The sequence below is a fragment of the Anopheles stephensi genome, chromosome 2 (assembly GCF_013141755.1).
Source record: "Anopheles stephensi strain Indian chromosome 2, UCI_ANSTEP_V1.0, whole genome shotgun sequence".
NCBI lineage: Eukaryota > Metazoa > Arthropoda > Insecta > Diptera > Culicidae > Anopheles > Anopheles stephensi.
Genome location: NC_050202.1, coordinates 1,130,091 through 1,192,694, shown reverse-complemented (window position 1 = coordinate 1,192,694; position 62,604 = coordinate 1,130,091). Strand labels below are relative to the sequence as shown.

Below are 62,604 nucleotides of genomic sequence, written 5' to 3'. Positions count from 1 at the left end.
TGTTATTAATTAAGCCGTCAGGAGCGTGTCGCGAGTCGCGGAAGGTATTATTATAATACTTTTTCAACACTCGCTGCAGGGAGTGAATATTGTAGCACCAAAGTCTCTAAAGCCTGTCATCGGTCTTCGAACTTTGCGTCACCGGATGTTTCAAACGTTTAAGCATCGTGTAGTTCTTCTCGGGCGAGACTGAGAGCGATACAAAACCATGTAGCTGCTGAACTTTGGGTGGCGAATAAAAATGCGCTTCCCTAAGCGGATTTCGGAAGTCACTGCAACTGCAAACAGGAACGTTCTCCCGATGGTGGTGAGAACCTGCCACTGTGCACAACAAAGCTACCTTCAGCGGACAGGGGTAGATGTCGGCGAGGAATAAACCCATCACGAATAAAGTTTCCCAATGTTGGTAGCACCAAACTAGCCACCGCCACCAATAATTCCCCGACCAAAAAAGTTGTTGGATCGAACAGTACCATCACGTCGATTCCGGTGGCCAGATGTCATCCACATGCTGCGCTGGTGGCGCACGGTTGAGCGAGGTTGGTCGTAAATTTTCCACCAGCTTTTCTCGAGAGTTTCATCAGCAACACCTAGCCGACGCGAAGGTGTCTTTTTTAAGCATCTTTTCGCACGCACCTGGCTTGCCAAAACTTGCTCGCACATAAACCATATCGCATACTCTGGGTCACTTGTCCTATTGTGCGGTTTTTTTTTCTCGTTCGTTCGAAGTTAGCAACGTGCCGAATGTGTTTCTTTGCCGCGAGTTTATGACCCGTAAGAATTGGACCCATAAATTCTAAGACCCGATGGCGCTTTACCACGCGCGCTCGCGTTCGAACTGTCCCGTTGAAATTGGAGCATCATCGCTCGCTGAACATAATTGAATCAAGTTCGCACGTTTCGACACTGGGAGTGGGTGGATGAGTGCGGCAGAACTGACAAAATCGGGCTAATTCTTCATTCGCCGGAATCGATACGCCGGGACGAAGTTTGCAGCAATGAAGCGAGAAATTTATGGTACTTCATAAAAAAAAGCTTAGAATCATGGAAGGAAGCAGTTTGACTGCATGCAGCGTTACATAAATCTCCACGAAAATTTACTTCAACCCCCTAGAAAAAGAATATTCCTTTCGAAAAAGACAGATTGCATACTTTTGGGCGTAGTTCAATTGTGGTCCCTGTTTGATCGCATAGAAAGTAGTTTTCGGGAAGCAATGCGGCTAGGCTGGTAGTTTTCGGTATTGTGTATCTTTTCTTTTTGTTTCTTAAACACTTTTCTAAACTTAATATAAATAAATTAACCAAAGTTGACTGAAAAAACACACCTTTCTTCTTTCGCAACAAAAGCTCACACTACAACAAGCATCCTTGGCAACAGAGCACCAAAAACAAAAACAAAGGCACAAGCTCCTCCGATCTGTGTAATTTGATGGGAAAAGTTTTAACGGCCTCACGCGAAACCATTACGGCGAGAGATGAATTTCTCTACCCCTCCTAGTAAAGCCCACCGGAAATGATGAACTACCAACTCCGACCCAACACCCTTGGCAAAGGCAATATAACAGTCTCGGCTTAGATGATGTGCAATATTTTTTAAACGCCTACAGGGAAATCCTGCCACCAGTAGCCCAGAAATGAACGATTTTGTTTACAAACAGACATTTTGATGCGTTTAAATTGCGCAAATTTGTAAGGTCTGTGACTGTGTGAAAGAAAATCCCTCTCAGACAAATCCTGCAAAGTCTTCAATGTTTGCTCAGGCATGTCCGGTGCATTCTGGCATTTATTTGACAAAATATGCTCCCGTGAACATATTCTCTTAACGATAAACCATTAACCTCGTTTTTTTTTGTCTGCGCCACCATTAAAATGCTTCACTCAGACTGACGACGTCCACGGCGATGGATTTGACCAGTGTAATAGATCCGCACGAAAATCCGTTTCTTATCAACGCATCTACCCCCGGGACCATCGAGAGCAAAGACAGCCAGCCGTGGCAAACAACTCGTTAGCTCCTGCTCGAGGAAGAGGGCCATTACCGGCCTCGGTCGTAACGGAGCGCCTGTTCGTGTTGACTACATGCTGCTACATGCTGCTACAAAGCAGCAAAAATCAGCTAAAATTTTTATTATGTCCAACAGTCAAATTCGCTTTCGGTCATCGTCCTTGCCGTCGTTTCTTTCGACCGTGAAAAGGAAAGGGTTTCCATGGCAGAACGACAGCACCGACAGGACACTCAGCTCTCGGAGCAATAGTAGTTGGCACACTTCCACGACTTCTCCACGCTTCGTCAGAGGAGACGACATCGTCTTTTTTATGGGCCCAAAACACTTCGACATTCGCGACCGTTACGCGAATTGAACGACCGGGGATGATGATGACTCTACTGCTACTGCTGGAACAGCGATAATAATAATAACAGCTAATGGCCACCACCATTCATAACTAGCATGTTATTTTATTTTCCACACTCCACAAGGCCCGGGGTACAGCATTGATGATGGTTTTACGATGGTGTCATTTCGAGCGAAGAAGAAAATACTTATACGCGCGTCAACGAAGATGGCCGATCTTTGCTGCCATCTTCAATCAGGCTGCGACCGGTAGCAGCTTTTTGACAGCCCAACCAAACTCCCTCCCGACAGGAATATTTTGCAATTATCATCTTCAGCCGCGAGCTCTGGGGAATGATAGCGAATACGGGGCCGGGTTTGCGTCCAGCTTTGTGTCCAGTGTCCGTGCACGACACGAGCATAAAATCATAATCCGTTTATTTGTATTAAGTTAATCATGAGCCGTCCCATGACGATGGTGCTGCGCGTTGTTTTACGACGATTTTTACCAGTCTCTCGTCGAGCGCTAATAAACGGTTTTGATGTCAATGTTTTGCTCTGTAACGAGCTTCATCGTGGTCATGATGGAAAAGACACACATACACACAGAGAGAAGCAATTAACCCGTGCGGACGAGACCCGTGCAGAGCAGACAGCAAGAAGCTGTCTCATTCTGAATTATTATTAGAGTTACACGGCACGTTAACAAGACAGATTTAGATTTTAGTTTTCGCACGGGAGCGTGTTATAAGTACAAATAGCCAAACAGGGTCTAGTTCTTCAAATTCTTGCATTAGCAACTGAATCTGAACCAGCAATAAAATTCAAATGACGTACCGAAGCACTGTTTAAACGATTGCCTATATTTAGGCGCAATCCAATATTAGACTCGATTTTGTATCGGATTTTTCGTCATAAAAATAGGGTAGCAATTTGAGATCTTCTTAATTTTTTTCACTAAATCTGTCTAGACTATATTCGTCCATCGACTTATGTATCATTTCGTGACGAAACCGATGTGGTGTTTAAAGGCATACCCAGTGGAAAAAAAACTTTTGATGAGATGAGTTCGGAAGAAAGCATAAACATCCCCGTTAGACAAAAAACAGCGATGCCCTTGAGACAATCATTAGCATGCTTGAATAGGGTAGCGAAATTCCATCACCAGAACCAATCGAACCGTTTTCGGCAGCTTACGTGTCGATAATTGTTTTCTACCCATTTCCTGTTTGCGTGTTTTTCTCTCTTCCCTCTTTTCATCATTCTGCCTTCTCCACTATGTCTGGAACTAAAGAATGATAATCTTCCTCTCACACAAAAAAAAAACACCTAAAACGATCGAGATGAAAATGAAATCAAAACAATCACACACTCACTCGCATATGTATATCATTTAATAAAGACCGCAGCATTCCTGATGTTGACTGGTTGGTGAGATCATTTTTGAGACGATTGTGGGACGATTCATTCTTCTGCTTCCTTGTGATTTGAACGTTCAAAATTAAATGGCCATCTTGAAATTATAGGTAATTACACAATCACAATCCGTAGATTATGGTGGGCGAAAGAGACGGGCGATGAGCATAAGGGAAAAAAAGCCACAATCTTCCCTTAATCGCGCTAGTCCATTCTGGGTGTATTTTTACCATTTGTGTTCTTGCTTTGTCGTTTGTTAAGCACCTTCAAATCTCACTTAATCTTGCCTGGGTGAGATCGCTTTATGCAAAGCTTTTACCGGCCATTATTCAATTATGACTTTAATTCGACGCTGTGTGTGTGATTATTTTATCCCGCTAAAACTCTAACACGCCACGCAGTCCTCAAGTCGTCTCATAACGCTCAGTATGTGTGAACATTATCTTTCTACCATACGCAGCGCAAATGCACCACACCACATTCACGTGTGCAAAAATGCGTTCCCTTTGTTGCTCCACATGACGCAAAAGCTTAACAACGCCCGGTTCGGTACGCATTATCGGCTGTTATTCCATCTGGCCAATCAAACGCATAAAACGCGCACCCGATTCGCTCATCAACACCACTAGCCACTAATCCGTCTCCCTCTTAGTCGAGTAATTTTGTACGTTTTCGCTCAAAGAATGGTTTTCCAACCAGCGTTTTATGGTACGGTCCGTAAATGCGTTGGTTGGCGAAGGGTTCGCGAATCGCACGATCGTCACTACTGGTTGCATCGATGCGACCAACAAAACTGGTGCCGCACGTGTACGTGACGTGTCGGTGCAGATAAATCAACGCTGCTGCACACCATGTACCTGCGGGAGTCCTACCATTTGTAGGAAGCAGGCTTTTCCGGATGAAATTTGTAACCACCATCGAGAAGCGATTTGCAGGTGTCGTGCTGGAGAGACTCTTCTTACGTAAAATCCACGTAATAGAATCACTAAGGGCTTGATCTTTACTGTGGATAAAACTAGTATTGAAATGTACGAATTTTTCCTTCAAAGTACACTAATAATTATTTGAAACGCAATTGTGATGAGAGTATTTTAAAATTATTCTTCTTCCAAGATAATTTTGTGTCACGTTCCGCGCCTTGCCCACTGTGCATCGCCGAAGGATTAAGATACGTCACGAACCGCGGAACTGAAACCGTTCCCGTTGGCTTCTACCACGTGTTATGATCTTGTGTTTGTTACAATCGAAGTTGAGTGTAATCATACGCATCGGCGATAATGAGCAGTGAGATTCCTACCATCGGGGCTTATACAATCCGTTTCACAATGTTAAAACACACGACTGAAAAAGTGTACGTAAGCTGCACGGAAAAGGGACCAATTGTTTCTACCCGGTAATCCAATTTCTTCAGCTACGTTGTAATGCATATTGCATATTTTTAGGAGTTTACTCAATTTCGCCGGATAGGTATGCAAATCACATGTCAAATATTCCTTCGCCACACATGCTAAAAGCTTTTCATTTTCCCTCTTCTGCATCAAAGGCCTTCCATTGAAGAACGAGTCGGAAAACTTCACGCAGACCAACAACTTCATCACATCCTGACCTATTCTTGGTCAGCCGGTTAACCGCGTTTGATGATTTCTTGCAAATATTTGCCGACCAACCTGGAATGCCAACAATTTGCTCACAAAAGTGGATATGTTTCGCTGTTCTTTGGGAAACTCTTCAGCTCTTGTTTTAGTTGTGCGAGTTGTGTGCTATTTTTAAAAACTTATTTCAATTTCTACTACCGGCAAACCCTCCTGGAAGTATTCCAACAAAACTTTTAACTTTTTATCCTACCTACAGAACGATCTCTCGCCCAAAACCCCGCCCAAAACCACGACGAATTCAATGCAAATTTTAGGGTTCTTGAGCTTTTCCTCTCAGCCTCTTTCTTCTTTGATCTCCCAAAATAGACACGAGTAGCACGAGGCATAGCACAACAACCTACTTCCTACGTCGAGTTCTGGGACAAAAGTGAACCCAAAACTATTTATACCCTTTTTCGAAATGAATAGGAGCAAAAGGACAAAAAAAAAGCCACACACCAATAGTTAAAGTGTCCAAGCTACTGTGAATGACCTACCAAAAATGGGGTGCACCAAGTCCTATCCTTTCCCACGTTGGCGGCACGATTCGGGCGCAGAGCTAGATCCTTCCGAAAGGTGCACAAGGTCACAAATTTAGCCACACCAAACGTAACGCACAGGAAAGCTCCAAAATATACTTATCGCCTACACAACATCTTATGCCTGTGTCTCCAAGCATCGGGCGGGGGAAGAGTCCGGTCAATTTCGGCGAAAAATACTCTCTTGGATACGCACTGAACGCGTTAAGGTAGGAAACTGGGAAGCTGGTTTCAATGACGCAAAGCCACAACATTTTGGTGAAAGAAAATGGTTGGAATATCTACGGTCAAAGTCAGGGACACCTAATGCATGAATGAAGCTTTCTTGGCTCGTACCGGAATCGCATCTTTGATGGACGTGTTGTGGCGGTGCGAAAACTAATGTCTTAATTCACTTAAAAGAATCAACATTTGATTTGAAACGATGTGATGAAATTTTCATTTGAATGCATTACACTTCGCAAATAAAATAAATTCGCCATAATACATGTGATATCAAATTTAAACATTTATCGCATTTTGGTCGGCATTTGAATCTGCATTAGAATTTCTTTTTGCTCATTTTAACGCCATCTATCGGTTCATCCAGAACTCAAACCTAAAGAAGCGTTACCAATGTAACAACGTTACTTCTACTTTCGTATGGAGCTATCTTCGAGAGAAAAAATGCACTATAAAAAAACATGTAAAAACACTATAATTTGCATGAACCAAATTAAACTGTATAAAACAGGTTTCAAATGGTTTCAAATTTGTAGAAATAGTAAATTACTCCATATTTCCCGAGCTGCATTAATCCTCCACAGTTTGACAGTTGCCTGCTGGGTTGTTTACTTGTTTTGACAATTTCCCCGTCGCTTCGTAACAAAACAAACAGCAACAGCACCAAATATTCTTGTGCTGGTGAAAAAGTTTTTCTGTGCCGGACCGGGAGTGTTTCTGTCCTTCCAGTCATGCTTGGACAACTTGCTCGCCGGCAGATTTATGGCCGGTGCTTGTACGCCCTCCATACACGCACCATCAACGTGGACAGCTCGACCAAGCTCGGATTCCCTTGCGCGTATACCGACGAGGAAACGAAGAAAATTCTAAACACACTCAACGAGCAGGAGGTGGAAGAGTTGTACAAGTAAGAAAAAGTTAAGGCATCCCTCTTCTCGGTTCTCGGTTGACGTGAATGTGGTTTCCCTTTACCTTCGTAGATACAACATCTCCAAGTACCGGCTGAAGAAGATTGAAGGATGGCGCAAAAAGTTCGGTTCCTTTCTCTCCCTGGAGCAAGTGCTCGAGCTAGACGGATTCGGTGTGACGGTACTACGCAAATTCTACGACTCCATCGTCCATGGACCAAAGGAGGATGCGGCCGTTGCTCCTAAAGCAATCAAAAGGGACGTTAAATTCACAACCCCGCTGCTTAGCGCTCAGCTGGTACCGAAAATCAACAGCTGTGTGTCGTTGCATGTTGGGTTGGACTACGTGACCTGGGCCCACTTCAAGCTAACGAAAGATCAACCAACAGCGTTGGCCGGATGGAACAGTTACAACATCAGTGATCGGAAGCTGCACATCAACGAGCTGATCCGGAACGTGTCCCAAATCAATCGCCTCATCCCGGAAGCGGATGTGTACGTGGTGGAAAACCCACCCGTTGCGCAAGCCTCTGCCATGGGTTCGGCCGTTCAGACCAACATTAATGTGCAGCGTTCGCAGCTAATCGGCATGCTGATGCTGATGTTGGCAAACAGACCTTCTCCGTTCACCGACAGTGGCTCGAATCAACCCACGGATGGTTCGATCGGAAGTAACGTTTTCTTCCTGAAACAATACCTGTCCGCGAGACTGTTTGGCATCTTTGTCGGCAATGAACGGGTCTCTTCCGAGGAAGTAATCCGATCGATCATGGAACGACAACTAGCTCCGAACGAGGAAACGCTTGAATCGATGCAGTCTCGCCTGATCATACCGTCCGGTTTGAAAATTATCTACGAAGAAAACGACAGTGCCGAGCGAGAGTTCCTTGGTCAGTCCCTGTTGCTCGGGCTTACCTTTTTGCGGCTTTGCATATTCAAATGCGAGGACAGTTTGAAAATATTTCGAAGATAAACACAACAGCTGCGAAATCGATGCCTTGTGATAGAATGCTGTCCGAAAAGGACAAGTAGAATGGAATAAAATGCAACTAAATTTACCTGACGAAAAGTGCACACATCCAAGCTTGGTGAAACTTTACTTTCGCTTTCCTTTTCCCTTGCGGCCGCGCCCTTTACCACGCATCTTGCGTTTCCGCTCGGCTACCGAACGCCACATACGTTGCAGTACCTTGGCTGCCCGGTTCATCATGAATGCTTCAATTCGTTCCTCTTGCTCACGGATCTCGATCTGCCGTTTTTCTTCCATCGCATCGAAGTATCTACGAAAACCAAAACATTTTAAACAAAGTACACGAAAAAAGTTACAATTACTGCATACTTCTTCTCCTGGGGATCAAAAATGTTGTGCTTCCAACGGTTGTACTCCTGCTGGCGAGTGTTTAGCTTAGCCACCAACTCCTTCAGCTCGTGTGTCCTCTCGCCAGCATCCTTATCGTACTTGTGCAGCCATGATTGAAGCTGGTTGGTAAGCTTCAGCTTCTTCAAACGATTCGTTTTCTCTACCGTCAAATCTTCCTGCAGTTGCTGCTGGTAGCTCTTCAACGTACCAGCCGCTTCCTCGAGCAAGTTCTCGTACCGCTGATCACTTCTCTCGAAGTAATGGAACATTTGGCGATCGGAATCATCCCTGAAAGAAGGAAAGCCCAGAAGTAAATAAGGGTGAAAGGCACACCAACCAACCTCTAAGAACGACTTACATGAACTTTATAATATTATCTCGACTTTTCTCGCCCAGTTCATCCAACTCCTTGCGGTACCGCTCAATCACGGCGTACTTTTCCTGCACGGATTCTTCCAACTTTTCCTTCTTCATTACGAGGATGTCCTCGATTTTTCGGATCTCTTTCTTATTGCGTTCGTTGCGCGTCCACAAACGGTGCAGAATCTTCTCCTTGGCTAGATCCTTCTGGGCCGTCAGTTTCATCTTGTTGATCGTAAACTTGCGAAACTCTCGAATGTTGGAAAGAAAGCGCCGATAAACGCCTGGAAGCTGTAATTATATGTATGAGAGAACTGGTGCAAGGGTTTCTTCCGCGGCACATAATCATTCCCCAGGTACCTGCTTTACGTGTCCAATCGTTGCGGCGTGAAGTTCCTTTTTCGCGAGAAGGGACGCCAACTCAATCAGTTGTCCTGAGGGAACTTTTAACTGCTCCACCTGGAACGATACGCGCATGATGCAATTTTAATCGAGCTATTCTATAATTTTATTGACAATTGTCATCCTTACATCAATTTCGTCCTTAGTCATCGAGGACGAGGTGTTCGAAGAGATGTACTGGCTGAGGAACTTTATAACGTTCTTATCGTCCTCATCGAAACAGGCGTCCAGCAATGCTTCGTTTTGGCAGATTACCGGTAAGCAGAACAGCACCTCAAGCGTTTGGGTCATTTCCCCCAGGATCATTCCTACACGATTGATTTGAATGTTGAACTCCACCTTCTGCAAGCTTTCCGGATCGTACGAATCGTACTCCTCTTCGCCGTGGGCCATTATTTCGGACGTTATCTTCTCCACCATAGCCTTCACTGCCGCCACATCTTCTTCAGAATCACCGGCACAGACCGCCTCAAAACTATCTCCCATATTTTTAAGATGTTTCCTCTGCTCCCAACGGACAAGAATGAAGATCCTCTAGTGAGCGAGGGCGAGTTTATCAATAGTTGGAAAAAATAAATTCCATAGCAGCCGTCATAGCAACTGGACAGGCGTCATAGCAACGGTTCATGCGTGTTGAAACGGCGCACATCAATACTTTGAATTTGGCTAGAATTTGACCAGAACACAAGCAATCTATTCCCCGATCCTAGATTCACTTTTTTCCTTTCCCTTTTTTTGATTTTTTACCCTTTTTCTTTGCATGTTTTATTTCAAGTGTGCGCTTCAAAGCACGCTGAAGAACGCGTACCGCATGCAGCTTACGCATTTCCTCAATTTTTTCTTCCAAAGCAACCGCCTCAAATGCACCAATCTGTTCGCGCAATTGAAGCAATTGGTCTTCCTGTGGTCGAAGTACGGTCTCCCGCCACTCTTCGAGCCCTGCCATCCGTTCTTCAAGAGCTAGCAAAGTAGGCATAGGTTCACCAATAAATTTGTCGTACTTTTTAATCCACAACTGCAGCTGCACTTCCATCTTGGCAATTCGCTTCCTTTTAAGCTCGTGCTTGTCGAGCTGGGACAGATATTCCGGTGTGATTTCTACATCTGGTTGGCTGGCAAGTTGGTCCTGTAGTCGCTGGACAACCCCATCACCTTCCAGTTTCATCTCCACCAGAATGTGTTGCGAGGCGTTCAACTGATCTTGCTTTTCCGATTCGCTCCGTTGCTGAAGTCTCCGACGCTGAAGCGTTCGGTCGTTAATTTTACGTTCGAATTCTTCGATCTTGCGGTTCAGTGACTCTATCCTACTTTCCTGCAGAGCTATTACGCGTTTCCAGCGGAAAGTTTCATGCTCGGCACGGTTCTTGATCATAATCGGTGGACTTGGAGGACGTAGTAGTGACTTTTCGCTGATGGCTTGGACATGTTTTTTTGTATCTCGCAAAAGCAGAGTCGTTGGATCGTTTGCCGAACTTCCAGCCGATTGGTTTGGGTTTGCCTTTTTGTCCAGATCTTTCAGCAAATTTTGAAAATATGAATACCCATTTCGTTTCATCGCAGTGTCAACTAATTGCTTCCAAGCTTCTTCTCCATCCTTAGCTTGCTTCCGCAGATAAGCTTCTACTCTTACCAAAACTCCCAAATCAGTCGAAAGTTCCTCAAAAGCTTCCTTGATACGTTCTTTCTGTAGTGTAAAATCTACATCTTCCTTTAACGCAGACTTAGGCTTGAAATTGAGGATGGAATCGAAACTCTCCATTGGTCTAGACACAGGACAACACCAACTGCAGCTCTGTACGACGCGTGCTCGAAATGGTAGCGAAGGTAACCGACACCGTTCGTCGTTGTCATCAAATAAACAATTCGCCTACTTTACTGCCAGTACAGTGCAGAACCGCAACGATACGTGTTGTTTTAATCCAAAGCCGAACAAATCCTCTTTCTATCTGCCAACAAAGTGAATAAAACGATTAAAACATGGGCAAGAAAAAAGGAGGAAATAAAAACAAGCTTGCCAAAATGTCCGACGAAGAACGGGCAAGATATTTGCAGCATCGTGCCGACATGGAGGAAGAGGCACGGCGCCGCAAGCAACAACTTATAGCAACGTTTATGAAAGTACGGCAAGAAGTCTTATAAAACGTTTAAAATGCTTAATGCTTATGCTTAACATATGCTGGTTTCTCTTCAGAACAAGCTCAAAAGAGAGGATGCTTTCGCCCGTCTTAATTTGGCTAAAATCAACCAAGAATGGCGCTCCATTTTGCGCAACATCAAGTGCAAAGAATTGAAGGAGGAAGTTGAGGCAGTGGAGAAAACTTGCACCGAATGTATCGAGAACAAGAATGCGGTCATCAAGCGGCTGTTGTGCGATCTGGACGAGTCTGAGGATTTGTACTCCACCATGCTGCACGCGCATATGGAGCGTGTCGAAAAGATCATACGTCAGTAGAACACGGGTCCCGCTAATAGTAACTCATTAATGTTTCGTTTGCTTGTATTAATGTTTGCTTGTATCGACCTTCCTGTCCAGGTATTCACAACGATCGTGTCAATTTTCTCATGGAACTGTACGAGTTGGATAAGAAGGAAGTCATCGAAAACTACGAGCGCGAGATGGAGCTATACAAATCGAAGAAGTTCGAACTCCAGAAGGACCTGGAATGTGTATTCTACGGTCTGGCGGAGAAGGCACGCACCGATCGGCTCCGTAACGATGAGGAACACATGCTCAAAAAGGACGAGCTGAAGAACTCGGTATGTTTTCTTACTCTGGCTCAACACACTGAAGCTTTGCATAGTTCAAAAGTTTACTAAATCTAACGGAGCGACTACATAAAAGTGTCTAAAGTGCTGCTAAAAACCGTCTACCTTTAAAACATGGCGGATGTTACCGTATCCCAATCGTCACAGTTTGATTCGAACCGGTCACTCAGACACGTCACAAAGCGCATCGAGTAATCACACTTGTCCTTCAGCCGATTGTCCAGCCCCAACATGTGGAAGCACTCCTGTATTGAATCGACGTAAAACTCGCGCAACTCGTGCTCCCGGATGTCCTTCGTGATGACATGCAGTACCTTATGCTTCTCGGGGAAACCTTCCGCGTTGGTGGCTTTCAGCTCCTCGAAGAAACACTGCATCAGGCAGGCCCGGTCGCGTTCGAGCGATGACGAGTTCCCTCCGCGAGTTCCATTGCCAGCTACGGCTTCGCCATACTGTGGAGGAGAACGTCCATAGTTTGAATACTCGCCCCCAGAGCCGGAACCCGTACCTTGACCTCCGTAGTACTGTTGGCGTTTGCGTCGGCGGTAACTTCTTCCGTAGTCACGCATCATCTGTTGCTCCTCGTCATTCCGATCTCCCATTCTCGAACGTCGGTCATCGCCATTCCGTTGGTTTCTTCGGTCCATCTGCTGCCGCCTGCCATTTTCCTCCGGTCGATTCGTTCGTCCATTATTTCCACGCTCATTTCCATCGTATCGCCGGTCGTACTGAGACTGCTTCGAGCCCTGTCTGTTGTTTGCGTTCTGTCTTCCACCGTCATCGTTGTCTTTGTCCTCATTCGATTCGTCCGATGCTGATGAATCGTAGTCCGGATACTCATCGCTGGTTCGATTCTCCGATCCAGAATTCGTTATCTTGTTCAGGCACGTCCGCACGATTCGCTTCACATCCTCCGCGCTCGGACCTTCGCCTGTGCGACAGCGTAAGCCTTCGACTGGCCGGGACGTGCTCAACACAAGGATCACAAGCACTATTGCAACGCCAACGGTGGCCGCCCTACGAACGCACCACAATCGCTGCTCCATCGATCTCACTAAAGCTTTTCCAACATGTCGCGGAGGTACTTGTGCGGTTATGTCCCGAGAATCTGTGTACTTCTTGGTGACTAAATATCTCAAAAACTACTTACTCGCCTCAGGTCAGCATCAGTTTTTATACCCATCTGGTCAACCCGATTTTGACACAATAAACGACCAATTGCGCTGTCATCATGAGCGATAACAATGGAGCACCTTCAGCACGTTTGATTCAGAGCCGACATTCTAATTGACTTCGGCCTCGCATCAAACCGCTGTACCTGTCGTATTACCAATTCTAAACTTTCCACCTTACGTTTCTATCCATCCATCCAGATGATACTGAAGCTGGAAATGATCACGAAAGAGCGTGAGCGTGAAATGGAACGCCTGTGGAAAGAGTTCCAGCGTGTGCTGAATCTCTACCTCCGCAACACGGAAGAGTACCGGAACGAATACAACACTCTGCGCGATCAGGACTCGAGTGACACGAAAAACATCCAGGACCATTACGCCGAAGTCGCCCGGTTAAGTGATCAAATTGCTGATCTTCGGCTCAAGCTGGCCACCCTGAAAGAGGAGCACGAGTTCAACATGAAACAGATGCAAAAGAGCAAGGCCGAACTACAGCACCGGGTACAAAATCTCAAGCAAGAGATGGAACTCGGTACGCGCCTCGACCAAGAACAGCTTAAAACGCTCGCTGTGTACAGCAACGACGCCATCAAACATCTCCAAGGCATGCTCAAGAAGGTGAAATCGATCTATCAGATCGCAAGCTTCTGCAAAAAGTACGAAACCGAATCGGAAGATTTGCTACCATTTGTCCAGAGGCCCAAAGAGACTCCGGGACAGTCGGAGCTTCCTGTCGCGGATCGTACACTCGTCGCCTTGCCCTCCACCGACACAACGATGGATAAGTTCAAGCGCGAGGTGTTCGACACGGCGGAACTGTTCGAAAGTTTCTGGATGCGCTTCAACAAAGCCCGCATCGATGTGGCCTGTCTGCGCGAGGAAAAGCAGCAGCTGATCGACCGAAACGAGCAGCTGAAGGCACACCTCAAGGACTACCTCGTCACGGTGAACATGAACAGTGGCGGACCGGTGGAATCGCACGTCGATCTGCTCACCAAACGTCCGACCTCGATGAAGATCGAGAAGCTGGTACGCATCGATGAGCAGGTACTTGTCCAGGAAGGAACGAGGAAAACGGTCCGTTTCCGAACCGGCGGACAGCAGTGCCGTCCCGTCACCTGCATCGAAGGCAATCTCAGTAATGCAATCCGCAACGAGCGGCTGGGGGGCGTTCGGGCCAAATCGTCCGACATCTACTCCATGGTGCGAAACACCGCATAAGCAGTGCCAGTCTTTTGCCGATCTTTTCATTTAGCTTTTTATTAAATAAATCCTTACAACGTAGTGGTGTGGAATGGTGATTAGTGCTTACAGAAAACTAAGAACCGTAAAATACAAATACTCATACAGTACAAACGAAGCGTGTTATTAAGTTATGTCGCAACCGATCCCGGCCAGATCGCTGTGTTCCGGATCGTGGCGGATGACTGCGGTTCGACTCTAGCTAAACCGATGGGATGCTCTGGTACCGGCTACGAGCACAGGTCGATCGGCGGCCACAAACGATTGCGTACGGCGGATCATAAACTCGCCGGCGCTGGTCCGGTAGGTGGGTGACATGGCCTAAAAGGAACGAACCGGATGTTAGTAATTGCACCTTCACGGTGAGTCACCGCTCCACTAACCTGCAGTTTTGCCTCCACAATGCCTTTATTGTCCTCCGACAGCTGTATTTTCTGACGGGCCAGCTTTAGTTCGCGATCGAGCCGTTTGCGTTCTTCCTCCAGCTGCCTCAGCATACCTTCCGCCTCGAACAGCTTCTGTTCGTTCTCCTGCTGCCGATGCTCGAACTCCATCCGCTTTTGACGCTCCTGCTCCAGCAGACTCTTCTGCTCCGCCTGCAACTGTTCCAGCTCTTCGCGCTTTTCCCACTCCTCAGCTAGCACACGCGCCTGTAACGCACGCACAATCTCCTCGTCTCGTTTGGCCTGTATTTCGTCCTCCAGCATCTTCTCCAGACACAGCTTAACGTCCTCCAGTTCGGCCACCCGTCTCGAATCTTCCCGCGCAACGGCTTCGTACTGGCGGGCCTGCGATTCTGCCGCTAGTCGGGCTTGTTTCTCTCGCTCCAGCTGCACGTGTGTTTCTTCTAACCGGCGCAGATGCTGACTGCGCAGTTGCTCCTCCTCACGCCGACGGCGCTGCTCCGCTTCGCGCTGCTGCTTCCGTCTGTTGACCGTGTCGCGCTGGAAGCCCTCGCGTCCTGTGGAGTACGTAATGGCTAGCTGCAGCGCCGCGATCCACTGCAGTCGCGTTTTGTGATCGGGCGTGCCCAACTCATACGTCCGGTCGCCCGAAACTAGTGTGAAGCGCTGTACCTTCTCCTGTTTGCCCGAGCTTGGATTACCCGCCGGCTTCACCATGAAGCGGGAGTCTAGCACGATCGTGCCACAAACCTCCCTATCTGCTGGATGTTTGTAGTACGACAGCTCGCAAGGCTGCAGCACAAAGAAGTACTCGCGGAACGTCGGCAGCACATACCCGCGCCGGAACAGGTAGCCCTTCTTGATGACGTCCTCGATCAACGTTTGGTACATGTCGCCGATCGCCTCGCAGATCGACTCGCGGTAATCATTCACCTTATCGTAGTTCTTGAAGCGCAACATCTCCAGCAACTCACCAAACTCAAGCGACTGATCGGACGTGCGCAGGTAGTCGTACTTGCCATCGCCGTCGTAATTCAATCCCAGCGCATTCAGCAGATGCTTGATGATGATGAACGCCTCCATCGGGTGAATCTTCACCGCGTACAGGTCCGGCTCGGACGCATCGGTGGATAGATCGGCCACCAGACAGAATATGCGGAACAGCTTGTAAACGGCCTCCTCCGTGTAGTACTGATCGTTCGCCGGAAAGTTCATCCGACACACCAACCAGCAGACCTGTTCGATAGGAAGAAGTGGAAGGATTTAGCTACCTTGCGATCATTGCTCACACCACCAGTTGTTTCTCACCTCATCGATTTTGGTTTCATAATTGCGCAATGCCGCCAGTGGCAGCTCGTTGGACACACCGGCAAACACCTCCTGCGCCAAATAGTATCGATAATGCTCGAAGTTCAGTGTTGCCGTCGAGCGGAAGTGATCCAGTCCACGCTCCACACCGTAAAGATCCAGCAGCGTGGCGATGTTTGCCGTTAGCACCTGTAATGGGGATGGAGCAAAAGCAGGAAGCAATTAACCACAGGCTCATAGCGATTCTAAAAATATTAAAGGTGTTAAACGGTAGGTTTAAAGCAAAGCTCGTAGGAAAATAGGAAGCTCTTTCGGTTATAGAATGGACAATAAAACCGTTAGGCCCACTTCATAGACGATCGTATTTGTGAGTGAACTTTTATTGCTTCCTCGTGGGTCATTTTAAGGTGGCATCCTACGAGGTGGCAAATTGCGTTCGAGCGGGCGTTTGTTTTTTTTCGAATATTTTACTATTTTATATCCAACCGTCTCACACGGCTCGATGATCACACGGATTGGTCCGATGGGAAAAAAGCTTTTTCTTAATACAAACAAACATAGAGGTCGTGCCTACTCTCCAAAACAACTGGTGTAGGGACAAGCTAGTCTTCTGCAGTATGGAACTCACCTTTAGCTTAGACTTGCTCACGAATCCATCACGATTCTGCTGCAAAGCATTGAACGCATGGCATATACTGTTGGTAACGTTCTTCAGCAATGTTGCCATTTTGTTCCTGTTCTCAGCACGTGCTTCTGTCGATTGATTGTAGTAGATGTTTACTGTCGTTCCGATTGCACGCAATTCACTTGCAACGTGTAGTTCAGTTCAAGCTACACACTTTCTCTGTCTCTATGACTATCGTCTATTAAACCCTCGTCGCGGATGGGTTAAAAAACGTTCTGCTTGATTCACTGTACCACTATGCGCGCGTTTCACTAGTCAGCTATTCGCACTCGTCCACGCACCAGCACATTGTCCGACGAACGCATCCCGAAAACTGAACCCGATTGAAACCACCAACTACTTTGGCCAGAGCGACACCCTAACACTGACTGCTTGGCATGCCGTGCCAGTGTGCTCTGTGTCTTTCGCGGTGGGGCTGCACACTCGATGTACGATAGAAGACGCAGAAATCGGCAGTCACAACACAGTTGGGCCACAGTGCTCTTGCTGTTCTTCTGCTTTTTGATACTGTGGGGGGGGAATATGGTACCTGGTACACGGTGGCTGCTCGGTGGTAATGGGAAAGAATGAATGAAGAAATCACACATGATTAACCAATTAAATTCGCCCTCTTACAATGTGCGATGGCACGTGGTCGCAGCACAGGTACAACATCACACATTTTATCCCACCATTATCTAGTGGATGCACATTTGTTTGGCACCCAACGCCAAATAGTTGCAGCACACACTAGATAAACGGGGCATCATGCGTCGGGTGTGCAGTTTTAGCCATAGCCGATGAGAATGATGTCACAGTGGGCAAGGGCGCCGTGCATTGCTGACGAGACATCTCAAACCAAAACAATGGTGTAAATGCAGGCGCGTGCACGTGCAGCTTTTGGCATGAATAGCGACGATAGGGTTTCACGACGGTTTACATGCGCTTGATGGATAGTTTATGACAGACGATAATTCCCGTGAGCAATGCTGAATGCACATGAAATTAACTGCAGGCGTCGAGATCGATCAAAGCCGTTGAGAGCTGGTCGTTGTGCTAGTTTGGATTTTACAGGTCGCTGTAGATCGTTTACAAACTAATCGAGCTAATTCGTGATGAGCTACATATCGCATTCTAGAGGAGATGGTGGTCATTCGGAGATAAATAAACCTCACGAGGCTTGATATTCTTGAATAACGTAGGCATCATATAGGTCTCAAGGATAAACAAAATAAAGCGAGAAGAAGACAAAGCACCTTGCATCACTGATTAAACAATTAGCCATCATAAAACCTGTAGTAATCCTTTAAAAAAAATCAAGGTTCAAATGGATGTAATCGTAGATGGGACTATAAAGAACAGAAAATGTGTTTCAGAGAATGAGGATGCTACAATGTCCTTTAAGACATACAACAGAGAAGAACAAACAGAACCTTTAGCAACCGATGGACACTATGGAAAAGCTTTTTCATACAACTCTTACAAAAATATAACTTCTTCTTCTTCCTTGGCACTACAACCTCGAGAGGTCTCGGTCTCGGCCTGCCATTTCTGGCTTTCTGTGACTTAATTTTACCCGTAGTAAAGTATTCAGCCTTACGTAGGGGGAGGCAGTCTGGATGGGAATTGAACCCCGGCCATGCCGTGTGAAGTCCGGCGCCGCTGTCGCCTCTGTCAGCGGAGTTCTAATTCGGATAAGTTCTAATTCTAATTCTAATTCTAGTTCTTAATCCTTCGATATTCAAATATTGTTTGTGTTGCCGCTAGCCATGGTAGAACACTGGGGAGGTGACTACCGGACAATGTAATTAATCTTTGCACTTAACATCATCTATTTCTCACCCTTCTCACCTATTTTAGCCACACTTTTTTGCTGGTCCTCAAGACACCCAGATTACGGTGAATCACGTTCTGCCGCTTACGGAGATGGTAACGGTCGCGTTCTCGGACAGTATCGATCGCCTTTCTCTCCTTTTCCAGCACCGAGCGCTCAAATCGCCCGATTTCGATGTTTGATTTTTGCGTGCTGATTAGTTCCACCACCGCGACAGTGTCACCATATTAGGGATGGTCCAGTCGCAAGCCATCCCCCGGCACATTGGAGGATGAAGTGTGTTCGAGCGTAACGCTTCTTAATTGCTAAACACCATTTCGCACACCGGTGGCAGCGCCTGATCGGGGTTCGCTTTCCCGATCCGTAGGTCCAACATTTCCTCCCACGCATCTACGCCGCGGCGACAATCGCAACAATCGCAATCAAACGCAATCGCGCTCAGCTCGCCTCACGGGGCCGGGTGATTATAAAACTCACTCACCGCCTGTGTATCTGCTTGCCCGCCCGTGTGCGTACCAGTTTCGGTGCTTGCGCAAAATAAAACCCCAAGACTAGCGATGAAACGTGATTTCTTTCGTGCTGTAGAGATGTCAATAGCTGGCTTGCTCTCCTTTGCGGTATGGCAATTTGCACAGAACGGCTTTTCACCCAGGGACGGGCTGATCCAGATTCGGGCTGGTAAGGCGAAGGAGACAAGCCCAAAAGCGATCCCATTCACAACGTGCCAAAATAAATGATCGCCAGAATAATGTTGATCGTCCGACTGGCGTCGGGACGATGAACATAACGATTCATTTATTTGAGTGCTTTTTAGTCGCCATCATGTGAGAGATCGTCACGTCGCGCCATTTTTAATGTCCGTCCATGGAAAAGACACACAGCGGCCGAAGAAAGTAGTCGGCCGAGGACGACGACCACGGCAGAAGCAGTGTACAGGTGCGTGGGAGCATTTTAATATTGACTGTCGATCGAACGACAATCAATCGCTTAACTGGCCATTTCCAATTGAGGAAACTGTCCCCAATTTGTTGATCATGTTTTTATTCCACAACGGTATTGGCTAACCTGTCCAGATAAAGTAAAATGGTTGGCCAGGTGACAGTGCAGCTCACAGGGAAATGGTAGCTATTGTCCATGACAAATGAGAGTCTTCCAACCAGGGCTTATAGAAGAATCCACAGCAGAAAAAGAAAACACTACCTGTATTGATGATCACGCCAAATAAAATGTCTAGAATTCATTTTTCACTACCAAAAATAGTCGCAACATGTAATTTGCATGCCAAATGACTGATTAAACTCCGCAAAGTGCTCACAAAGCGGCGATCATTAGCGATAAGGTTTGTTCGAATAATTGATCGCTGGCCAATTAAAACAAATGATCGCTTCCTTTCCCGGAAGGGATGCAAGCCACAACAATGTACGAATGTCCTTTTCTGACCAATTAGCACGGCCAGAGCCTAATGACTTAAAGCCAAGCCACATTAAACTAAAAGCTTGATGCGCCAATACGTGAAGGTATCTGAACATTTAAATTTGTTTCATATTCGATCGATGATAGACTTTGAAGCTCTTTTTACGATGCAATACCACTTACAACACCATCGCTCTTCTGGCTGATATCACCACAATCAAGTTGCCATTTTGGAAACCGTTCTTAAACGGCGGCCATTAGCATACGATTCGTTGTGGGAACACACTTAGGTTGTCCTTGACGAGATCAAGCCTGGGGACAAAACAATATATAAACAATATCTAGAACTTCGATAAAAAGCAATAAAATTGCACTTGACACTCGTGACTAATAAAACACCACTTCGGAGGAATCGTAACGACTCCGACTGGAGCCAGTCGATCCAAATATGGACATTTCTTTATCAAAACTCACCGCGGTCTTTGCAAACGAAACACATCACCACTTGGCGCTTAGCGCACAAACAACACCGACAATCCGATGATCGACGAAGACGAGTAATCAAGAGGCAAAGCAAATGCGGGCCCGACATCACATCTCCAAGCGGCTGTCCACTAGCCAACATCTCATAAACCTAATCCCCCTTTTGGACAAACGGTCGGTGGAGATTAATAGAACCCGGCGCTCGCAACTTCACATATTCTAATGAGTTCTCCCCGCCATCCCAGCCGCCGGCTGATCGGACCACTTCCTGGTCCGGACACTCGTCGCAGTGCGCAATTATAAAGCGATCCAGATTTGAGCTACGACGTTTGTCGAGCGGCACAAACTCCGATAGTGCGCTCCAACATCGACCCGCGAGCCAGTGGAACACACTCCCCGGTACAGTCGCACACGACCGGTTCTAATACACCGACCGAGCTAAAGGTGTGTCGTGGGTGTTTGATCAGCTCGTAGCTCGTTGGTCCCTTCTCTTCCAGTGCTTCATGGTACGTCCATGGCAATGACCGAACGATGCGACCGGCGCAAGACAGAGGGAAGGACGCTCCCGTCGCGAAGAGAGTGCCCAAAAAAGGTCACCTTATTCTAGGGCTTCAGCACTCCCCGAAAAAGGGCGCGAGCGGACGGCCAAGGACGGTGTGCCCGCTTCGGTGTACGACCGACAGCGGTAACGCCGACGCCATACCAACGCTTGATGCCTTCTCGACTCAATGGATGCGACACGTCAATGTAAACAAACGATCTTCCGTGCTTGGCGGAGTACTGAGCGGATCACCCGACGGCTGGAGTTCAAGCACTTGGTTCTTCCTGACCTTGACCGACGCTACCACCGCCACACAACACACATCATCTTGAAGCGTGGTTGCGCTCGTTCCACCATGATGGTTGGAAACGGGTTTTTATGCCCAAATATGCTCACTTCCACCCCTGCCCGTACACCACTCTCGTCCAGCTCATATTCCATTCCGTTTTACGAGGGTGTATGTACGATCATTATGAATTCCACCAACTCTTCCAGCAGAACCGTGGCCCTACCACCGCTGGCCGGGGGATCAAGACAGCCCAGTGTCAAGTTTCAGCGCGCAGGTCGCACGAGCCGCTCTGCCGGTTGGCCAGGCACAAGGCAGCGTGCGTGTGAGATAAATTGCTCGATCACGATGTGTCGTGGTCAACATAAACCAAACGCGACAACGGCACACCGGTTTGTTTGGCGCCGTTTTACGAGCGCGTGCCTTATGGCCAGGAAGGCGCCCTCCCGGTTGTGGGTTCTTTAACGACGCCGATCGGTTCGGGGCCAGCGCACAATAGTGCACTGCTCCGATCTCCCCCCCTAGTGAGTGCCTTGATCTTAGGTATTAAGCGTAAACGATACGATGCCTGACAGTTGATCCGACAGAGGACCTCACTGTTTGCCGACCGGAGATGAGACATCCATGATGAGGTCGTGTGCTTCTTCACACGCAAATAGAAAAGAACCATACGTCATCTCACTCGTGTGCAAGTGTATGCACCGTGCTGAAGTATGAATGAAGTTATAATCGTGCGATCTTAACCAAGGGACAAGGTCTATAGGCACTGCCGAGTTTCCGCATTGGAATGCGGCGTACGTAATTTATAGGTTAATTCCCCTTTTTCCACTACAGCTTCTCCAAGACATTAAGAGAAGGATTGTTGTATGGTGTGTGCAGTTTAGCCACTTCAGCCACACGCTCCATCATCGTTTAGCTTTTGGTCTTTCTTCTCCAATCTTTGCGCCCACTTTTATCTGAACTAATCTTCCTTATGACTCTCAAGACAGGCTCTTTATCGCCAGGAAGCGTTGACAACCGACCGCAGACATTATCGTCGTCTATCGAGAAACCTCGCGTCAATCACCGTTCCAAACACCCCGATAATTGAATAATTATCTGACACACATGCACGCGTCAACAAATCAAATGGTTAGTGCCCTACCCTTCCGCTCTGCGGCTAGCCACAGGGGGGGAATCGATATCCGCTGACGATCAAAACATCGTGCCTGGCGTTAACCTCCACGATACGAAGTTCCGCAGATCATAAACCATGTTCCAAATTAGGTAATCTCTACCTGCCGTATGGCTGCCGTTGTTGTTGTTGTTGTTGCTAGTGAGGAGGTTAATGGAGAGCGTCGTCTAGTCATCGTTTGCCTATCGGCCGACCGGTTTCTACAAGAAAACACAAAACAAAGACTTGAACGAGCTTTAGCTCCGTGGCACCCCTTTTCGGATAGCCTTCCAACGGTAAGAGCAACGAGTCCACCGTGTTTCTTTCCGAGCCTAACAGCGGAAAAACATCGAACTCAACTACGGTGCTTCCAGCGCAAAAACACCCAGTGGTAAGCACCCAATAACAGACACTTTACAACCAGCGACTCCAGAAATCGAGCTGTAGGAAGTCTACAAATGATGCCGTTCCAAAAACACCACTGAAAAAGACCTTCGCTGGACCGGATGGAAGAACAGCCCAAACGCCGCAAAGTGCGTGAATCATGCCCGAATGGAGCAGACCCCCGAAATTGGAGACCCCCAAAAGCCTCTTGTTGTGACACCGTGGTGACATTCGGCGGCTTCGGGTTGTGACAGCGACCGGCGCCTGGCCAGCAATTGCCCATAACGCTCGATGCGATCGAAACACGGTCGTCGTCGTCATCGGCGTCAGTAGCACTTTTGGAGGCCGATCGTTCCATTTCCAGAGACCCAAAGATAGCGTCCTCTCCTCCTCCTCTCTCGCCATGTTTGCCTTCCGTGACTCCATTCACGTGCGCCGGAGTGTCACGGACGGTCACGGCATCGGCATTTCGTTGGATGAATGAACTCATTGAACCGAAACCGATACTTTTCTTCCGATGAATGTGATTGACCCGCTTCTACACGTCTCGAGAGCGGTGGTGGGTTTGGAATTTCTGCATTTTGTGACACCGTAGTCGTTAGCCGTTAGCACAAAGGTTAGAATCGGAATTTCAAGGTAATTGGAAAAGAGATCTCAGAGACTGTCACACTAGCGGGCAGGGACAAGAGTAACATGATCTACATTGTCAATCGCCTGCTCTCACTGCTCTGGTGATCTTGAAGATGCAAAGTTAATCAATGCCCTACCACCAACAGCAGCTCCACTTATCACTATCATTCAACTCCACTCTGTTTAACGATCTGTTTGCAGAAGCAAAGCGTTCGATCAAGGTGAAAATAAGACGCTACACTTGGTGCGTCGCGGTTAATGATCGGATCCTCCCAGCAATCAGACTACCCTCGCCACTTGGGGTTCACGCAGTTCCACGGGACCACCGAAAGGAACGCCTTAATTGACAACCGTAAGGATGCTTCACTATAATCATTTAATCACCGCAATCACTGCCCATTTCGTTCCACGCGGCTCGAAAGCACACAAGGAATGCTTCTTTTAATTTACGCACAAACAAACAAACGTAACGCAACGGAAACGGAATTGGAGGCAACATGCCACGCTGGGAACAAAAACTGTCCGATCTAATTACGCACGGCATTCTGTGGCTCGCGACGATTACAGCTCGTTCGACCATTTTGTGACACAGGGAAGGTCGCTGCCAAGGCTATCCGTCGCGCGGTTGGGATGTTGATCCTGGCGCGATATTTAAGCCCGTCTGCCGGTGAACAGACGGATCTCGTCTTTGTTCAGCACAATCAATGGAGGATATTGGTTATTAATTCATTGCGTGTGGAATTTCCTCCCTTTTTGCAGCCTCTTTTCAGCAGGACATTCCAGACGATAAACGTCTGGTCTCGGCCAACGTTGCCAGCAGAATTCAGGTCCGGGCGATTAACCGAAGAATGACATTCAGACATTCAACAAACACACAAAAACCTGGGTAGCCTCTGTTCGTCTGGTAGCACGGGCGCTGCTCAATAAATCAATTTGCAGGTCGAATGTCGATGCAGTTGGGAGAGCGCACTCCGGACTCCGGATCGTGTGCGGACGGAGTTCCGGTTTGCCTTGTCACTATCATGCGCGTTAAGTAAGCATAAACGGTTTCACCGTACCGCGCCGAATGGCGCTTAGTAGACGGTGCAACTTCAACTTGAGCTCACGGCCAGGGTTGTCAAAGGGAAGGATGCTTGAGACAGTGCAGAGACACTCAAACTGTGACACTCCTGCGTTCGTAGAATACTCTCGAAATTATGCTTCCTCTACCTTCCTTCTATCTTAATCAAACCTCACCGTAGGACACGGGCGTCGATCGCTAGTCAATTCAAGATTCCAACTGTCATCGGTACCACGGGTACGCTGTGAAGTACCCTCAGGAAATAATCTTGCATGTAGTGTAGAGGCAGATTTTTTTTTTCTTTTAATCATGTTTGCTTTCGGTTTCGATTCTTTGGATCATTTTTTGTTGTATTCGTTACACTCGTGCATCCGCAAATGCAGCTCAGTTGGCGGAATACATTGTAAAGCCATCGTCTAGACAGGACGCTTCACCTCCATCACCCGTTTCTTCCCTCCGGTCACACAAACGACCGTCTCTGCTCGTGACCGAAACACGCTGGCCAAGGCGCCAAATAACATGCGCACGCAATATGCAACCCATTTACACGTCGCCGTTTCGATTTGCTGGATCGTGGTTGGAGGACCAACTTGCTGTGCTGTGCGCGATCGCGATTCGATCGATTGATCGGCGGTTGGCGTAGCGGAGGCACCCGGAGGCAACGGTCCGGAGAGGTGCGAAATGAAAATCCTTATCCTTGAATAACCGTCCACGGTTTCATTGCCCTTTTCGTTCCAGATGGGTGATGATCATGATGATGACGACGTTCGGATCGAGCCATGAACTGTGGTGGCCTTCCGGTAAAAGAATGTGCCCACGATGACGAAGATGACAGACGAAGCCTGGAAGAATGGCTTCCAAACGGGGTGCCATGGTTTCTTATCGCGCTCTTTTCGCATTCGCGGTGCAAAGATAGATAAACGCACGCTCGCCCATAGCACTCAAGGGCATGAAACCATTTCCCGGAATACCATTTCTTCTTGTCTATTGTGAGAGTGGCGCTCAACGGATGGCACGACGCGGCATTGATGCACTGATTCAATCTGCAATACATAACCTGTTAACGTTCACTTTGAAACGGACTTGCAAGATATTCTATCTGGGTCACATATGCCCACCAACGTTTCATCGACACGCAATTGGTAGCTATTACACGACTAAATCAAACAACTTCAAGTGGGTGAGCGAGCAGCAATCGATAAGATCGTTTTTGGATGCTACCAACTATCCAAACAAACATTACCATCGTTTGATAAGCAGCCTGGACGGACACAAAAACTGACGGCAAAACGCAAGACACAAGCATCTTGGAGCATTCCAACCGTTCTTATCTTAATGCAATGCATTCGTTCGCAAATCGCTCAACAAATTTGCATTTTGCAGGCGTCCAGCACAAGCACAAGTTGTGTCGTGTGTAGGAAGCGATCGCGCCATGGAAAGCTCCCATTAATCAAATAATTATGAAATTAGCAAACCAGCGCCCATGCTGTTTGCCAACTCTGCTTGACTCATCGTTTCGTTGGCCGTTGGGTCGTGCAAATCGTGGCGATAGGTTTAAACTGTAATCGATTGAAAATAGTATATAAATTCTGAATTGTGTAATACACACTTCCCAGCTTCGGCACACGTACTGATTATCTGTCCCAACGTTTTTACCGATGCTCCATACAAACGGTGAATGACAGATACAGGCAAAGCCCTTCTTCGATCACACCAGCAGCTCACCAAGCTGCACGTTGTCGTGTCCGACGTTGTCACACACCTAACACGATAAGATAAAACACTTTCCGCCCAAGACGTGTAAACACTAGGCCACTCCGGAATCGAACTAGAAACTCTCCGTCCGCTTTGTTTTGCTACGACCCCCCACTTCTTGGTGCGCTAAATCCCCTCACCAACGCCATACGCCACCAATGCCCAACTGTTTTGTGCACGACTCATCGATATACGTTTTCAACAAAAACAAAACCGCCGTACAACATGCACACGAAGGCAACTAACTAGCTCAGCACAATTAATAAACGCCACCACCTCAGGGGCAGGAAAGCAAGCACAACAACGCGATCCTCACACACTCACTGCGACAAAGGCAACCTCCCAAGTGAACCGTTCAAAACCGCGCTCAGATTCAAACTGAAAGTCGCGTGCGTTCTCTTCCGTCGACGATGTCGCGGAAACAACTCGAGTCCCTCCTCCGCCGCTCGTACACATGCGACGGACAAGCGTGCACCCGTATGAATCATGGTGCCCGACGCACATGATCGTTCGCGGGTCGGCCGTCGATCGATCACACGAGCAGCTTCGTCGTTGACGGATGGTAACATGGATGGCGACCGAAAGGGATGATGCGTCATACCCGGCCGAACTGCACCGGGGCAATCCTTAAGGGCAGGTCGCGGAGTTTACGCACGAAATCCCTTACCATTCTAAGAGCTTTTAGATAACGGCCGATAGGCGCACGAGCGAAAAGGAAATAATTCGTAAACGTACCTACCAGTATGCCGCCGCGGCTTCCAGTTTTGACCCTTAAAGGGTGTTCTCTCGGCCTCTCCTTGCCTTCCCTGCTGTTCGCGATCTGCCACTCGCCACTCATTCCCGAATAAAGCCGGTAAAGCCGTTTCGCCTTCTACGAAAGAAAATGAGAGAAAAGCCATCAGAAACAGGTTATTCGCTCCTCGCCGCACCTCGCCCGACACCCGATTGCAGGCTTACCTGATTGGAATGGTTGGCACATGGGTACTTGATGTCGCAACCGTTGTCGGTTAGCTCGATCGAAACGTTGCACCGGAAGGTCGATGCTGCAAAGTGTGAACTAATTTAAACTGATTGCTTTTCCTAATGGAAATAACTTTCGCTACCTTTTAAGATTACTGTTCCTACCACTGTGAGGAAATGCAAGGATTCTCCCTACGTGCCTTGGAATGTTGATGATGATGCTCGCTGTGTGAGTCATTCCTTTGGGGGGCCAGGGATAACGATGCGTTCTTTCATGAAAATTACCACAAACAAAAGGGAACAAAAACACACCAACGAACACTGTATCACCGTTCCATTAGTCCGGGCAAAACGGTTTGCCTTTGATTGGTTGTAATTTGAGATAACATACATATCATATCGGTTGGTTGACCGTTAAAGGGGACTCAGACACTGAAATTCTTTCCCTGTCTGATCCGTACCTCACGTGCAGGAATTACAAATGACTTAGAATACGTTTCCTCACGTCGCACATTGTGCGATCGTGATCAGCTTGGGGACAGGAGACATCGTTAGGTGCGTGTGTTTAGTTTTACTTCGTCTTCAGCATATTTAGCTCAAAATGAGATTTTCGTTAGGTATGTGTGTGTGTGTGTGTGTGTGTGTGAGTGTGTGTGTATATGCTTTTGTTTCCGTTCTATGTGCTTATTGACAGTGGATATTTACTGAGTTATGTTTAAATTCACGTTTACACCGGCAAACCGGACCTCCCGATCGAGTTTCGATCCAACTGCTCAATTCTTCACAACACTTCCTTTACTCCTAGTCTAGTACCGATAAGATTATGCGTATTCCACTAATTTGTGTTTTGCTTTAGATTAGTTTTATGATTTATGGAGTTCTTCCTCTACCAGAGGGTTGGTTAGCTGTTGCTGTCGATTTTTTTAATTACTCCGAACCGAACTCCCTTCGGACTTTTCGCACCAAGAGAAAGGGAAATCAATACCATTTTGCTATTCACGGCTGTGAGCATGTGCGATTTGATTTCCGGTTTTATGTGGAGCATTTTCTTCGTCATTTCGATTCGACCCAGGAAAATCCAACACACATACACACACACATATGTGTCGTTCTGGCTTTGGCACGCATGATACGTTCCGTTCGTTTCTTCATAAGAAATAAGTGTTTACTAAGACAGCGAGCAATAAATAGTTTACAGTACACAATTAAATGGGAATTAAATAATAAACTCTTGGCAAGTAAAAACAACACAGGAATATAACACATCCATTCCTCTCGATTTGCCCTCAGAAACACGGCTGCGGCCGCGTTTGGTGGTGGTAAAATTGTGTCCTTTTCAAATTATTTAAACGCTACCGTGTGCAGGAGAGATCCTTGGTAATTGGCGGAGAAACCTGCTGAATAGTCGCTTCGCCTATTATTTCTCCATAACCCAGCTCTGTACGCTCGAACCTAACATTATTCTTACCTATAGTGTAAAAAATCGTCGTCTCGCACATACAAAAATTATAGAACACATACGTTATGCTTAAGTTTCACAGTATTAAATAAAATATCAAACTGACTACACGTACACCCTTTCTCTCCCTCTCTCGCATACACACGTTTCGCATCGCCACTTGCACTCCGTTTTCGAACACTAATCATCGACACCTCGACACTGGAAACAGCCGATTTTGAAGGAAAAATATTGACAAACCGAAATAAAGCGCATAATACGACGAAAAGATTACTTCTTCGAACGAAGGTCTTTAGTCTTGAAAACCACAGCATCCAGCAGTCGCCAAACGATCGTACATAGTTCTTCCGTGCCAGTCGGACCGCTACATCGAGCACATCTAGGTGGGTTCGCAATAAGAACATCAAAACTACTGTGTAGTAAAAACTGAACTGAATACAGAAACTTATTCTCATACCTTGCGCAACACACCCCACGAACCGCCGAAGGGTTTGCAACGGATCCAACAATATCCGAACGGAAGTCTTTTCAAAAGTGTTACATTTTAACGATTCACACGATCGTTTCAGCCGTAGGAGAAAAGCATTGTGCAACATTGGGTAACACCGAGGATGACTTCGTTCTATCCTGTGAATCGGCCTCCTACTGCCACCAGCGACACGACGCGCCATCTCTGCCGAGAGCCAACATTGACCGAAATGTCTACGAATGCCCGCAACTATGCGGACCGTGTTACGAATATGCATGTTACTGTCGATTATTTTGGTACGAGTAAGAGTATTTAGGAGACTGAAGAGAATCTGCATACGTTTCCGTTGGATTAAATGTTATATCAGTAGCATCGCTCTCATAGCGTGGCTATCATCCTGTCCCTGATGCTTCTTCGACAGATTATGCTGGTAGCGATGGGCACCGCACGGCCACAACTGCTCATGCTCCAGCGAGCTATACCGGGCGTGTGGCCGGTACAGCGGATCCAATCCTTCCCGACGGACCCAACTAAGCTGCATCGCGCGGGGATCACTTTCCTGGGGCAACAATTGTCACCTGGCATCGGATGCGCAGGGAGTGCCTATATTTTTGGTCGCCCCACCGCTGGCCGCCGTGGAAGTTCCAGCGCCGCCTGCCCCGCCGCCACCACCTCCACCCCGACCCTGGTGCTGATGGTGGTGATGATGCTGATGGTGATGATGGTGACGATGGTGCCGGTTATGGTGGTGATTGTTGTGACGTCGATTACGGTAGCCTCCACCGCGATGATGATCGGTTTGACCGGAACAGCACGGATCGGAACAAGCGTCCGGATCGTCATTAGCTTCACCGTTTGCGGTGGTGGCTGACGTTGGCGCGTTACGTTGCTGCCGAGCATTATTGTTCGCCGCTTTTGAGCTTGAGCCGCCTTTGGCCTGCTGCTGTTGTGTGTGTGCGTTAGTAGCACCATGCTTCTTGCTTACTGGCGTTTTCACCTCCGGAATTACAGCACTGGGGCCAATCGAAGCATCGTTTGTGCCTTTGGAAATCTAAAACGAAACGGGGTGAAAATGGTATATTTTACACGTGCCAGCGAGAATGGATCTCTCCCCCAGTTTACTTACCTCGCCATTCGGGGATTCCGTTTCAATCGCAATAACGTTACCCTCCTCAGCCTCCAGATCAATAATTCCACCCCGTCGTTTCTGATGCATAAACAGACGGTTCATTTGTGCCTGTAGCGACTTCAGTTCGTCCGTTACCTGGAACTTGGGTGCATTTTCTCGTTCCGTCGGAGGACGACAGCGCATCAACGGTTCCACCTCCACGTCTATCGGTTCTCTGCACACCGGACACTGCGCCTGGAACGCTTTCGCCTCCTTTCGCTTCCAGATCGGAAGCTTCTCGATTTCCTCCTCATAATTGCGCTTCGAAGCATTGATGTGGCATGCCAAACAGTGGCTGTGCAAATAGTGATAGCACACCGTCTTGGTAAACTCATCTCCCTCGAGGAACCCATAAAGACAGATCACACACTGGCCGGACGGTAGATTACTTTCCGTCAAGTGTTCACGTATCAGATCGATGAGATCAAACACGACTGGTTGGCCGATCGATTCTGTCAGCTTTTGCTGTACGGCTCGCTCGATCTGTCCGATAATGTTATCGTCCAAGCCGCGTGGATTTCTCAGCTTTACGTTCGGTCGAACATCCGGATAACCGGCGGTGGGTAGCACTTGCAGTGTGATGCAAACGTACTGTGATTCCAGCTCTTCGCCGACGGTCGGAAACACGGTCGTTTCAATCATCTCGGGAAATCCACTTCAGGTGGACACAAACCATTGCGGGGAAAAAAAGAAAAGCAATAACAATGAGCAGCATAATCATATTGTGCAATATTTGGCATGCATACACCCCCTCACATCGGAAGGACAGAGACGTCGCGTGATCGATTCGGGTTCCGAGGCTATGTGCCCAATTTCATCCTTACCTTGCAGTTTTCGTGATATGCACGTCTTCCATCAGAATCGCTTCCAACGATTCGACCTCGTCCAGCAGCCTGTGGAAAGCAAATGATACCAAACGAGCATCCAGCCGTTATCATTACTTGTAAATTGCTTTGCAGCATTCGATTAGACGAGCGTCGGACCTCCCTCCCGGGTGCAATTGAACCGGTGGAAGCAAATACTCCTTCGCATCTTCTCCAAGGAAATCGCACACATCGATCGATACTTACGCGTCCATCCTTAAATCCCGGGAGGCAGAATATTGCACACACAACAAGTAGAAAAGATGCTCCGACCGGAAGACGCTCCTAGTTTTTACCGATACTACAGAAGGGAATTAAATTTTTCGAACGGCACCACGAAATAAATACACTTTTGCTACGATAAATACAGCGTACGGTGCTAGAAAATATCGTATCGCCTTGTGTGTGCACTTTCAACATGAACTAGACGGGCAGGTTGGACCGAGGAGGCCATTTTGACAACTGATGAAAACCGATGTCATGCGCAGAGTTTGACGTTTGCGTTTCGGAAAATGTTTGAATCATCTGTTGCATACCAGTTGCTGAATTTACAGCATAAAATGAACAGCTATATAGCAAAAGCAGGTTTGAATGATTCTTCTCTTCATCTGTTGGCAGGCACCTCAATCTCGGGAGGTTTTTCGTACCGCATTTCTAGCTTTCTTGATTTCTTGGTTTTATACCCGTTCTAGCTGAATAGATGCTCTCAGGGGATCAGTGCGAAAGAGATTCGATACCGAGTCCTGCCGAGTGAAAGACCAGTGCCACCACAGTTTCTGTCACCACTCCCCAAAAAATCTGCATCGCAAAGAAGGAAGTACAATTATTTTTACTTTTTCCACACTCAATTCCATTCTCAAGCCAAATATGCCCTTCATTACCAATGGACCGATGGACCACTCTAGTTAGTGGAGCTTTTCGAGTGAGGGGCTTTTTTATATTGGTTTTAATTTTATTTTAACATCTTCAAGCTTTTCGCTTCACATCTACCGAAACCCTTACTTCAACGTGTACCCGAAATATTTCTAGGATTGGGTCTCGACTCGCCATCCAACATCGATCTAATCTCGTTTATCAACATTTTAATCCAACTAATACCGAAAACAATCCGCCTCCACCAAAAGGACCTGGTAGCCAACAAATAGTTCATTTTTATCGGAGGACAATCTTCTTTTACCTATTGAAAATTCAACCCACGAAAAACGAGGACAACATTGTACGCCCACCAAAGGACAAAACCACCGACATCCCAGAGAGTAATAGTGACATGGTGTTAAATAACTCACGAAACAACTAAAACAGTCGACTAGTAGAGTAGTTAGGCAAAAGCTACATTTTTGAAAAGGATGACATGGGAATGATGTTACTTACACACATAATGAAAATGATTTCTTTCACCGATTGGATCTGATCAATATAACGTACAACCCGCGCAAATACAATATGCACGTCACATTCCCAACGGAAAATCTATCTCAAAATGCTCATAGTATCTGTATCTCAAAGAGGAGATTAACGTGGTTTCCGGCCAAACGAACGATGCTTCATCAAACGACTCCCCACTACGCAACACCGAACAAAACCTCTAACTGCGGTAGGGTAGGAGATATCTATCATCGACCGCCTAAGCCTAGCCTAAGGTTGAATGTCTATGAAGATTCTGTTCCACGAATCCTTTTTATTAAAACCGAACTCTAGAGATGATTTAGATGCTTTTCTCTGGCCGCACTTGGAAATCCAACTGCGTTCGTTAGGACGGGAAAAAGGGGTTCTTCTTTCTGTCTACTATTTTCGGTACACATCTTCTCTTCCTGTGTCTGTAGTTGCGCGTGAGTTGGGACTCCTACGTCCTAGGCCGTCGCCGAATACGATTCCTTTGCAGATTTTGTTGTTCTCCAGATGATCCTGATACGCCCTCTTTCGCTACATTGCATGCTTTCGGAAACGATTCAGTGGCCAGTGGCCCTATGAAGTTGTCCTTTTCGCTCCTAACATTCCTAACAAAGGTCGGCTCCCTCGCCTCACAATACCCGCACAAAAGACCCAGCCCCAACCCAATGTGGTTTCCCTCCCTCGCTCTTGAACTAAAGGTGTGTTACATCTAAGCTTCGTTAACTCCCTGCAACTCGAACGCACCACTCCGTGTGGAGATGTCAACTTCACGAGATGACTCTCCAACACTTCCAACACCAAGCCAAGCAACAAAAATCGACGTTGGAGCATTCTGTCGAAGAAAATTAAAACTCTCTTGCGTAACATACACACGCAGTTTTGTTTTTCTATTTTCATTTCCTTACTAATAAAGAATTTATTGTTTATTACCACCTTCTTCCTCTTCTCGGGCGCTTCTTTTTCACTGATTTATCAAAAACTAAACTGAATATTGCGCACCTCGAGACGAGGTGCACTCTATAATGGCATATCAAGGGGGTTGTTTTTGGGGGATGATGACGACGTTCAAGTGTGTCGTTATGTGTGTGTTCGTGTGTGAACTGAATCAAATTTATGAGTACGAACTAATGCTGCTGCTGCGCTACTAAGTCCTGTGTTCCTCCTGTGTGTGTGCATGTTGTGCCACCTTTGACGCTTGCTTGTTCTCTGCCTCGACGACGACGACGATGATGATCGACGAACTGGATTTCTGCTGGGAGTTAGAGAAATTTGCTCCGTCTGCCTCTTAAACGACGTGCCCAGGTGAAGATCAGATTCTTCCCGCGTGTAAGGTAGAGCAACTTGTATGCAGCCCGGGGCATAACACGACACGTGCTCTTGCGCGTTCGCAGCTTCAAGTTCCTTTTTTTCCTCGAGTTACGAACAGGGACCCGCGTCAATACTAGCGATTTGATACAGCTTATAGTTGAGACACACATTTTGGGAGGGTGATTTCTTTTGAGAAGGGACACGCACAACACATCAGCATAAACGTGTCGCGATGTGTAAGCAAATGAATGTTTTGTGTATGTGTGCTTGAATGTGCAAGTGTGTGCCTCGTGTGTTTCGTGTGCTTATTGTGTGTGTGTGTTGTGGTGTGTAAAAACAGTGTATCCTTCTCTTCTTCCTCGTCCTACACTTCTGGTACACACTTCCTTCGCTGATCTACACATAATTACATATTAGCCCCTTTTTTCCCTAACCTCTGTTCCCTGGCTTCCCTACCGCTCTCTTCTGCTAAGAATAATTTTTTATATCGTTTTGTAAAAGTTTGTTTGTTTTTTTTTGTAGTTTTTATATTATTTGTTATGTCACTCACTTAAATGATTGAAAAAAACAAAGTAGAAAGTTTAATCCGATAAAAAAGGGAGGAGAAATGTCCTTTTTGCTCTTGTGTACGTGTGTGTGTGTGAGAGGGGGTGTGCGCCAAAGAGGAGCATAACCCCGCCAGCACCCACACACGCCACCCGCCGCCATTCGCATGCCTTCCCTCTGCTCTCTCTCCTTCCGCTTTCTCCACACTTCTCCTCCTCCTCCTCCTCCTCCTCCTTCACCCATACTCCTCATTTTCTTGCATTTCCTTCCCTTCACTATAGATTCCACATTTTATCATCCTCTTCTCTCTTTCTCTTATCAATTGTCATTAATTAATCACGGCCTTCCTTGAAAAAGAAACAAAAAAAAACACACGTAAATTAAGGAGGATCAGTTGGCAAAGGTTTACAGTTTTTTTTTTAGTAAAGAGTACAAAATCAGCTTGTGTGGCCAGATGGCGGCCACACACAGCCAAATGGGTCTAAGCGAAGAGAAAAAAAAAACAAAAGGAGGAAAACGTTAGGAGAGATGCCTGGGACTGGTAGGTGAGAGGCGCGCGCAGTTTTTGCATTGTGCTAGCATTTTTCAAATTATTTAATCAATTTTTGCTAAGAAGTTCTAGAGGCTCGTAGGTATAAAAACAGAAATAAAAACGTATATAAACTACTTGTCGGTTAGTGCTGCTTTTCTACTGTTTTGTTTGCGAAATTTGGGTTGGATCTATTCTGGTTTCTTGCAAAATGGTCTAACACCACTCCTCCCTCCGCCCTTTCGATTCGACCCTGGTCTACAACGTGGCGCGCGGCATACACTGATTCCGGGATGCAAATCACACCACACAAAAAAGCAAACGGAAATGAGAGCTTTGCTCACGTGCGCCACACGCACAGCACACCGCCAATGACACAATTCTTGGGGTGCGCGCTCGAAGGAACCACCCATCATAGTACACTTTCTACTTTTCAGACGAAGTCCCTATACTGTGTGTGGTGTGTCGTGTGTGTGTGTGTGTGTGTGTGTTTGATTGATTGATTTTACGCTATATTGATCTAATCACTAATTGGGTGAAAAACGTGTCGGAATGTTTAAATTAGGTGCCTGAAAAACACAAGCAAGATGATGAGCTAAAATCATGAAGATCGTGAAACGATCATGCTGTGTTGTTGTGTTGCGATATACATGAGGGGATGTATGATGGAGGACATAGAGAGCACAAAACATTCACACGAAACTACTACCACCACCACCAGCTATACGATCCCTTCGGTATGGCCCACCGAAACAAGAATAGCGCGCTAATGATTCAGGGGACGAACAGCAAATAACTCGTGCGATCCTCGCAAACGATCGTTCTTTATTTGCTGCTTGGTGGTTCCATCCTCATTACGACAGCATTACTTCAGGGAATGTGTGTGTAGCTGGGTACTGGTGATGGTTTGTTCCGAAAACACAAATAAAAGTGATCTATCTAAATGGAGAAGGAGGACGGTTCACACTCGAGAAATGGAAAAAACAAGTAATCCAAATATATATATATATACCTCTTGCTTTTCTTTTCCGCACTCACGCCCATTGCGAGGGAGCTTTCTTCTTCCTCCTCCTCCTCTCCTCTTTTCTTGGTCATCTCTATTTTCTTCGAAATTTTACCAAAAGTCGCTTCTGAACTCATTCCACAAAACAGCAACCGAGAAAACAACACACAACCGAACAATCGAATGTTGCAGAGTGTGCGTGCGTGTGTGTGTTTGTACCGGGGAGGACGCGCACGGAGGATCAATTTCCCATCAAAATATATGCATATTTGACCTGGTTTTTTGTTGGTTGTACAATAGGTAAAACTCTATTTTCCACTTGTCATTTTACGTTTTTAGTTTCTTTTTTTCATTTCAATTTTGTGTAAAGTTGTGTGTGACGCGTTGGCAAGTTGATAGTTTTTGTTAGCAGTAGTTTGTAGTAGTAGTAGTTGTTGGATAAGGAATCTGAAGGTTAATCAACGGTCGGAAAGCCTTTCTTTTATTTGTAGAGAGGGATGGTGGAGAAGGACATTGTGTGGTGGGTGGGGTGGTGGTGGATGATGGGTTTTTTTCGCACCGGATCCGGGACATCCGGCCAGGAAAGAGTTGGTGGGAAAAAGAGCGGTCAGAAGTTGTGGTTGTGGTGGTGGTTTGGTTTTTTGTTTCGTGTTGTTAGGACAGAGAGAAAGTTTGCTGTGATTTGTAGTTGAAGTAAGGCCCCGAACATTTACACAATAAATTAAAAATAATTATTTTAAGGTTAGTGATTAGTTCAGTCGCTCTCATCTCCAGACTCGTCATCTTCATCCTCCGAATCCTTCTTTTTGCTCTTTTTGGCAACTTTCTTTGCACCTTTCTTTTTCTTGGTTCCGGCGTCCTTGCTGCCACCGTTTCGCTCGAAATCTTGCATCTGTTTGTTGTACTCATCCTTCATCTTGGCTGCCTTGTACTCCCATTCCTGCGGAAAAATGGCGAACCGGGGATCACAAAGTGAAACAGAAGAACGTAGTAATATGTTAGTGAAATTTAATTTAGTAAAGAAAAAGAATCGATCGGTGTGAGAGAAAGACTAGTACATTCAAGTATAACAAGAAGCTTATTTTACAAAAAATAATAACTCATATACTTACGCTCTTGTCCTTCATTCCACGCCACAGCTCTCCGCCCTTCTTGGCGATTTCTGTCACTTTAATTCCAGGATTTTCCTTCTTGATCTGTTCGCGGGCCGAATTCAGCCACAGCATATAAGCCGATAGGGGACGCTTTGGTTTCTCAGCCATGATAGATAATACGATTGTTTTTCGTTGTCAGTTTTTGTTGTCACAAACAATTAAAATGTCCTGTAAAGGTGCAGAAGAAGAAAATAACAAACCCGTTAAAAATAGAAGCAATTGCACAAGAGACACACGCAAAATGGATCCCCTTCTCCCCCACCAACCTACAATATAGAAATTTGAATTTTTCCGTTTTTTCATCTCTCTTCTCTCTTTCTCTCGCTCTGTGCCCTATTAGCACCAACTATTAACGAAACAAACAAGACACAGTTTAGTAACCTGTGCGCACACAAGAGAACATTTCGTCAGTAGGCCTCTCGCAAGCAAAGCAAGCCATGGCCGAAAAACGAGATTCATGTTGCTCAGTTCAAAAGTCTTGTGAGTGTCGTTGAAAACCTCCTACCCGATGCTTACGGGATGAGTCGACCAACTCGAGACCATGGTTTATGACAAAATCTAAATTCGATTTTCCACCGAGAAAAAACAGTGTTACTCCTCCTAATGTCTTCCCAGACAACACGCAAAACGCACACATGCTCTCTTCACGTTCAAAGAAAGTGTGAGTTACCGAAAGCAAAAAAATGGTTAAGGGCAACGATGATGATGATGACGTCGACGATGGCATTTTATTGCTGATGTGTCCCTGTTGTCGTTTTCTTAGTCCCAGAGAAACGTAAAATACCCCCAACGTCATGTAACATACCTCACATCCTACATTCATTCAAAAAAAAATGCAATCGGAACAACAGGAAGAACACAATCTCTTCCAATGGTTCTCCACAGATTTAGCAGTTCGCTCCAATAGCGGAGGACCCTGCTGATCAGCAAGTATCAACCCAATGTGTCGCGTATGGTTCATCGTCATTAGGACGTTATGCTCTTGGCTGATATATATATGAAAACCTATGCGTTCGCTCTTTGACTCTCTCTCTGTCTGTCCGCACACACAATCTCGTTCCCTGTGTTACATGTTCCGGAGCCATGGCCGACTCTCACACGCAGAATAGGACGCACGTTCAAAAAAAACATGATGCGACGCGCACACGCAGCTGCCGCCCGTTGTGTCGCGAGCGTCCGACCCTCCTGTGCCTTGCGCGTGCTCACCGGACGAACAGGGGGAAACGTGCTGGTTAGTCCGTTTCTGCTTCCACGCAAACACAGCACTCTCAAAAACCCATCGCCTTGGCTAAGCTGCCGTCCGTACTGCCGATTGATGATGGTCGTTGGTCGTGTTGAATGTGTGTGCCCCCGTGTCGAAGAAGCAAAACTACTTATGAAATCTGATGAAATTGGAGAACGACGAACACGACAACGGAAGAGAAGATTCCGTTTGCGAGTGCCTCTGGCTACCCATCTTACGTTCGTTGTATGTCGAGAGAGCGCCTCCGCTTGGTTCCCGATTTCCGTTACAGAAAAGTGTGGTTTCGCAAGAGCGTTATTTAACCTTTTCTGCCGCTCGTTTTGAACACGAAATTGCAAGAAAAATTATAATACAACTGTGTACAATTTTAAACATTTAAACAACCTTTCAAATTGAATACTGTGGTTTGTGAAATACACAATCGATAGCGTCAATGCAAGCAAAGCGTAAAATTTACTCCACGCCAGACGCTTTTCATTCCCTACCTATTTTGTTCTATCCACAGCAGAGTACCAGTTCAGAAAAATGCGCGCGCTTTTTAACTGATGTGGAGATGCGGTGCTGCTGAGAGCGGCAACGCCGTTTTGAACAACGACCATCTGCTGATTACGGAACTCGTTTCATCAAACGATAAAGCGTGTATTCTGTAAAATTAAAAAATGCAACATTTGTTCGCTTAACCTTAAGAATTCTTCCACCACAGTTCGACGCCACCATCATCAAGCCAACGCCGCAAGATCAACGGCACCTTGTTTTTTCAAACTCAAGTATCTCCTCCGGTCGGATTCATAAGAAGCCACCATACAAAATGGAGGACGCAAATGAGAGAGCCGCTATTACATCGTCGTCTGGCCAGCACGCACTTTTATTTGCTTTTCATAAAACGCTCATTTGACCGCGATGACTTTCATCAACTCCTAGAGGGACTATACAATTTTGGAATGAATCGACACAGTTTTTGCAATTTTTAAAACCAAAATGCCATCGAAGATGCTCGTTGTCAATCATTGAGGTTATAGAGCGAACAACGTGCCTGCGTTACGAAGCGTTACTCTTGCAAGGCTGACTCGTTTGAACCAAAGCGCGGGTCGCGCGCGCTTGGTAGAGGTACGCTTCATCTCTCGGTTAAGGCGCGAACGCACTTGTGTTGGAGAGGAACAAGCACACGGGACCGAGTTATAATACCAACGCCACAGGTCTCAGTCTCACTCGTCACTTTTTTCTTTGCGCTTGGGTGTCCCGAATCGAGCCGTTACAAAATTCAACTCAACGGCCACGAAAGAAAAGAGAACACCACTTCCGGACCTTTTACAAGCACTTCATCGTGGTTGGTTGACAGGTAAATGTTTCGGAAATATTTTACCTTCAAATAAAATTCATATTTTGCAATCGATTTCAAATACTACCACAAAAAAAAGATGATACTCGCGCGTCCGTACATCAACACACCACGCTATTTTAAGGCAACCCAAGCCATTCTTTCCCAGGGGCAACCACACACGTCACACACTTTTCGGGGATAAGAATGTGTATATAGCTGGGCTTGAAAAGTGGATCGAGAATACGACTTCTTTCTCTTGGCTATTTTCCCAACTTTAACCCATTTGTCCGCAAGAAGCGGCATTCCTCCACGGCAGAGGAGGCATATTTTAAAAAGCCACTCAAAATCAAGCCAACACAGAAGAGGCGTGCGCGTCATACATTTCTCCTCTCACAATATCCCAGAAACCGTTGGCAGCACGCACGCACACACACACACACGCGCGCACACCAAGTTGTTCTTCCAAGCTAACGCACGCACACACGCACAAAATGCCGGTCGTTGGTAAATTGAAGGAGCACACGGTATTCAAATTTTAACCTCATATTCCAACGTATTTACGGAATATTCAGTATTAATAGCACTGGCAATTGCTTCCTAGGCAGCAACACTTACTTTTTTCACACTTCAAACTTGAAAGCCACAAGAAGGTACTGACGAGAAAACACAACCAATTCCAACTACGTTCCTGACTGCAACTGACTTCTACGAACGCGTTCCAACAACGCCACACCACAGCAGGCCTCAACGAACAACCGATGCCACTCACTCGTGAGTGCCCTTCGTAAGGGGGAACTATCCTACTCACACATACGCACCCGCTTGGTACTGCGCGTTAAAAGAACGGTCGTTGCGTGTGTCAAAGCTCAACTCTACATGCACGCATGCACGCACACACACAGACGCCTCTCGTTGTGCGGTTGTGTTGGCCTGTGTCTGGCTCGTACCGTGGCGTCAGTAGCCATTTTGCTTGAGGTTTCGACGAAATGAGAGTCTATTCTAGCCCAGCTAAACCATCCCACACACACACACGAGGCCCGTACGAGGCAAACGGACCATTAAAGAGCGGGAAAAATAACCGACAGGAATTTGTCGTTATATGTACATGCTTGCATCCAATTTTTTCGATCCAAAAGCGAATCTACCTGGAAATATGATTCCAGTCCGGGATTCATTCCAAGAAAATGCTCCATCAATTCCGGGCTGCCGATGCTTTGCTAGTGCCCAGGGATCGATAGATGTTCAGCAAACAAACAAAAAATCGGCTTCATCGCCCAGTGCGGAGGAAAACATGTTGCCATCGAAAAATGTTTCCACCATTCACAGCATATTCGACAGTTCAGACAATCTAGTAGGCTGCTGAGAGAAAATACAATTTACATGGATCCTATTGAACTGATAATAAACCACAAAACTTAACCCCACGTTCGCGGTGGAAATGAAAAAAATTCAACACTCCGCAATATACACACGCCGCCATTGATAACCGATTTCCGAGACCAAAATTCAAAAACCGTACCAACGCTTACCGACGGCTGGTACACAGCCGACTCTTCAAACGCCTGCTGGTGGGTACTCTGCTGGTTTCCGTGTGTGCGTTCGTGTTGTGTGGTGAATGAGTTCCCTCATTTGCACCAACCGGAGCACCAGCGCCTCTTATCGTGTCGACGGTGAGTGCCGGTCTCTTCAATGAAAAAACCTTTTGCTCAGGGGCGCCCCATAGAAAGATGGACGAACGTAGAGCATTTTGTTCCTACGGCTCAACACACCAGCCAATATATGGGAAAAATATTTTGGCGCGAAACGAGCCATTTTCGTGAATTTTCCACCGTACCCCACGGGGTACCGATGCCAATCGATTGGCCACACCAAAGTAGAACGATTATGGAACAAAGTTCGCCCCTCCGACGCGTTCCGTAGTGGAAATTTATTTTTCAAAATCCCACCCATATTTAATGCGCCCCGTACTGCGGGTTACATGGAAGCCATAGCGCTCGCCGCCTCAGCCATTTTGGCGTTTGGCGATTTTTTCTGTTCCACCAAATGGGACGCACGCGGCCAAAACGCATCACAACTGGTGCGAAAATACTTTTTCCACACGATTTCATCCACCACCGATCGGGGCAGTGCGTAAATCGACCACAATCGGGACTCGTTTGCGGTGCCGTCGTCACCAGCCACCATACATTTCCAATATGTCGCCATGGTGGATTTGCGGAGAGAACCCACGCCAGCGAAGCGGTTCGGAAATTGGCGATTTTTTACCCCTAAACCGTCACCGATTTTTGCGGTCAGCGTGAAAAATACTCTTTGAATATTGTCACCATAAGTTGTAGAACGGGATATTTCACTTACCGGAGTAAGATACGGGAGAAATCGGCCGCACAAAATGCACTAATTTATGACCACTTTTTTCCTATGGACACACAGAGCAGCACAGCACAGACAGGGCAGAACACTTACTTCCAACACCGAGCGAACTGTGAACAGCGCTAGAGCACTTCGACGAATCAAAAGGGAAAGCTTTGTCTGCGCTGGTGAGCACACCGTACAGAAGCGGCGAACACACGCACACTGTCGAAGGGGATGCATGAGCTGGTGTGCGTGCGCACGGCGATAAATGAAACGGCAAACGTCACTTTTTCAAACGCACCAGCTCGCCGTACAAGCCGTACGCGTATGCCGGCGTTATTGTTATTTACGACGGTATAGAATATATGCTTCCTTTGGCACCATGCAACCGGGAATGCAGTTTCGGTTAAAGCCGGGAATGTGTATTGGCCAGAGGATGAAGCAAGAAAAAAATGTTTTGAACTAATATAACCCGATCGTTTGATGAGCATGTAAGCATTTTTCCGTGAAGGATGCTTCAGAAAGCTAGCGGATATAAATTCGTTCTTAACCTGCAAACGGATACAGACGATGGATAAAGTCTTGTAGCAATAGGGGAAAGGATTTTCATAAATGAAATTGCTATAAATTTAGCGGTAAAATTGGTAAACCCAACATCAACAAGTCCAATCGTACAGCAAGCCGCACTCCTCGCGATAGGGTTTGTTTACGTTTTTATTGTAGGCGGTCGGTCTTCCCCATCATGTGGACGACGCGATACCGGGCATAATTTGGCAAAGCTTCTTTAGCATGAAATGCATTCTCGCTTATCATAAACACAACGTATTTGAACAGTTAAATTCGAACTACAAGCGTCAGTAGGGTCCTTGTCTCATGAACTGGAGACACTTATTGAGGGGATTAACATGGTATCGGTAATATTAATTTATTGCAAATAAAAACGGATGAGTTGATAAGCGCTATACCACGAATGCACGTAATTAACGCTTCTTATTACATTAAGCTCTACGTCTATGTGTATTCTACTACTCATTTTCCCATTGGTTTATATTATTTCACTAGCGTGATCACAATTTTGTTTCCATAATGCGATATTCGACCGGCTCCTTTTTGGCGCCAAAATGTTTGCCTCCGTTTGTTCCGTACCGTCCAACAAGCGCTCGTAATGGCTAGACAGAGCATCGCTTTAGCTCGATGCTTCAGGAAGAAAAAGGTCTTGTACATCACATGTCTCACATGTCGAATATTTTTCATTACATATCCTTTAGTGTAAGGCACAAAAAAACGCTCTAGAAAAAAGCAACGCCACATGAGAAATCTGTGCCAAAAACCGTCCGGAATGAAGCGCACACACAACACCCTGTACAGCAGTACCAAACCGTCCCTTTGGCGGGCTGTTGCAATTCACCTCCCTTAGTACGAAAAGGTTCAGACCAAAGCCGTGAACCCAACCGTGTTCGCGTATCCTTTTTCGAGAGTCCTTGCTTCCCTGCGTACGTTATACGTTGATGCATCGCTTGTGTTGCTGGCTTCAGGCGTAGGGTACAGGAAACCGAAGCCGGCTGTTACACTGTAGTCCTTTTCTGTTCCCTTCGCGCATACTTTTTTCCTAATGCTTCCCGCCGTTCAGCACGGGTATCGGTTAGGATTGCCGCCTTTTTAGGGGGAAAGCATTATTTTCTAGGGGACGTTATGTAAACGGTATAGCAAAATGAGTGTCACAGAAGGTCTCTTCTAAAGACTTTGCCATGCCGTACCACAACGGACCCGTGGCATGCATATGTGTGCGTTGTGCATGCTACGCCGGCCACACAAAACGACCGTTGCACATTGAGCAACAACGTCCAACCAATATGCGCCGCATGGGAAAAGATGCATACTTGCATACAGGCACACACTCAGTTGAGCCACAATTGGAAATTTATTTTACGAACTTTACGAACATCCAAAGCGAAGTGTCTTACTTGTATATATTTGATCGGTAATAAGCAAAGAGATTTGTTACGCGACTTGCAACATGGATATAGTTTATTTATATTTTACTCAAATCTGTTCAAGAGCTTAGCTACGTTTCGTGCTGCAATTGGTTTGGAAATAAAACATAATTAAACATTACAGTGCTTTCGATGAACTAAAGCAAGCCGCCCGTAGAGAGAGAGAGAGAGTTTATATGCGTACAGATGAGGAAAGAATGATACTAATACGATAAGACGATGATACTTCAACGGAAATACGGAAAAAACACTGCTGCGGAGATACGTCGCGATGATGGTTCAATCACTGCCTTCGCTCATATCCTCATCCTCGTCTTCTTCCGATTCGGACATTTCTGATTCAGAGTCAGACTTTTTTGATTTCTAAAACATAAAAAAGCAGAAAAGAGATTTGTTTCAACAATACATTCACTGGTCTGGTACTCGGGAAAATTGTGTCTCGGTGCTTAACTTACCTTCTTGTCCGCCGATTCCGTTGCTTTAGCTTTCTTTGCGTCTTTTTTCTTGTCATCATCGCTGGACGAATCGTCCCCATCGATGAACTCCTTGCTCTTGAATCCGCTACCCTTCATGGCTGTGTCCGATTTCTTGGCAGCCGGTTTCTTTTTCCTTTTTTCTCCCTTATCCCCATCCCCGCCTTCACTTCCGCCGCCTGCCGCTTTGTATGCGGCCATCGCTTCCGCGTAATCTTCCTTTGCCTTCGCTGCCTTTGCCTCCCAGTCCTTCTTATCTTTCAGATCCTTCCACAGCTCGCCACCCTTCTTGCTGATCTCGACCATCGACAGGCCCGGGTTGTCCTTCCGTATCTGGTCGCGGGTTGCGTTCATCCAGAGCATAAAGGCCGTGGACGGCCGTTTCGGTGCGCCCGAGTCTTTAGTTTTCGATTTCTTGGCCGTTGGTTCCTTCTTTTCTTTCTTCTCTTTCTTTTTGGGTGACTTTTCCTTCACCTTTTCCTTCTTCTCTTTCTTCTTGTCGCGCTTTTTCTCACGACCACCGTCCGATCCGCTGCCATCGCTGTCTCCGCCGCTACCGTCCTCGTCATCGGAATCATCCGACGAAGACTCCACATTACTGTCAAACTCCTCGGCCACGTCAGATTCCTGCTGGTTCGGGTTGAAGTCCTCATCGGTCGATTCCTCCGAATCGCTGCCATCGTCATCTTCGTCGCGCTCCTTAGCTTCCGCCTTCACGCGCGCCAGATACGCGTCCGGTTCGCCCTCGTTATCCGAATCGGCAAAGTCGTCCTTGTAGCTGGCCTTTCCGCCCGTGTTCTTCACGTTCAGCTTTTTCGATACGATAAAATCGAAAAGTTTCGAGTACTCTTCCTTCTCGATGCTGCTGAACGTGTGGACCGTACCGGTTTTTAGCTCAATCTCGAAATCGAAACTTCGCGTAGATCCACCGCTACGGGCAAAATTGACCGTTGCAATCTCCTCGAACCGTATGTGAACCGGTGGTTTGTGGACATAGATAAATCCACGCTCCAATGGGTACAGATAACCAGCGGCTGCTTTGAACGAGCAGCCAATGGCCGGTGTGCCCGAGTGGCCGATGAACGTGCCGGGGCCGGTTAGTTTACGATTTATGATCACCTTCATGATTTTGCCCAACACCTCGTACACCGGTCCGGACAGTTCTTTCGTCAGCTTATCCTCATACTTCTCCTTCAGCTCTTCCTCCGTGAATGGAAGCTCTATGTTCGTTTCCTCGTCCATCTGGAAAAGCGTAACCAGGAAGTGGTACCGCGTTTGGCCCTGCTTGATTGGTGGATCGAGCGATATGACGAAGAACATCTGCCTGTTGTCTTTGTGTGGCAGCAGAAACAGTCGCAGTACGGACGATGTCGGGATTTTAAAATCGTACGTTTTGCCGTGCAGCTGAAAGAATGTCTGGAATACCTTGATGTCGTACCGACCACGCGGCGTAAGACAATGGATTTCGCGGAAGATTGCAATCGCATCGCCAGACACCGATATGACGGAGGCCTGCTTCATGACGCTCTCCTGGAACGCCTCCACGGGGTCAGTGTCGGCCGACTCGGACGTAGGAATGTGGAACCGCATCTCCATCAAACTGACCGGTGCATCATCGTTCCGATGGAACTCGACCGTTACCTCGTTCTTGCCTACGTTACACTGTGAAACGTGGTTCAGTGGAATCTCAAAGCTGGTCTTGTTTTCCACGTCGAAGCTCAGTACGGCACCCTTAAACTGCACCGATCCCCAGTTCCAGCCGCGCATCGACAGTTCCTTTTCCAGCATGTCGAGTTTGTAGTTTTTCTTCACAAACTCCGCTATCTTCGCCTCGTCACCGGTAAACCCAAGAAAACGATGCAACGATCCATTCTTCAGGAATACGCGCAGGCCAAAGCTACCGACGAATCGCTGATAGTTCAATAGCTCGATGTCGCCGGAGTTGATCTGCTCCACCTTGCCAGTTTTGTCGCTTTTGAATACCATCGCTGTGTCGGTCATTTTCAGCTTTCCAGGGCACTGCAAAATATGTCATTAAACCACGCAATTAAATGTTGTACGCCATCGCGGGTACGGGTGGAGGTGGCGACCCGGCCCTCGGATCTATCTTACCATGGCGCCACGGATTTCCGAACTGATGGATGAATACTCGAGAAAATCAGCCATTTTATCGACCGTTTTGAGCCTATTTCGCTCACCCGGGAGAGTTGGTGAAACTTTACAGCGAGAACGCACTTGCGAAATTTAACTTTTTGCTTAGTTTTACAACAAAATCCCCAGAAAATGAGACCGCAGACAAGTTCTGTTTGGATTGGTTATGTTTGGCGCGGTCGGACCGTTTGACAGGTGCTCTGTTGACAATAGGCGCTGGAGCAGCTCAAGGTGACTATGGAGAAGGTGTGATTGTTGCTTGTGTTGGAAAAAATATTTCACAAATATATTAATTATTACACCAAGTTTTGCGGAATGTTGTCTTATATTATGATTCATTTCATAAAGTGCAATGAATTCTGAAATTTTGTGTGCAGGAGTGGGGGAAATGTACTCATGGAAAACTCCAAACGAATCAAAGCCGCTTCGTGCATGTAGCGCCCGATGAAAAATCTGAACAGTATCTTCTCCTCAATTGTCGATTGTAAAAAAGACTGTGGCTATTAAAAATCGTTTTGTGCTAGAATGTAATGTAGAATGTTAGAATGTAATCTTGCAGAAATAAGAACGATATCCAATCTTCTATTAGGTCGCACATACAAAGTTTTTACAGTGATAACAGGACACTTGCCGGCAGACCGTTTGTGCTGATTTAACAAATGAAGTCAGCAGAAAACAGCAAAAAAAACTCCATGACAGCTGTTTGTTGTGATGTTTACCTTTATTGTTATTCCTAGCGGATGTACCGTTTGGTAGATTGTTAGTAGCTCTCGCGGCTAAAAAAGTTTACATTTTAGCTCTCTCCATAAACAAAAAGTGATCCCTGTTAGAAAACGGTGTCGAAGTTTTTTTTCCGACACCATGAACCACAGTGACCGTGCCGTGCAGCATCGAGCCCGTAACATCCACCCCGAATGGAGTGCCGAAGAGTATCACGTGGAATGAAACGATTGACCCGGTGGTGGTCCTGCGCTTCCGGTCTAAAGAGCGGCAAGTTCCGGTCCAGGTGCTGTTGTGCAGTTACCGCTCTAGCTCTCTTAGCTTTATGCTATATTATTTTTAGTCTACTCGTATCGGTATGTAGTTGCTCGTTTGGGGTTCTAGAATGCGATAGTGACGACTCATTTTCTTGTTTGCTTCCGGTTTGTACAGCATACGTCCAAAACAGCTTGCCAAAACAGCTATGAAGTTATAGATGTAGTATATACATGGGTGAATGGAAGTGATCCTCAGTTTTTGGACGAGCTCGCCCGCTATTCTTCGACTCGAGACAATGCTCGGTATGATGATAAACATGAGCTCCGATACTCGCTGCGATCGCTGGAGAAATATGCGCCATGGATAAGGAATGTGTACATAGTAACGAATGGACAGGTGCCGTGCTGGCTGAATCTGGAAAACCCACGTGTCCAAATCGTACCGCATGCCGACATTGCGGATGAGGACACAGCGCTACCCACATTTTCCAGTGCCAGCATCGAAACGTTTATACACCGCATACCGGGATTATCGCAGCGGTTCCTTTATCTGAACGATGACATCTTTCTCGGGGCACCGCTACATCCAGACGATTTGCAAACGCTCGCCGAAGGCGTAAAGGTGTTCACTGCCTGGATTGTTCCGGACTGTGCACCAGACTGTCCGTGGATGTTCGTGGGTGATGGATCCTGCGATCACGATTGCTTTGTTGAGGACTGCCAGTTTGACGGTGGCGACTGTGATCATCCCGACTACAGGGCGGAACGTGAGCGGCTTCATCCGTTGCACGACTACGAAGACGTTTCCGCGCCAGTAGATGCGGTAGAACCGGTCGAAGAGGAGGGAGAGCAGATGTTTATCGATGTTCCAAAAATGTTTCCCCGCGTTTCGCCCGGCAGTGTACGAGCGTCGGAAAATATTCGTGATATTTATGATTTTTTTCGCATGAAAAGTAGCAACGGTAACTCTTCGACGCGACAGCTCGTCGAGCGGTTCAACAAAGAAAAGATGAAATTAAAGAAACGACAAGCGAAGCACCGTAGTCTTCTGGGTCGTGGTCACCAGCGAACTGCAGAAAGGCAAGGTCAGGCGGAGCAAAACCGTACGATCGGCAACAATGCACAGGAAGGGCGTCTGCCGTCGATGGGTGGGAATTCCGCCGTTAATGATATCTTCGCCAACTCGCTGATCCATACGAACCGTGTGTTGAATCGGGTCTATGGCTTCCACAATCGCAAAGTGCTGGCCCACGTAGGCTTTCTTCTGGACGTGCAAATAATCGAACGAATGCTGGAGCGCTTTCGAGACGAGTTTCTCGTCACCAAACGGCATCGATTTCGGGCGAAAGACGATATGCAGTATGCATTTAGCTATTATCATTTCTTGATGAGCGAATCTCGAAACAAAACGGTTGGCGAGATATTTGATGACTTCGACACCGATGCCTCCGGGTAGGACGATCTTCATCTCGAGTCGCAATGTATGTGCTTAAGCATTTTTTTCTTTCATTGCAGCACATGGTCGGATCGGGAAATTCGAACTCTCCTGACGAAGGTGTACAATCTTCCGCTGGATTGGTCGGCCGTTCGGTACTTCGAGGAGGTTGTCACCAACTGTTCCCTTCAGCAAAACAATTTTCTTCCACTGGAACATCAGCAGGAACAGCGGAAGGTATATCCCACACTGGTGTACGAGCGGTACGAGGATTCAACAATTGTGAGTAACAATAGGAGCAAACTGAGCAGCCAAGAATATTTTCTTAATGGATTCTTATCGCCTTACAGCCGACAGTAACAAAACCGATGGTGGTGGGTTGTACCGAGCTTGCCGATATGATGAAAGCCAATTTCGGCAAGGTATCCCGCTATCGGTATCACGTGAGCGCCAAAACTGGCATCTACAGCAATTTCAAGATGCTCACCTCCAACATCACGCAGGTCGTCGACGCGCTCGACGAGCTACGCAAAACACCAAAGAAGTTCAACTGCATAAACGATAACCTAAGCGATGATCGGCCCGAGGACAACCAGTTGATCACAGCCCTGCTAGAGGACTTCTATCTTAGTCTTTTCCCGGCTCGCAGTAACTTCGAGCTGGAGAGCACGTACCGGAACCGATTCCAACGCTACGACGACTATCGCTCTTGGCTGTGGCGGAAAACGTTCTTCCGGAACACGGTTTATCTCGTCTGTGGGACTGTGTTTCTTGTCTGTGTCCGTTTGCTGTGCTGCCGTCACAAGGGAAAGTTTGCACGCACCCTGCTACTGTTAGGGGCGGCTCGGTCAGCAGATTATACCAACCTTTCCTAATAAAACAGCGGCAAGTGTTTCCGGTGGATAGTGCTCAATGCTCACAATTCGGGTAACAAATACGGCCAAAACGTAATACTTATATTTGTGGTTCAAACAGGAACAATTAAACACAACACAAACCACACGCACACACAAGTAAATGCTCGTTCTTCGCGATATCCTTCTTGTTGCTCAAGACCGATGCGAACCGTTCGATACGTTCGACATACTAGAAGAAACGGTATAGGTCGGACCGGTGTAGCGTCGGTTTAGCTTCCGGTAGGCAAATATTCCGATGATGCCGAGCACTATTGTGGCTGCAATACTGATCCCTATGATCGCACCGACACTCATAGCTATGCGCATGAAAAGGATTAGAAAAAAAAGTTAACCATTTTGTGAGCAACCTACTCGCGGTGGGAGAGAATGCATGAGGGTTACACATTCAGCAGAATACTGAACTCGACACGATGAGTATGATAACAATGAGCGAAAACACACATTACCTCACCTTCTTCAACAACCTCCATCGAAATTTCGTACTCCCGTCCGCGCACCTTAAACAAACACTTCCACTGGCCAAAGTCCTTGTCCCGTAGCTCCACTATCTCCAGTCCGCATTCGCCCTCGCGCAATCCTTTTCCGTAGTAACGGTAGCGAGCTTCAGCCGACGGTTTCATCTGATTCGACACTCCATGCACCTCACCGGATGGATCGACAAAACGGCAGATATCGATCGGAAGGTCGAGAATCGTGCGACAGAGCAGCCGTTGTTCGCGATCGCCCGTGCTGGCCGTTAGCTGATTGGTAACGGTTTGCCCCGGTTGCTGGAACACGCTCACGTTGTAGTACGTGAGATGATCTTCCGCACCATCTTGATCGTTAATGCCGCAGGCCCATACACCGCTCGTAATGTTGGTCACCTTGAATCGACAGATGCCGAGCGATTTGAGACGATCGAATTTTTCGGGCGTATGATCACTGCCGGTGGGTCCGGAAAGGTAACAATAATCGATAGCGTACGGGGCCTCGCAGGACAGTTCCGTTACGGTTGCGCTCGAGGATCGCGGATCGTGGAAAATTTCGATATCGGTTGCTGTTAGCTCGACTCGGCTACTTTTCACTGGGGAACCACGAGTACGAATCGAACGCCCTTTGGAGAATCGTCTTCCCTTCACGTCAAACACACACCCGGTGTAGTCGGTAGGGTTTAGCTGCTGATAGATGCGCCATACGCCAACATCTGCCGGAGCAAGAGGTTTCTTGATTTCCAACGAACAGATCCCATTCGAAATTCTGGAAAAGCAAATTGAAAAACAATTATAGCGTGTAAACGTCGCCTTTGGACACGGAGTTAATCCCTCCCCGACAGGGAACGTAGAAGATACTTTGTATTGTACGCCGAGTAACGCCCAGACAGATGACCATCAAGCAGCATGAGCTGGCGATTATCTGCTTCCGATAAGGCGCGGCACAGCGAAACCGTCGACCGGTACTGGCAAGTGAGCACGATATGGTCCTCCGTTTCCTCCACATTCGCCTTCACGTCACGATCGTTCTCTGCAATTAGAAAACGATTAGCGAGGGCGAGGTCACGCGGACCTTAGTAAGTAAGCGTCCAAGCGGCCAACTGCATAACCTCTTACCCGCAACGAATAGATTGATCTTCGTGATCCTCTCCGTCATTGCACCCCAGAACATTGTGTGACACCAGAAGTGGCTGACCCGCTGAGTAAGATCGACCGTTTTGGTGCAGGATTCGGACACCACTTGGTCTGCATCGATAATGCGGCAGTATCGGGAACCGTCCTTGTCCGGGCAATTCACAGTCGCGGTGGATGAGGCTCCACTAACGGTTACATTCAGTTCGTCGATAAATTTTATTGCTGAAATGAAGAGGGAGAAGATTGCAAAAGAAAACACATACAGCGGAAGCAAACGCAAATCGTGGCTACTTACATGTAACGGTTACATCGAGCACTCCCGTACTATCCGCACCCGTCTGATCAGTACCGTACATGGTCCATTTCGTTTCGAGAGCTTTCTGAAGGTTTTTGACCCGCACGCCGCATCGCTCCGAATCATACCGCTCAACGGTCGTTTTATCGCCGATCCGATGAATCTGATCACTGTCCAAACTGTACTGAACATTGTTAACCGACACCGAACAGTGTATCCAGTGGCCATCCGTTGCAGAAGCTTCCCTCAGCACGGTTTCACCATTCGGATTTAAGAAAGCGAGAAAACCCGCTCCTTCAGCTATGGACAGACTTTTGGCCGGGAAAATTGGAACCGTGTCGGCCCGACCAATCGGCACGCTCCAGCAAATCAGGACAACGAACAGAATTACACTCAGCTGCGCGATGGGAGGCATCTTGCACGAGTCTCCTACCAGCATGAAAGGACAGAGCAATTCAAACAAAGAAATACGATAACACGGAGCGCAATGAGTACAGCAGCACTAGAGACGGTTGGTCAGCATATACTCGTTCTTCTGACACTTTTGGCACGAGAATCGCGATGGGCGCGATCGCATTACGAATCGATAGTTTACGTTTAGACGCGTGGCTATTTTTGGTTTCCGCACACTTCCTGGTGCTGCACTATTGCGAATTGTCGATGCGCTTCGCTCTGCATCCGACGATGCTTCCCGGCACACTGAACAGCGCGCGACCCAGGCCGCGTATGTCTCGAGAACAGTTCCCGTGCTACAAGGGTGTCAGGGCGGATTAGCACGAAGAATGAGCGCTCTAGCAACTCAATCGCATCGATCTGATAAAGTTGCCTATTCTTATACGAGCAGCGATCAGCGGGTGGACCAACAAGGGATAACACACATGCTACAATAGAACGTGGTAGAGCAGCAAGAGATAATGTGGCGGGGTATGGCCACATTTTGATTGCTTCGGCTATCGCTCTGAACGCCTTATTCGAAAGGGACAATTAGAATCCAGATAAAAATACAAAAACACACACCCACCTCCGCTAACAATGCCACCTGTTCTGTTTGGTCAGGGTTAACGATTTTTATCTCGTTTCTTCGTGCGCATGCTACGAGCAAATGAAGGAAACGCTATAATCTTCAAATGCTGACCATTTTTCGTCTGGAATACAACCGCACGTTTGAATTTTATGTACATCAACACCGAGTTAAAAATAGGGCGTCAACCGACCGACCGGCGGTGCGTCTCCTCGTTCTTATTCAAATTTTTCCGCATCTGTTCCCATTACTTTTCCGGCTAATGCTGGTGTAGGCCGTTGATGCTAACACGCTTTCTGGCGCTTTCGCGTTCCCACTGGAGAGCAAACATCGGATTTAGAAGAGAACAAACTTGAAAGGCATACACCGTCCATATCAACGCTAACGTGTTTCATGAAATAACACTGAATATCCTTTATTCGTCTCCCGAAAAGCTATCAGTTACTCTCATATAGGTTTGTTTTTGTCTGCTTCAACAAGTTGCCGTTGCAACCTGCACTACTGCTGTGTGTGGTTAGTAGTTTGCTTCTAACGACGATCCGCTGTCGCCATCCTCCGGCGCTCCGACGTCTTCTGTTTTTCGAACCTACTAGCAGCTTGCAATTATCGCCCTTTTTCGCATGCATTGAACGAGCGTGTGTATGGGTAATGTGCGTACCGTAACAATTACATTATTCCTTTCCCATGTTCAACGATCGTGATCGGAGGAAGCACACGTACGACGAAATCGATGCTAAAAAGTTTGCGAATTTAAAATGCGCGCTGTACTGTCCTAGATAAATGCTTTTCCGTTAGAAACGAGAGAAGCAGTGCACTGGTGGACAGTACCGTGAAGGATGGATGTGGAGTTTAAAATGAAACAGAAAAGAGCCGCGTACCTGGTTGATGTGATGATGTTACGACGGAAAACAAGGAAAACCACGTGCTTTCTTCCGTTCCGTCTGCTCAAACGACGCAAGGCGCAGGATGTTCTTTTGCTTTTAATGTGTGTTCTTTGTTGTTTGGTTTGGTCGTTAATTACTAAACATAACTGATTTTGTTCTACTACGATTAGGGTGTCGAATATACGCCAGCACGAAAAGGCGAATCGAGCAGCAAACACAAAAAAGCGTGAGGGAAGCGAGAGCGAGACCCTTACCGTGCCCATCCTGCCTGTCTGCCCGGTCCGTGGAGGTTTTGTTTCCAAGGCGAGCGACCTCCAGTCCGAGGTCATGAGGATGATGATGATAGTGATGACAATTAGCAAATGCATAACAAGTATCCGATTAGTTTACGGCGATGATATTGCGTCCGCTTTAATCCCGGTTAGGCAGTTTAATGTATTGAGGGGGGAAAACCGGGCTCTTGGTGTTGCATCGTGCTCGGTGGCCCATTCTCGCTTCTTTCCTCTTTTTTGACGATCTTAACTACTACCAGAGCCCATTTACTAGACTGGCCCGGTGGTGATGGGCGGGACCTTTCCTTACTCCAGATCATCGTTCATGTCCTGGAGCTTGGACCGCTCGTTCTCGCTGGCCTGATTGCCATACTGTCGCATGCGTGTGATAAGCAGTGCGAATACCTGGGCTGGCAGCGTTTGCTGGAGGACCTACAGGAACAAACATTCAAAACATTTACAACCCGGTTCGTTCGTTCGCAATCGTTCAGTACAAATCCTACCTGTAGCAGTTGCGTTGGCTGGCCACAAACGATAATTGCGTTAGCCAAATGTTCCACGCCATTCTCGATATCACCGGCCGCAATGAGTGATTCGCCGGTTTGGATCTCTTGCAGGAAGAATCTATATGGGGAAAGGTAATTGTGGTACCGTTATCAATTGTTAAATCAGAGCTGGCGGAAACATTTTCCAGCACTTTTACGCGAAAGCATGTTCCACCATGTGCTTCCACAGGGCGTGCGTGTGTTGTCATTCGGGACCCCTGGATCGACAAACCGATTACATAAACGTCGCCAGTTCTAATCATTCCATGAACAGAGGGGCAGAGACAGGGGTTGGAAAACGCACAGCCAAGCATCCAGATGACAACACACGCGCACACGAGATGGAAGATTCGCGGAAAATCAATACACTCAGCTATCCTTTGCGCCCTCGCGGGCTTTTTCGCTTGGCAGAACGGCCCCCTCGATCACCTACCTCTGCACTTCTTCGTGATCTGTCAGGTTAGGGATTGTTGTCCTTGGCCCTGCCGATGCTGCTGCCTTTTTGGCCTTTCGTCCTGCGGGAGAAAAGATATGCAATTAGCCATTACTGAGGGCTAGCGAGCGGGACGGGCCAACAAATTGCACTGCAGTACACTATCGAGCGGCGCGGTTACATCGGCAAAAGAGAAATCGAGCAAACATCGCAGACGATGGCGACCGCGAGCGGTTTGTTACACCACATCATGGCAGCCTCGCTCGCTGCACTTACTTTCGCGCAATTTTTTCTTGAAATCCGGATCCTTCCTGCGCTTGTGGTCGAAGTATATGCAATAGCCGAGAAACAGTGTGCCTGCGACACCGGCTGCAATTCCAATCGTTTTGCTAATCTCCATATTTCACTGCGTTTTGCCGTCCAGAACGAATCCACGAGCGTTTCCCTAGCGAAAGCAAAACCACACCACAAAGCAGAAAAGAAAAACAAAACTAACACACACGGTCACGGTTTGACAGCAGTTGCCGGTGGAATATTTTCGGTGACGTTTTGTGCCCGTTTATGTTAATAACAATTTGCAAAACGTTGTTTAAAATGCGTTATTTTCGTAAAATGCAATTATAACATAATCATATGCGATAAGTGCTTAGGCAAAAAGCCTTTAATTGGTAAACAATTGCGCACGATCGATAGCGAATGAGAATTCAACTAGCTCGTTGTAAACACAATCAGTTTGACATGTGCGGTTACTGCGTTTCGCGAATCGGAATGAAAGCCGCGAAACAATAGGAAACATTCAAGGGAATTGGTGCACAGGGGCACAGAGAAGACCAATGCAAGTCGTTGCGAATGGTGAAGCCGTGGCATGTGTTTTCAGCAAAAGTTGCATTCGCTTCAATTAGTTTGCTAAAATATGCCCGAATAATATCTGTTGTTGGGTTGGGTTGTTGTTGGACGAAGCCAGCAGCGTAGCTGAAAAGAAAGATACAAAGAAGAACATATTGCAGACAATAGAGTGATCGACACCGTGTTTCCACAGGTTTTCCAAACAGGCTTGGTCAGGTAAATTTAAGAAAATGTAGCACGATATTTTGGAATTGTTGGCGTTGCTTTAGCGTATGTTTACTGATGCCGGTTTCAGCACGATGACGCGCATAAGCATCGAGAACCTGATGCGCACCGATCGTCCGTTAACTTGGCTGCCGGAACCGTGCTGCGATCGATGCTCACTTCCATTTGCCAGCTATAGCGATGCACGGAAAGATAGGTTACCGTTGCTATTGTCCTGCCAGCATATTTTGTGCGGTCCGTGTGTTAGTGAACATGCCCAAAGCGATAGCATCCAGTGTGATCGCTGCAAGAAGCAAGTATCTGTGCGGAATGACTACGGCAATGTACTGATGGCACTGCATCCCAGCTTCTATATGCTGGGCCGAATAGCTCGGATGCAACAGGAGCTGGAAAATATCGAGATGTACTGTTTGGACAAGGATCAGAAAGCACAGGACGCTAAGAGTGCACCGCTTGTGAACGAAATGCCCGAAGATTTTTGCATGGAGCCAGTGTCGGCCAGCGACTTGAAGGCACCGAAGCAGCTGAAAAACTTGCTCGAACGCGCGTTTGATGCGCATGAAAGAAGTAGTTTCGCTTTTCAAAAACGTTCCCAATCATGTCCGGACAACATCGATCAGGTGATTCAGAAAATCACTGCACATTTTCTAACTCTTCACAATGCTTTGCAGTTAGAGGAAGAGCGCGTTCTCCAACAGGTGCGTAAAGCATACCTCGAGCAACGACAGCACACTGAGCACCAGCAGCAGCATTTGGCCGCTGTCAAAGAACGGCTGAAGAAATTGCACACGCGTGCGAAGCAATTCAAACGCGAATCTCCTGCATCGGACGATAAATCGTGGATGAAGTTTAGCGGAGAAGTGAAACGCTTTCTAGAAACGGAACCACTGAAACTGCCAATGAATAACAGTTTCGTCTCGTTAACGAGCTTTCACGCAGAGAGCGAGAAGTTTTTGAAAAACATCAGCACAAGCTACCGACTGACGCTTCCGCACCATCGACCACAACTCGTGCCATTCACCGCCTCTAGGAAGAAACAAAAGAATGATTCTGATGTAGCTACATCGGTTAAGGAAGAGGAAACTCGGTCTGCTGCACCGACACCGACAACTTCACGCGACTGTACGGTGGCGTCCGGACGGCACCATCATCACGAACCGCTCGGGAGACGAGAAACTCGTAAGCTTTTCGATACCGGCAAGGTTAGCAGCATAAGTCGTGATACGCCACGACGCACGAAAAAATCGCCAAAATCGGGCTCAAAAACGCACGGGTCGCACATGACTCTTGACGCAGCAAGGAAGGAGGATTTGAAGCGGCATTTCAGCACGGTCACCATTACGTGTATCGTAAATCCGCTCGAACTTTACGTCCAGGACGCATTGCATGGTGCGGTGACGGCGGCGCTTATCGAGCTGTGCCAGACCGAGGCTGAGGAATACGAAGCGGTATTGATAGCTGGAAAGAGTCGCCTGGAGGTAGAGACTGGTCGGCTTTATCTCGTACAGCCCGAAAAGTCGGACAGTTGGTACAGGGCTCGGGTGCTGCAGGTTTTGAACGGTTCCGAAACAGCGATGGAACAGTTTACCACGTACAGGGTGCAGTACATCGATTTCGGTGGCAAAGATACGGTTATGCACGAACAAATACGTCCGATAACGGACGAACTGGCCAATATCGAGAGTAAAGCGATCAAGTGCTCGCTGTACAGTGTCGTCTCACCGGAAAGCGACACGGACGATGGCGAAATTCGCTGGCCATCGGAATGCCACCAGCTAATGACGGACTTTGTGGGCAATCGTAGCATGCTTATGTACGAGCTGGATAGCAGCTCGCCCGACTGCTTCATAGTGGACTTTTTCCTTCCACCACTGCTCAGCAGCAGTAGCAGCGCATCGGCAGTTGATGCAGCAGCAAACGATACGATGGATGTAACGTACTGGGAAGGCTACTATCCTCCGATGTCGCTGCGCAAAACGCTGATATATTTGCAGCAGTGTCTCGAGGGCCACCCGGGCGATCTAAGCCCGGCCGCTTCCAATCGTCTCCAGCTGCTAAATGCCTGGCTAATGAATGCTACTGAAGCGGCCAAGAAACGCTGTACCATTCCTGCCGCACCGGAGCTGAAGGAGTACGATCTGTTGGACGTTCACATCACCCATTCGCAGTCCCCCGATTGCTTGTACATCATGCCGCTGGAGTGGAAAAAGAACCGCTTCGATAAAATGCAGGAAGAAGTGGATGCGCTGTGCCAGCAGGCGAACGTGTACAAGGTGTTCCATCCCTACGTAGGGTTGGTGTGTGGGTTTTCGCTGGCCGCGCAGGATCACAGTCGAGTTTGTTTGCGGGGTCGCGTGGTAAAATTTGTGCCCGGGATATGCGAGATTTTTGCACTCGATACGGGTGAAAGCATGATAGTTCGGTGTGAAGATATGTACCTGTTTCCTCCTGGAAGCGGGCCGATGCGAGAGTTTCCGCTCGCCGTTTGCTGCCGTTTGGAGCACATTCACCCGAAGAGCGTTGGAGGCGGTGGCGCGGTCGGCTTTTCGTCCTGGTCCGCGGAAGCAAACGAGGAGTTTAATATGCTTATGAAGAGCAAAACGCTTCCATTCGCTGTGAAGGTGGATTCGCTATGGAAGGAGTCCGGCGTCTATAGCGTGCTGCTGTATCTGCGCAACAAATCGGATGTGGACACGTGCATCAACAAAATGCTCGTTAACCAGGGACATGCCGAGTGCAACTCGGGAAAGGAGGCGGAAATCGCTGATCTTGCGCACAAGGCGCAGGTCGGAGACAGTTCGATAACGAGCGGCAGTGTGTCTGTTTTGGCCAACAAGGTGATCGATCCGCGTGTGCCGGTCGATGTACTGCGAGTGGTCACACCCGACGAGGTCTATGTGCGTTTGAGTTCGCGAAAAGCCGATCTGGATGGGTTGCACCAGGCGATTCAGCAGCACATGGACGAAGCACTCGATGGTGAGGCTGGCGAAACGGAGGGTCCTACGGTTGGCTGGCACACCGGTGATATGTGCCTCGTGTTTACCTCGCCGTCTGACGGCGGTTCGATCGAGTGGTATCGTGCCCGGATTATGAACGTGCTGGAGGATGGCGAGCTGTACGAAGCATTCCTCATCGACAGCGCGCTCACGGTGCAGGTGCATCGCACCAACGTGGCACGGATGGTTCCACGCATTGCGCAACTCCAACCCGGAGCCGTCCGCTGCAAGCTGGCCTGCCTTGAACCGGTGAAAAGCTCCGACCACTGGACCAGGGTGGTTGTAGATGCTTTGATTGGTATAATCCATGCATACGAAAAGCACGCCATCTCGCTCGACGTGAAACGTCCCAAAGCGACGGATGATAAACTGCCCAACGCCAAACAATCGCTCTCCGTCGTGCTGTGGGGTGTGCGTGTGTCGGTGCGTCAAGCACTAGCGCCCCAGAAAACCGAGTATCGAAACATCAACCAGCTGCTCGCGGTTCGCGGTATGGCACACCTGAGCGGCACGTTTCGTATATTTGCCACCAAAGGGGATGGTGCGCGGGAAGAGCTGCAATCGATCGAGGAAGCGGTGGAAAAGATGACGTTGTGCGAGTACGAAAAGTTGCAGCAGTTTTTTCGTACAATCGCCGCCGACTCCACCGAAGCGGAAGGATTCGGAGCACGGGAGGACGGCATCCAAACGGCGAAAGTTGTGCTAACATCAAAAGACGTCCACACGGAAACGGTAAGAGTCGAAATAGACGATGCTTGCGCATCCGTCCTTTCGCTGGCTAGGCAAAAGGTTGAGACAATTACTGACTGGCCCGCCGGGGACCCGATCGAGAAGACAGTGTTCGTGGGCATGCCTACGCACATCGGGAACGATGGGACGGTGTTTCTTTACGATTTGTGTAAGGAGCCGGTGCTGAACCTTATTCGCGATAAGATCAGCGAACGTGTGCAGGACGCTGATGGGCCACAGCAACCGGCCGTTTTCCAGCCCGGAGAACCGTGTCTCGCAAAGTATCACCTGGATGAGATGTTCTACCGAGCCTCAATCGTGTCCGTCCACAAAGGAAACAAGTATCGGGTGTTGTTCGTGGACTACGGTAACGAGGAAACGTGTCGGGGAGAAGATTTGCGCAAGGACATCATCTGCGGACGTGTGCCTGTCCAAACGAATCGCTTTCGGCTGAGCGGAATAACTCCGAAGCAAACACAGGGGAAGTCCTCATGGCCCGAAAACGCACTGATGGCTTTCCACGGACTGTGCGTACAGCAGCCGTGTACTGTGCGCGTCGATACATTGATCTGGTCGGCGGGCTCCCAGCAGGAGTCACCCATTCCTCTGCCCATTCCTTGCAAATTGTTTCGGCTCAAGGATTCTATCGACGTGAACGCAGCCCTGCTGGAACTGGGGATATTTGAGGTTCGCGTAGAAGAAGGTGAACAATACGACAGTCGCAATGCGGTGCGTCCAACCTCCCGGTTCTACGAACCGATCGTATATCCCATGACGACTGCCGAGTCGGGACCGAGCCGTTTGCTACCGTTCTGCACACCGGAAGAGCGAGACCTGATGCAGTTTATGCGGGATATTGAATCGAGCATAAAGATCGACCGTGCCAACATTTCGAAAGATTTTGAAGATCCAAACGAGATACCCGACGACACGGGGGTTGACAGCGGCTGCCTTAACCGTACCCAGCTCATCCATCTGCATGACGATAACGATGTCGACAACGACGACGACCAGCAGCCACAGCAGCAGAAGCAGCCAAACGGACAAAGTGACTGTTCGCTTCCTTCGCCGGCGTCCTTCGTTTCATGCGAGCTTGAAACATCCACGCGGCTGTCCGAGGAACAGGACAGTGAGCGAAATTTCGTCCCGAGCTGTGCCACCGGTGGATCAATGCATGGTGGGCTCTTCGTGTCTCCAATTAACTTGAACCAAACCCGGGGATTCTTCGGCGATTTTACCAACTTCAGCAGCGGTCTTACGCTGCATGTCTTCCCGCATCTTGAGGGACACACGCAACGGTTCGCACGCATGTCGGAGAGGGTGCAGAGCATCGCCAGCTCGCAGGAAGCGTTGTACCGTTGGCAGGCAAGCCTGGTTGAAATCGGGTCAGCCTGTCTCGCGCCGTACCGTGCCGATGGTCTGTATTATCGGGCCATTATTGAAGCGGTTTACGAGGATACCGATGAGGTGAGTGTCCTGTACGTGGACTACCTGAACCGGGACAATGTGCCGATCAGTGAGCTGCGCAAGTGTCCGCTCGGAGTGCGTTCGATTCCGCTGCGTAATGTAGAGGTGCGACTGTTTGGACTTCGGCCGAATCCACGCCTCCGTCTGGATGATATTGGTCGACGAATGCTAGAGGTGTTGGCGCGGCCCTTTTACGTGCGGATTGTGTCTACAAACCGAACGCAATCGGATGGCGTGGTTAAACCGGAGGTAGAGTTCTACACGGACTACGACTGTAATACGTTGGCGTATCAGAAGATGATCGAAGAGAAGTACTTTTATTCTACCAAGTCGTAGCGCGATGGGTGGGAAAGTTTGTTGGATTTCATTTGTTTTCACTATTTTCATCGCTTCAGAATATTAGATTAGCTTAATAGTTTTTTTTACTTTCTCTCTCTCTCTCTCTCTCTCTCTCTCTCTCTCTCTCTTTCTCTTTGTTGTTATTATTACGCTTAAAATATGTAATTTACCATACATTTTGTTTACTATTATTTTTGCCATACTTTCACCTAAAAGTACAAGAAATCCCAAAGATTGGGTAGGGAAATGCAGGATGAAATCCGTTGATGTGTTGAACTATTTACTTTGATAAGAATGATTACACTAATAATGCGCTTGAAAGCGATCGATATAACCGTTTTGTGATTTATTAATAAAAACAATACGAAAGAGACCCTTTCCTTATACAGATGAGTCTGAATTATGTTTAACGAAGCCATTCACGTGTGCGATTTGAGACGTCTCTCTTTGAATTGCCTTTTCCAAAAGTAATACCAAAACATATTTGCCAGTAAGAGTGAAATATAAACGGGAAAATAAAGGAGGAGGCCACAAATGAATGTGTTGCGCCATTTCCTAAAAATAACTCGACATACCATATAAGCACAATAAATGGCACGCATTAATCATGTCGACCGAAGTCCGACTATCCTTGAGATAAGCTTATGGTGTTGATAAGCAAATGGCACACGGATGTAAGTATCGAGCTTCGAACTGGCTAATGGAGCGCTGGTTTGCGGTGTGGTTCCTGCTTTTGCGAGCGGAAGTTACATTTATTTATTATCTTAAAATTGATACGAGATGTGCCTTTAAGCAGTTTGAAGTAGTGGTTTGTGGAGAACGCGATCATTCATCGGATGCGGTCGCCTATCTGGTTGAATGGAGCCGTTAGTTATACAAAGGCTGAACTGACCGTCCAGCTGTGATACAGTTAAATAATAAAACAATGCAGTAAAGGAAGGAACGAAAGCGACTTGCATAGTGTT

General features: G+C 47.4%; 12 protein-coding genes across 24 annotated transcripts; 4 read left to right on the top strand and 8 right to left on the bottom strand.

Moving 5' to 3' along the window:
• The first annotated feature begins 6,732 nt into the window (after window positions 1-6,732).
• On the top strand, window positions 6,733-8,128 carry LOC118508402. Its single transcript, XM_036048163.1, has 2 exons — window positions 6,733-7,051; window positions 7,125-8,128. Exons 1-2 carry the CDS (start codon window positions 6,876-6,878, stop codon window positions 8,023-8,025), a joined length of 1,077 nt encoding a protein of 358 aa, XP_035904056.1. The 5' UTR covers window positions 6,733-6,875; the 3' UTR covers window positions 8,026-8,128.
• On the bottom strand, window positions 8,107-10,967 carry LOC118508400 (dynein regulatory complex protein 10-like). Its single transcript, XM_036048162.1, has 5 exons — window positions 9,304-10,967; window positions 9,133-9,231; window positions 8,771-9,063; window positions 8,392-8,700; window positions 8,107-8,332 (listed from the first exon to the last, which is right to left on the bottom strand). The coding sequence occupies exons 1-5, from the start codon at window positions 9,658-9,660 to the stop codon at window positions 8,149-8,151; spliced, it is 1,242 nt and encodes a 413-aa protein (XP_035904055.1). The 5' UTR covers window positions 9,661-10,967; the 3' UTR covers window positions 8,107-8,148.
• Window positions 10,968-11,054: 87 nt separating this feature from the next.
• LOC118508398 (dynein regulatory complex subunit 2) lies at window positions 11,055-14,493 on the top strand. The gene is made up of 4 exons (XM_036048160.1): window positions 11,055-11,292; window positions 11,366-11,618; window positions 11,708-11,931; window positions 13,314-14,493. Exons 1-4 carry the CDS (start codon window positions 11,152-11,154, stop codon window positions 14,331-14,333), a joined length of 1,638 nt encoding a protein of 545 aa, XP_035904053.1. The 5' UTR covers window positions 11,055-11,151; the 3' UTR covers window positions 14,334-14,493.
• Window positions 11,811-13,083, bottom strand: LOC118508406 (general odorant-binding protein 71). Its single transcript, XM_036048170.1, has 2 exons — window positions 12,449-13,083; window positions 11,811-12,392 (listed from the first exon to the last, which is right to left on the bottom strand). The coding sequence occupies exon 2, from the start codon at window positions 12,315-12,317 to the stop codon at window positions 12,048-12,050; it is 270 nt and encodes an 89-aa protein (XP_035904063.1). The 5' UTR covers window positions 12,318-12,392; window positions 12,449-13,083; the 3' UTR covers window positions 11,811-12,047.
• LOC118508397 (differentially expressed in FDCP 6-like) lies at window positions 14,346-27,502 on the bottom strand. 8 transcript variants are annotated; one of them, XM_036048155.1, is made up of 7 exons: window positions 27,373-27,502; window positions 27,227-27,312; window positions 27,005-27,140; window positions 16,695-17,294; window positions 16,067-16,255; window positions 14,738-15,994; window positions 14,346-14,675 (listed from the first exon to the last, which is right to left on the bottom strand). In XM_036048155.1, exons 4-7 carry the CDS (start codon window positions 16,791-16,793, stop codon window positions 14,553-14,555), a joined length of 1,668 nt encoding a protein of 555 aa, XP_035904048.1. In that variant the 5' UTR covers window positions 16,794-17,294; window positions 27,005-27,140; window positions 27,227-27,312; window positions 27,373-27,502; the 3' UTR covers window positions 14,346-14,552. The 8 variants fall into 8 exon arrangements, with proteins under 8 accessions (XP_035904048.1, XP_035904047.1, XP_035904044.1 ...); XM_036048154.1 differs by having other exon boundaries at window positions 27,009-27,140; XM_036048151.1 differs by lacking the exons at window positions 27,005-27,140; window positions 27,227-27,312; window positions 27,373-27,502 and adding an exon at window positions 26,146-26,753.
• A 53-nt stretch (window positions 27,503-27,555) lies between these two features.
• Window positions 27,556-31,720, bottom strand: LOC118508399 (E3 ubiquitin-protein ligase RNF25). Its single transcript, XM_036048161.1, has 4 exons — window positions 31,396-31,720; window positions 31,150-31,218; window positions 30,284-30,980; window positions 27,556-30,208 (listed from the first exon to the last, which is right to left on the bottom strand). The coding sequence occupies exons 1-4, from the start codon at window positions 31,401-31,403 to the stop codon at window positions 29,732-29,734; spliced, it is 1,251 nt and encodes a 416-aa protein (XP_035904054.1). The 5' UTR covers window positions 31,404-31,720; the 3' UTR covers window positions 27,556-29,731.
• A 1,737-nt stretch (window positions 31,721-33,457) lies between these two features.
• Window positions 33,458-42,255, bottom strand: LOC118508405 (mobility group protein 1A). 3 transcript variants are annotated; one of them, XM_036048167.1, is made up of 3 exons: window positions 42,040-42,255; window positions 37,079-37,288; window positions 33,458-36,906 (listed from the first exon to the last, which is right to left on the bottom strand). In XM_036048167.1, the coding sequence occupies exons 2-3, from the start codon at window positions 37,226-37,228 to the stop codon at window positions 36,721-36,723; spliced, it is 336 nt and encodes a 111-aa protein (XP_035904060.1). In that variant the 5' UTR covers window positions 37,229-37,288; window positions 42,040-42,255; the 3' UTR covers window positions 33,458-36,720. The 3 variants fall into 3 exon arrangements, with proteins under 3 accessions (XP_035904060.1, XP_035904061.1, XP_035904062.1); XM_036048168.1 differs by lacking the exon at window positions 42,040-42,255 and adding an exon at window positions 40,300-40,450 and having other exon boundaries at window positions 36,245-36,906; XM_036048169.1 differs by lacking the exon at window positions 42,040-42,255 and adding an exon at window positions 38,849-39,002 and having other exon boundaries at window positions 36,245-36,906.
• Window positions 42,256-43,913: 1,658 nt separating this feature from the next.
• Window positions 43,914-46,862, bottom strand: LOC118508394 (FACT complex subunit Ssrp1). Its single transcript, XM_036048146.1, has 3 exons — window positions 46,616-46,862; window positions 44,486-46,522; window positions 43,914-44,393 (listed from the first exon to the last, which is right to left on the bottom strand). The coding sequence occupies exons 1-3, from the start codon at window positions 46,667-46,669 to the stop codon at window positions 44,310-44,312; spliced, it is 2,175 nt and encodes a 724-aa protein (XP_035904039.1). The 5' UTR covers window positions 46,670-46,862; the 3' UTR covers window positions 43,914-44,309.
• Window positions 46,863-47,244: 382 nt separating this feature from the next.
• LOC118508395 (N-acetylglucosamine-1-phosphotransferase subunits alpha/beta) lies at window positions 47,245-50,389 on the top strand. The gene is made up of 4 exons (XM_036048147.1): window positions 47,245-47,730; window positions 47,807-49,083; window positions 49,147-49,348; window positions 49,417-50,389. The coding sequence occupies exons 1-4, from the start codon at window positions 47,569-47,571 to the stop codon at window positions 49,939-49,941; spliced, it is 2,166 nt and encodes a 721-aa protein (XP_035904040.1). The 5' UTR covers window positions 47,245-47,568; the 3' UTR covers window positions 49,942-50,389.
• On the bottom strand, window positions 50,002-52,923 carry LOC118508396. 3 transcript variants are annotated; one of them, XM_036048149.1, is made up of 6 exons: window positions 52,478-52,847; window positions 51,883-52,311; window positions 51,570-51,809; window positions 51,312-51,483; window positions 50,435-51,219; window positions 50,002-50,279 (listed from the first exon to the last, which is right to left on the bottom strand). In XM_036048149.1, the coding sequence occupies exons 2-6, from the start codon at window positions 52,295-52,297 to the stop codon at window positions 50,116-50,118; spliced, it is 1,776 nt and encodes a 591-aa protein (XP_035904042.1). In that variant the 5' UTR covers window positions 52,298-52,311; window positions 52,478-52,847; the 3' UTR covers window positions 50,002-50,115. The 3 variants fall into 3 exon arrangements, with proteins under 3 accessions (XP_035904042.1, XP_035904041.1, XP_035904043.1); XM_036048148.1 differs by having other exon boundaries at window positions 51,883-52,923; XM_036048150.1 differs by having other exon boundaries at window positions 50,147-50,279; window positions 50,430-51,219; window positions 51,883-52,852.
• Window positions 52,924-53,278: 355 nt separating this feature from the next.
• Window positions 53,279-55,530, bottom strand: LOC118508404 (mitochondrial import receptor subunit TOM20 homolog). The gene is made up of 4 exons (XM_036048165.1): window positions 55,314-55,530; window positions 55,038-55,119; window positions 54,563-54,683; window positions 53,279-54,491 (listed from the first exon to the last, which is right to left on the bottom strand). The coding sequence occupies exons 1-4, from the start codon at window positions 55,435-55,437 to the stop codon at window positions 54,366-54,368; spliced, it is 453 nt and encodes a 150-aa protein (XP_035904058.1). The 5' UTR covers window positions 55,438-55,530; the 3' UTR covers window positions 53,279-54,365.
• Window positions 55,531-55,772: 242 nt separating this feature from the next.
• Window positions 55,773-62,274, top strand: LOC118508393. Of its 2 annotated transcripts, none has more exons than XM_036048145.1 (2): window positions 55,773-56,099; window positions 56,179-62,274. In XM_036048145.1, exon 2 carries the CDS (start codon window positions 56,183-56,185, stop codon window positions 61,634-61,636), a length of 5,454 nt encoding a protein of 1,817 aa, XP_035904038.1. In that variant the 5' UTR covers window positions 55,773-56,099; window positions 56,179-56,182; the 3' UTR covers window positions 61,637-62,274. The 2 variants fall into 2 exon arrangements, with proteins under 2 accessions (XP_035904038.1, XP_035904036.1); XM_036048143.1 differs by having other exon boundaries at window positions 56,153-62,274.
• The last annotated feature ends 330 nt before the right edge of the window (window positions 62,275-62,604 follow it).

Excerpts from the sequence above, each read along its gene's own strand:
- LOC118508405 (XM_036048167.1), bottom strand. The coding sequence starts at position 37,228 with ATGGCTGAGAAACCAAAGCGTCCCCTATCGGCTTATATGCTGTGGCTG. Across the intron at positions 36,907-37,078 it reads GTGGAATGAAGGACAAGAGC|GAATGGGAGTACAAGGCAGC; the intron begins GTAAGTATATGA and ends ATTTTTCCGCAG.
- LOC118508395 (XM_036048147.1), top strand. The coding sequence starts at position 47,569 with ATGGAGTGCCGAAGAGTATCACGTGGAATGAAACGATTGACCCGGTGG. Across the intron at positions 47,731-47,806 it reads TTTTTAGTCTACTCGTATCG|CATACGTCCAAAACAGCTTG; the intron begins GTATGTAGTTGC and ends CGGTTTGTACAG. Across the intron at positions 49,349-49,416 it reads GGTACGAGGATTCAACAATT|CCGACAGTAACAAAACCGAT; the intron begins GTGAGTAACAAT and ends ATCGCCTTACAG.
- LOC118508393 (XM_036048143.1), top strand. The coding sequence starts at position 56,156 with ATGTTTACTGATGCCGGTTTCAGCACGATGACGCGCATAAGCATCGAG.
- LOC118508394 (XM_036048146.1), bottom strand. The coding sequence starts at position 46,669 with ATGGCTGATTTTCTCGAGTATTCATCCATCAGTTCGGAAATCCGTGGC. Across the intron at positions 46,523-46,615 it reads CGGAAATCCGTGGCGCCATG|TGCCCTGGAAAGCTGAAAAT; the intron begins GTAAGATAGATC and ends CATATTTTGCAG. Across the intron at positions 44,394-44,485 it reads CGGAATCGGCGGACAAGAAG|AAATCAAAAAAGTCTGACTC; the intron begins GTAAGTTAAGCA and ends TTTATGTTTTAG.
- LOC118508399 (XM_036048161.1), bottom strand. Across the intron at positions 30,981-31,149 it reads CATATCACGAAAACTGCAAG|TGGATTTCCCGAGATGATTG; the intron begins GTAAGGATGAAA and ends GTCCACCTGAAG. Across the intron at positions 30,209-30,283 it reads CGGAATCCCCGAATGGCGAG|ATTTCCAAAGGCACAAACGA; the intron begins GTAAGTAAACTG and ends GTTTCGTTTTAG.
- LOC118508397 (XM_036048155.1), bottom strand. The coding sequence starts at position 16,793 with ATGGCAACATTGCTGAAGAACGTTACCAACAGTATATGCCATGCGTTC. Across the intron at positions 16,256-16,694 it reads TGAGCAAGTCTAAGCTAAAG|GTGCTAACGGCAAACATCGC; the intron begins GTGAGTTCCATA and ends TCCCCATTACAG. Across the intron at positions 14,676-14,737 it reads TTGTGGAGGCAAAACTGCAG|GCCATGTCACCCACCTACCG; the intron begins GTTAGTGGAGCG and ends CGTTCCTTTTAG.
- LOC118508404 (XM_036048165.1), bottom strand. The coding sequence starts at position 55,437 with ATGGAGATTAGCAAAACGATTGGAATTGCAGCCGGTGTCGCAGGCACA. Across the intron at positions 54,684-55,037 it reads GATCACGAAGAAGTGCAGAG|ATTCTTCCTGCAAGAGATCC; the intron begins GTAGGTGATCGA and ends TTCCCCATATAG. Across the intron at positions 54,492-54,562 it reads AGCCAACGCAACTGCTACAG|GTCCTCCAGCAAACGCTGCC; the intron begins GTAGGATTTGTA and ends TTGTTCCTGTAG.
- LOC118508396 (XM_036048148.1), bottom strand. The coding sequence starts at position 52,321 with ATGCTGGTAGGAGACTCGTGCAAGATGCCTCCCATCGCGCAGCTGAGT. Across the intron at positions 51,484-51,569 it reads GATCAATCTATTCGTTGCGG|AGAACGATCGTGACGTGAAG; the intron begins GTAAGAGGTTAT and ends TTCTAATTGCAG. Across the intron at positions 50,280-50,434 it reads GATGGAGGTTGTTGAAGAAG|CTATGAGTGTCGGTGCGATC; the intron begins GTGAGGTAATGT and ends TCATGCGCATAG.
- LOC118508400 (XM_036048162.1), bottom strand. The coding sequence starts at position 9,660 with ATGGGAGATAGTTTTGAGGCGGTCTGTGCCGGTGATTCTGAAGAAGAT. Across the intron at positions 9,064-9,132 it reads CGATTGGACACGTAAAGCAG|CTTCCAGGCGTTTATCGGCG; the intron begins GTACCTGGGGAA and ends ATATAATTACAG. Across the intron at positions 8,701-8,770 it reads GATAATATTATAAAGTTCAT|GGATGATTCCGATCGCCAAA; the intron begins GTAAGTCGTTCT and ends TCCTTCTTTCAG.
- LOC118508398 (XM_036048160.1), top strand. The coding sequence starts at position 11,152 with ATGGGCAAGAAAAAAGGAGGAAATAAAAACAAGCTTGCCAAAATGTCC. Across the intron at positions 11,293-11,365 it reads TTATAGCAACGTTTATGAAA|AACAAGCTCAAAAGAGAGGA; the intron begins GTACGGCAAGAA and ends GTTTCTCTTCAG. Across the intron at positions 11,932-13,313 it reads AGGACGAGCTGAAGAACTCG|ATGATACTGAAGCTGGAAAT; the intron begins GTATGTTTTCTT and ends CCATCCATCCAG.
- LOC118508402 (XM_036048163.1), top strand. The coding sequence starts at position 6,876 with ATGCTTGGACAACTTGCTCGCCGGCAGATTTATGGCCGGTGCTTGTAC. Across the intron at positions 7,052-7,124 it reads GAGGTGGAAGAGTTGTACAA|ATACAACATCTCCAAGTACC; the intron begins GTAAGAAAAAGT and ends TTACCTTCGTAG.
- LOC118508406 (XM_036048170.1), bottom strand. The coding sequence starts at position 12,317 with ATGCAGTGTTTCTTCGAGGAGCTGAAAGCCACCAACGCGGAAGGTTTC.